Source organism: Cornus florida, unplaced genomic scaffold, assembly GCF_030987335.1.
Source record: "Cornus florida cultivar Cherokee Brave unplaced genomic scaffold, ASM3098733v1 CherokeeBrave_3.0.0_Hap2_Chr01, whole genome shotgun sequence".
Lineage (NCBI taxonomy): Eukaryota > Viridiplantae > Streptophyta > Magnoliopsida > Cornales > Cornaceae > Cornus > Cornus florida.
Genome location: NW_026775571.1, coordinates 1,845,422 through 1,917,510, shown reverse-complemented (window position 1 = coordinate 1,917,510; position 72,089 = coordinate 1,845,422). Strand labels below are relative to the sequence as shown.

The window sequence follows — 72,089 nt, the reverse complement described above, 5'->3', positions numbered from 1 at the left end:
GACCTGTCAGAAATACTGCCATGTCGGCATAAGAAGGCCTGTACAGCCTCGGATATAGCTCTTGTAGCTCCGGAGGGCATCGGTGTGGACAATGGCATGATCTGGCTAGTGTGTCCATAGTAATAGTAATATGATTGCCATCTATAGTAGTAACCAGCTCTGCGAGGTTCTGGCAGAACATCCGTACTAGCCGCAGGTAGACTAACTCAGTAACTGGGGCAAGAATAGCTACAAGACCCCTCTAGATAATATCATCGTAAGCTGATTGGGTCAGTACCGATCTGGAGAAGAAATCTGTGTCGAACACTGAACCATGGTCCACTATCATATGCGCATATCTAGGCGCGGGCCTGTCACGCTTTCGAGCTGGCTGAGCTAGCTGGTGTGGTGGAGATGGTAATGGTGAATGCTCAGCCTCAGCCTCAGCCTGTAATGGAGATGGAGATGGTGTAAACGCAGGCTGAGCCTCAGAAAGAGATAGAATATGATCAGCCTCAGCCTCATGAGAAGGTGACTGAGGTGGAGTAGGCTCTAATGGCTCCTCCTGTGCATGAGAGGGCTCTGCTGGCTCCTCTATCCTAGGTCTGATATGTCTCTGAGGCCCATGTTGCCTCTTGGCAATAGTCTTGCGCTTAGTCATGGCCTGAAAAATAATTTAAAAACTTGCAAGGGGAGTCAGTGCAAGAATAAAGAATTGAAAGCACAAAATAGAAACATGCATGTCAAATAAGATAGACAAAACATATATAACATGAATCTATGCAAGTAATAGGATATGAAGCATACTAAACAATGCAAGTATGAAATGCATTCAATGTGGAATATCACAGGCATTGGGCATATATGAGATAGCATGAACGTAATACATGATGAACGAAGTGTGTGTATGAGATCTGTGAAGTTCGATCGATCATAAAAAGGTTTGAGATCGATCTCAAAACTTCGATCGATCTGAGAAACTAAAAAAGATGAGTTCAATCGATCTCTCAAGATCGATCTAAGATAGAAGTTTGATTAATCGAACTGTGCGAAGATGAAAACTGAAAAGTCACAGATCTGTGACTTTGGAAGCACGGGGGCCACACGAACAGTGTTGTGGGCCCATCAACACAACAATTCCTCAATCCTACTCACTTTACAAAGCCCATAAGCTCACAAAACAAATCAAAACTCAAAAATATATAACCATATATACATATATATACACATATATACAAAAAGCTTCAAGCCGGCAACAATGGAGGTAAATCATCACCATACATCCTAGATCTAACAGTAAGCAACATGTATTGAACAAGTTGAAGCTTGAAATCACAAGATGTGGCTCGGATCTTACCTCAAGTCGCGAAAGATGATGAGAGGAAGATGGAGATGAAAATCCGAGAAGAGAGAGAGAGAATCGACGTTTGGATCTCGCCAGAGAAGATGATGAAGATGGGTGCACAGTGGTGACGGGAATGAGGGACAAGGGTTTGGAGGGTTGGATCGATCTAATGAATCGATCTTGAGACCCTCAGGTTTTATTTTTTAAAAACTTTTCCTGTTCAGTTCGGTCGATCGAACTGAGATTTCAGATCAATCGAACTGTGATAATCTCTCTTCAAAGTGTTTTTGGAATTTTTGAAATTTTTTAAAAATTAAAAACTAAAATTAAAAATTAAATTGAAAAATAGAAAATATTTTTGGATTTTTGAAAAATAGAATAAAATAATATAAAAATATTTTTGGATTTTTTTTTTTTTGAAAATTAAAAAGTTAAACAAAGGTCAAAATAGAGAATTGAAGAACAAAGATCGATCTGAACAAAATGTTCGATCGATCAGACATAGAGCAAAAATATGCAGGTTTTTGGTTCAAAAATTTGGTTAAATGTTGGAACTCAAGATCGATCGAACTTTGGAGTTGGATCGATCGAAGAACTTCAGATCGATCTTGAAATGTTTTCAATCGATGAGACAGAGAGCTAAAATATGCAGGTTGATGCAGGCTCAAAATTTTCTAAGTGTTGGAGCACGAGATCGATCGAACTTTGAAGTTAGATCGATCTAAGGTTTTTTGATCAATCTGAGAATAAGTTTGAACGATGGGACAAAGAGGTGATTTGGATGCAAGTCGAAATTTTTTCTAAGTGTTGGATGCAGGTGAAAGTTTGATCGACCGAACTCTCCTTTGAGATCGATTGAACTTATGCAGAATGCTCAATCACAACATAAAAGTGCATGCAATCCTAATCACAGTTCCTAGCAATGCATATGAACCAAAAACAAGTTTCTAGACTTCGCAAGAAATGAAATTAAAGATAGAAATGAGGGAGGAATAGGGTTTTGACAGCCTACGAAATGTCGGGCTAGTCTTTAACGTCTCTAGCAAGACGTTGGACTCTTTTAGCCTGGATCAAAGATCTTGTAATGCATCCCCTCCTTGTTGGGGTGATAGATGCTTTGAACTCCACCCAACAAATAGTTTTTTGAAGAACTTATTGGATTAAGCTCAAAAGAAACTTTTGATCCCTTGTCAATGCAATCATAATCTTTTGGCTTCCATGCCCTTTCAAGGCAAGAATTTGAAACAAGACTTTGAGAATGCAAGATTGAAGATGATCCCTTTGAAGTTTTGGTCTTACACAAAAGCTCACTTCCTTGACATTGAAGATCATGACATTTATCTACAACATTAACCTTTCCTTCATATTTGTTAAATGAATTGGGTGTGGGATTGAAGATATTCAACTTCACCTTCATTTGGCCAAATGAGATCTTCATTATTCCCGTCCTACAATTGATGTTAGCATTAGCGGTTGCCAAAAAAGGACGGCCAAGGATAACGGGAATTTGGCTTTTAGGATTGGGGACCGGTTCCGTGTCAATGACAACGAAATCAACGGGAAAGAAGAATTTGTCAATCTTTATCAATACATCCTCGATTATACCCCTAGGCTTCTTAATGGATCGGTCATCAAGTTGTAAAACTACTGACGTCGGTTTCAATTCACCTAGGCCCAATTTGAAATAAACTGAGTATGGAAGAAAGTTAACACTTGCTCCTAAGTTAAGAAGTGCCCGATTAATGATATGATCACCAATAATGCACGAAGTAGTAGGTGAATCGGGGTCCTTAAACTTTGGTAAAGTGTTATGTTGCAAAATTGAGCTCACTTGCTCGGTTAAAATCACTTTTTTTGGTGCTTGGCTCTTGTTCTTCCGCTTTTGGGTGCACAAGTCTTTCAAGAATTTGGTACAAGCCGGAATTTGCTTGATTGCATCCAAAAGTGGAAGATTGACTTTCACTTGCCTAAACATTTCCATGATTTCATTGGTTTTTGCCTTTTGCTTGTCTTTTGAAATGGATCCTTTTAAGGCATCCGGAAATGGAGCTTTTGGCTCAAACACTTTTTCAGCATTTCCTTTTAAAAACTCTTCAACACAAGAATTTTTCAAATCACTTTGTTTCAAATCATTTTTCAACAAAACCTTTTTAAATGTATTTTTCGGCAAATCTTTCTTCAAATCATTTTCAAAATCATTCTTCAAATCACATTTTGAAGCTTTCTCATTCATAAGATCATGTAAATGTAATGAAGGAGGAATGGGATGTGAAACGGGACGAGTGACAACTTGAGGTTGCACCGGTTCACTCTCTTCATTGAACTTTTTGACTTGATTGTCCACAATCCTACCACTCCACAAGGTAGTCACCGCATTGACATGCTCAATGGTGTGGCCTTCCAATGAGGAATGGGTTTCCACAACACATTGTTGCTTAGGTGGGGCATTCATAGGCATCTTTCCCTTCTCTCTAGCATTTAAGGTGCTAGTTATCTGCCCTACTTGGGTTTCTAGCTTCACAATAGATTGAGAGTGGAAATGAAGTAATTGAGTGTTAGCCTCTAAAGTGCCCAAAGCATTCAAAACTTTTTCTTCAAAGGCGGGACTTCTAGCATTTCCTTGGGAATAAGATTGGTTGGGAAAATGAGAGTTAGCAAATTGATTCCCTTGTGATTGATAAGGTCTATAACCTTGGGATCCTTGGTTTTAAAGTGGAGGTGGAATGTACTTCCCTTGAAAACCACCTTGGGAAGGGTTTAAGCCCTCTCATTGGTTTTTCCAAGAGAAATTTGGATGATTTCTCCAACTTGAATTATAATGAGTACCATAAGGATTGTTCCCTTGGTTCACAAAAGCTGCATTGACTTGTTCATTAGGTTCATTTTGCACTTGTCCATGAGGACAATGAGAAGTAGAATGAAGAACACTAGAACAAGTCATACATGTTTCATTTGATGCACGATGAGAATGGTTAAGGAAGGAAGATATTTGGTTCGCCGAGATTTGGTTAATAAAAAATTGATCAAACCTTTGAGATAAAGACTTCATTTCGGCGGCTATTTCATTTGAATGGTCAACTTGATGTAAGCCAACACTCTTCCTACCTTGTGAATTTCTACCATTCTTGGATGATAATATTTTATGCAAAGAATTTTCACTCATGCTCTCATAAAGACGCCACACGTCATCCTCATGCCTGTCAATGTATGAGCCACCATGGAAGCATCAACCATGCCTTTGTAATTGTCCGATAAGCTCTCAAAGAAATATTGAACTAATTGCCATTTAGGCATGTCATGATGTGGACATTTCCTAAGCAATTCATTAAAGCATTCCCATGCCTCATGAAACGTTTCTCCATCCCCATGTGAAAATTCCCGAATTGAGGTTCTCATAGCATTGGTCTTAGAAACCGGATAGTACTTCTTCAAGAACTCTTGTTGCATTTCTGCCCAAGAAGTGATTGAAAAAGGCCTAAGATTATTAAACCAATATTTTGCCTAGTCTTTTAAGGTGAATGGAAAAAGTTTGAGTCTTAAGAGCTGTCCGTATATTTTACGGTGGAACATACTTCTAGAAACTCATCCAAATGCTTGTAAGGTTCTTCACTTGGAAGTCCATGATAGTTAGGAAGCATTTGAATGGTTTGTGGCTTAATTTCATAGTGATGTGCTCTAAATGGTGGCAATTGAATGCATGTGGGTGCATTGTATTCATTAGGCATATAGTGATCTCTTAAAGCAAGTGGAGGATTAGCAATTTGAGGTGCAACATGGGCACCTTGATTTTGATTTCCTTGAATGATGGGAGGTTGTGGAGCATTCATTGGCCTTAGCATTCCAAATGAAACTTCACCTTGTTGTTGTTGTGGTTGGTGACTGAATGGCCTAGGCATGTCTAATGGTGCTTGCATGTTCTCATGATGCACATTTGGATGAAGGATACCTTGTTGGTCTATGTGACCAAGGCCCTCTACATGCTCCTCATTATGGCCTTCCATTGATGTAATGGATTGGGTAGAACTAGAACTTCCTCTTCCCCTAGGATTTCTAACTACGGATTCAAGATGCAAATCAAGAGGGACAAGAGTTGGTCTTAGTGATCTACGACCATGCATGCACAATGTAAAAACACATAAACACAATGAATGAACAAACACTTCGACTTCACAACAATTCAATGAAACTTCCTCCACAAACACTTAACCCATACTCCTATGCTTTAATAACAATGATGCAAAGAACAATTAAGAATGCCTCCACGCGGGCTCACGATTTATCTAAGAAGTTAAAAGCAAGCCTCCACACGGGCCGACGATTTAACTAAGGGATTGAGTAAGAAAAAGCTCACAAAGGTCCTTTAGCACTTCAACTCCAAATTTATAGCTTAGCTTAGCAATTTTTAAATTTTTTTAGCATTTTTCCTTTCTTGCTTAGCTCCTTTGCTTGCTTCCTAGCTCAATGCTCCTTGTCAAAGATGAAAAACACAATAAGTAATCAAAAGAAAAAAAAAAAAAAAAAAAGTAAAGACACGATCAAAAGAGTACTAATTCCTAATGAATTCCACAAATACGACGTTGCCTAATCCCCGGCAACGGCGCGAAAAACTGTGGTGCGTCGCTACACCATAAGCTTAGAGAGTGTGCATTAAGGCGAAGGCTAAGTTTTACATTTAAAAAAGCCACTACTACCTTCACTAAAAATATAGTTAGGGTGAGTAGGGATCGTCCCAAGGGATTGGAGTCAAATTTGGTTGTGGAATTATTATTAGGGTTAGTAGGTCGAGTGATCAAACAAATAGTTGGTTGGTTGATTAAACTAGAGAGAAAATTAAACTAAATAATTGAATGTAATGAAGAGTAAATAAGAGAAAGATCTTGGGGTTTAGAGGTCACCACCAAACAATACTTTTCTATACCCTTAACAAGTGACTAATGAGGGAAATGTGTGTTGCAATATTTATGTGTGTGTTTGTTTGGTTGATTTAATTAGCAAGGGTGACCAATTAAGTATATATTGTTTAAGCAACATGTGAAAAACACAATATATCTAACAATTAAGTATATATTGTCTAAATAGCATGTGAAAAGCACAATATATCTAGCAAGTCAATAATCATTTCATTAAGCTCACAAACCAAATACACCACAAGGTTAGAGACATGTGCTACTTGCATTCAAAAGTATGGAACATCAAACAACAAGCATAGATTGTCCTCCCATCTAACAACTATGCTACCACTACACTACAATTAAGCTAATGACATGAAATTAAACTAATTAAGCTAAGGGAGAGGCACAATCCATCAAGAAATGAGCATGAACCATCTAGAAAATTACAAAAGCATTCTATTAAGCACAATGTTTTGACAATCTCTAGATCTACGGCATTAATACACATAGACATGCATCAATAACACAAGAAATAAAGACAAACACATGAACATCTATTCTAACATACATAGACATATGGATAGAATGAAATGATCAATTGAAAGCATTAAACCACATAATCATTGAATAAATAAGATCTATATATATAAAAGTGCCAAAACATATATTACAACACTAATCCCTCAATAATACACAAAATCAAGATGTAGAAAGCATGTTTGGGGCTAACTCTAGCCCCAAGAGGATGTCTAGCCACTCATGGTAGTACTTCTCCAACCCTTAAGGGTTAACTCCATAGTAGAGATTTGCTCCTTGGTTGATGAATAGTCTACAATGGTGTCTCTAGCCTCCTCCTCCTCTAAGCTTCCTCTCCAAGAGTTCTACAAGGTATGATATGATATGATGTGATATGATGTAAAAAGTAATCATTATTCTTATATACGTAGGTCAAATGACACCTAAAATAAGCTGGGGTCGTACAACAAATATTCCCCAGTGATTGGATAAATGACAACTTTTTGTGAGCTGGAAATTTAACTTTTTCGCACTGGAGGAAGTTCGATCGATCGAACCTTGGACTTGGATCGATCGAATATGGCTGAGATCTATCGAACTGAAGTTGGATCGATCCTCAATGGTGGCGCTTTTTGGATAAAAACAAATCTGAGATATTTTGAAGATATTTTTCGGAAAAGGACAAAAGTGGTTGGTAGGGTGGTACAACTAGATACTATCAATCATTTGGATAAGGACAAGGTAGTTCGATCGATCGAGGAATGATGTTGGATCGATCAAACTTTTGAGATCTCTGAAAATGTCATCATGGCTCTGATCCATCTTGAAGGGCTGAGATCGATCATATTGGATCGATTGAACTTTGATCTGAGATCAATCGAAGATGTTGAATTCCACTTTTTTCTTCCTTTTGCTTCCACTTGGCTCATTTCTTTGATTCATCCCAGAATTGCTTCATTTCTGCTCTTATTTGGCTGAGTTAGCTTATTTTCGGGATAAGTGCCTGAAAATGGAAATAATACGAAATCAATCTAAAACGATAAAGAAAGATAGATAAAGGTATCAGAATGCCTAAGCTTAAGGGGTTTAAATACGTACTTTTCAGCGCTCATCACCGGGAAATAGAACTTGTCAACCTTGATGAGAATGTCCTCAACCATGCTCCTAGGTGTTTTGATGGATCTATAGGACAATTAAAGTACCACCGAGGTTGGCTTCAATTCAGTCAAACCTAGTTGGACATACACGGAGTAAGGAATCAAATTAACACTCGCTCCTAAGTCAAGAAGAGCTCTACGAACTTCATGGTTTCCAATTACGCATGAGATGGTCGGAGCACCGGGATCTTTGAACTTAGGTGAGTGTTATGTTGAATGATGAAGCTCACTTGCTCCGTGAGGAACACCTTTTTAGGGCCTTGTCCCTTGTTTTTCCTCTTTTGCGTGTAAAGATCCTTCAAAATTTTTACATAAGGTGGAATTTGCCTAATTGCATCCAAGAGAGGGAGATTTATGTTAACTTGTTTGAACAACTCCATCATGTCATGGATTTTTCCTTCTTGCCTCCCAAAAGGTGAAGTCTTTTTTAAAGCATATGGAAATGGAGCTTTTGGCTCATAAAACCTTATACCTTGAGGAGACGACGAAGAAGATTGAAAATTCCAATTTGGAACATTTTCCTCCAAGGAAGTAGGAGTAGGACTGAGAATGGGCCGGGTGTCAACTTTTGGTTGCACCGGTTCACTAACTTCACTTGGTTTCTCAACCCTACTGTCAACTTGCTTGCCACTTCTCAAGGTAGTAATGGCTTGCACTCGTTCTTGGGAAAGACACCCTGATGTAGAGTTTACTTCCACAAGGTATTGGGCTTTTGGGTTCCTTTCGAGTTGGCTAGGCAATTTATTAATTTCACTTGCATTCAATACATTAGCTATTGTCCCAATTTGGGATTCAAGTTTTGATATCGATTGAGAATGAGAATGTAATAGGTTAGTGTTCATTTCTAAACTACCCAAAGCCACCAAGACCTTATCTTCGAATGTAGAATTACTAGACAGTGCATGAGAATGATAAGAGTAGTTTTGAGAATCATACACTTGAGGATGTGAGAAGTGGTTTATTCTTTGATGATAAGAAGATAAAATAAATCCTTGAGGACCTTCATTTCTTTTATGAGTAGGAACATACTGATTCTGAAAATGCTTAACTTGACAAGGACTTGAACTTTCATTCCACACCGGAACATAAACATTTGAATAAGGGTGAGCAAATGTAGCATTGACTTGTTCAAAGTGTTTATTAAACACATATCCATGAGGACAATTGGAGGTAGAATGTAAAACACTAGAACAAGTCATGCAAGGCTCATAAGACTGATAAGAGTGATGGAAATGAGATGACGCAAGTAACCGATTTTTGATTCAATAAAATTTTTTCAAGTTTTTGAGAAAATGTTTTAACCTCTGCTACTATCTCCATTGGACTCTCAATTTGACACACTTTCATATTCTTCTTCCTTTCATTAGAATCATAGCCCAACCGAGAAGTGTGGTATTTATGCAAAGAGTTTTCACTCATTTTTTTTAAAGGTGCCAAACATTAGCCTCATGTTTACCAAAGTATGAACCTCCGCATAAAGTATCAACTATGTCCTTGTGAATGTCAGATAAGCTATCATAGAAATATTGGACAACTTGCCATTTTGGAATACCATGGTGTGGACATTTCCTTAGCAAGTCATTCAATCTTTCCCAAGCCTCATGTAAAAGTTCTCCCTCCCTATGAGAAAACTCTCTAATGGCAGTTCTTATTGAATTGGTCAAGCTTACGCGGTAAATTTTTTTCAAAAATTTACTTTGCATTTGCATCCAAAATGTTATTGAATTTGCCCCCAAATTGTTGAACCAATGTTTTGCTTTATTCTTAAGAGTGAAAGGGAAGAGAAGTAGTCTAGGAACTTCTTCCGGAACATTCATGTACTTCACGGTGGAGCATATTTCAAGAAATTCATCAAGATATTTATATGGTTCCTCATCATCTAAGCTATAGAAAAGTGGACATATTTGAATAGTTTCGGGCTTAATTTCATATTGATCGGCCCTAAAATTAGGAAGTATGATGCAAGTTGGTGCATGATATTCATAAAGATTGTAAAGATCACGAAGAATCATTGGAGGAATTGGAGGTCAAACTCCGTGGGGATGTTGGTTAAGAGGCGGATGTCTCATAAGATGTGGGTCTAAATAGCCAAGATTACCCTCTAGATTTTCCATTAGAATGCCTAAGATGAAGGGTAATGAAAGAACCACGCAAAACCTCAAGTAACACACCAACAAAACAATGGAATCAAGCACTTCGCCCCCGCAAAAAATCAATAATCAACACTCCTCCACATACATTGATCCCATACTCCCATGCTTTGAATAATATGCACACAAAAAATCAAATTGCCTCCACATGGGCTCACGATCTATCTAAGAAAGTAAAAACATGCCTCCACGCGGGCCGATAATTTAACTAGAGATTGAGTTTAGAAAGGTTCACAAAGGGTCCTTATGCAACTTCAATTTAGTTCTCAATTTCAAGTTTCGCTGTATTTTGCAAAATTTTTAGATTTTAGATTTTTTATGCTTAGTTTAGCTCATTGCTTTTCAATTCTCCCTTGCTTGACTTCTTTTGCTCAATTCACCTAGCCGATCAAGAACAAACACAATAAGTAACCAAAATAAAATAAAGTAAAAAAAAAAAAAAAAAGATCAAAAGAGTACTAATTCCTAATTGTTCCCAAAAATACGGCGTTCCCAAATCCCTGACAACGGCGCCAAAACTTGGTGTGGCTCTATCGCGGTAACACCCCAAATTGCAATGAAAGTGTGACCAAGTTTGAATTTAAAAAATGCCACTACTACCTCTAACTACTAATATAGCTAGGGTGAGTAAGGATCGTCCCAAGGGATTAGTTGCATATTTGAAATGGAAACAAGGTTGGATTAGTAGGTCGAGTGATCAAAAGATGGTTTGATTGGTTAATTAAACTACTATGTAAACAAATTCAATACAAAGTAACTAAGGTAAATAAAGGGTAGAGAATAAGAGAGAGGGATCTTGGGATTTAGAGGTCACCACTAAACATCACCTTTCTAGATACTCAATGTGTAATGAATAAGGGGAAATATATGTTGCAATACAAAGAGGTGTGATAGATTGAATAAACAAGCATGGATGACTAATTAAGTATATATTGTCTAGACAACCTAGTGAATATCACAATATATCAAACTAAACCATTATTCCTTCCTTTAAGCTCACAATCAACACATTAACAAGTTAGAGAATTATACTACTTGCATTCATAAGCATGGAATATCAAACAACAAGCATGGATTGTCTTCACATCTAAGAACGTAAAGCAACTACACTACATCTAAGCTAAGGACATGAAAATTAAACTAATTAAACTAAGGTAGAGGCACAATCCATCAAGAAATGAGTATGAACCATCAAATAAACCACAAGAGTATTCTATTTAAGCACTATGCCTTGACAATCTCTAGATTCATAGCATCAACATACATAGATATGCATTAATAACACAAAACCTAGAGATAAACACATGAACATCTATTCTAACATACATAGATATATGAGTAAAATGAAATGATCAATTGGAAGTATTAAACAACACAAATCATTGTAGAAACAAGATTCATATATAAAACAAATGTCAAGACCAGATTACACCACAAATCCCCTCAAAATACAAAACATCAAGATCTAAAAGGTATGCTTAGGGCTAATTCTAGCCCCCAGAAGATGTTTAACCACTCATTGATGTAGTCATCCAACCCTCAAGGGCCATCTCCACGATAGGATTGATCTTCTTCTTGATGGAAACCCTAGATGAATGGAAGAACTCCCAAATGGTGTATATTTCTCTAATCTCTAGCTTCCTCTCCAAGATTGTAAAAATATCTATCTATTCATTCCTTTGTATAAAATGGCTCAAAATCCTTATATAGGTAGCTCAAGTGTCACAACCAATGGTCAGGTCTCGTGCACTAGGGCCCCTTCAATGATTGCACTACGAGCCATCTTTTAATGAGCTGGACTCTATTTTATTTCGGACTTGAGGAAGTTCGATCGATTGAATTCTGATGAGATCGATCGAACTCTAGCCAGATCAATCGAAGTATGACCAGATCGATCAATCCTTGGTGGTGCCTTTTTGGAATACGACAAATCTGAGATATTTTGGGAAAAAGACAAAAGTGGTAGGTGGGGATAAGATCAAAGAAGTTCGATCGATCTGAAGGAAAGTTGGATCGATCGAAGATGAAAATTCTTGAGGATAAGGACAAGGGGTTTGATCCATCTTGGTAAGGCTGGATTGATCACTGTGAGATCGATCTGGGATATGTCTGATCGATCGAAACTTGCTGTTTTTCACCATTTTGCTTTCAATTTGCTCTTTTCTTCCATTTAGCTTGAGATTGCTTTTTTTTTTTTTATGCTCTAATTTGGCTGAATTGACTTATTTTGAGGATAAGCGCCTGAAAACGGCAATAACATGAAATTAGTTTAAGACGGGAAAATAAGATAGATAAAGGTTCTAGAATGTTCGAGCTTAAGGGATTTAAATGCGCACTTTTCAGCACTCATCACACCCCCAAACTTAAATATTGCTAGTCCCTAGTAATAAACTATGAAGTAAATGATTGAAATGAATAATTATATAACTAAGAACTAGAAAGCAATAAAATAATAACGCCACTTTCGTAGGGAACACGATTGCATTTAGCACATGCAACAAGCCTTTTAAACCCCTAGGTTACCCCTAGTAGACGAGTGAAGTATCGTGAGGGTTTCTAGATATGATACTCATAAACATTAAGCTCATTCTCACGAAAGAGGCACTAATATTGCAAACAAGCATTGGGAGAAAACTACCTCAAGTATGCAATTTTTCAACTATTTCCAACCAATCTCCCAAAATCTTAACATCAAGCAAACAAGTATTGTCCTCCACACATCAAGAAAATGATCATGCAAATCAAAACAACTCTAGAATTCTTTTTGAGTGGACTGGCATCAAATATGTTGCTATCTAAGCCAACTAAAGAAATAATCATATCCTTACCCTCAAACTAACACACAAATCTAGTACCGATCATCAAAACAAAGAGTGGACCTTTTGTTAAAGCTTTATTGATCTAGGTGCGATTATTCTTTTCACTCGATTTTTTTTTTCTATCCCTAAGGATCAAAGATGGAAGCATAGTGCAATGTGTTGATTTATTAAGCTTTCTAATGATCCATAAGGTCGAGTGTTAGGTCAATGACTCCCAAACCGGACGGCTTTAGGGCACTAAGTGTTCAAACACCCCTAAGGACTTACAAGCTCAAATCAACTAGGCTACAAATCAAAACAACCTCCATCTAATCATTTCCCACGTCTCACCTTGGGAGAAGTCCTCACTTTTTTATTTGCTTTTGCAACAATATATATATATATATATATATATATATTTTTTTGTAAGCAAGTTCAATTATTAACCTAGAGTTTGGGCCTTCCACCTTTCGGTGCGAGAAATTCAGTGCTTGATGAGGCTAAAATCCCAGCTACTCAATGAAATGGATTTGTTATCCACTTTTATCAAGATGAAAGCTTTCAATGCACTTCTAGCTCAATTGGGATATAACCGATTCAATAGTCAACAAAGCATGTACCCCACAAATGAATGCTAGTGTGTGCCTGTGCTAGTGTAGAATTTTAGAGTGAATCTCAAAACAATCACAAAATCAGGATGATGTGGACCACAAGTGCAAGCAAGATATCAATATTTTAAAAAAAAAAATACTCCTAAATGGCATGCACAAGGCATACAAGGAGTATTGGACTCTCAAATCTAGCAATTTTTAAATTTTAAGCAATATAGTCCTCAAAAGATCAAAATCATAACTAGTATTGGATTTCACATCTCAATCATGCATTTAAAACTCAACTTCAAGTAGAATGCAACAAAGACACCATACCCCCAAACTTAAATCGCACATTGTCCTCAATGTGCAATGAGAACAATGGAAATGATGGAAAGAGTATACCGTGGTGGCGAAAGCATGAAACCCGGCAATGATCCAATATGAAAAGGGTCTTCCCTAAACTTAGAATCAACAACCTATTTGAATAACCACACTAGCAAACTCACATCAAATATCAAATTGGATAAGAGGTAAATGAAATGATACACTCTAAGGCAATATAGCACAAGATGGAAGAGATAAGATATCATGCACAACAGTAAAAGGTTTTTTTTTTTAAAAAAAAAAAAAAATTTGAATGAAAGTATGTACAATGAAACAAAATGCAAGAAAATATGGACAATGATTGCTAAATTTAACGTCTCTAGCTAGACGAAATGCTGCCCTGGAAGAGATTTTTTTTTTAGAAACATCCTGATCGATCAAGAATAATCGATCCAACTTCGATCGATCCAAATGCGAAAAATCTGCAAATAGCTTCGAATGATACACAGAGAGACAAAATATACAGAGATCCAAAAATTTTCTAAGTATGAAACTGAGATAAATCAAAGGGATAACTGGATCGATCGAAAATTAATTAGATCGATCTGGAAGAAAGTTCGCATGATAAGCAGAGACCTAAAATATGCAAAGAATCTTTGAACAATGGAACAGAGTGATGATTGGATGCAGAGAAGATGTTCGATCAATCGAACCTCTTTTGAGATCGATCGAAAAGTCAAAAATATGCAAGAAATTGAACTTCTCATGAGATCATTGAGTGCATCACTATATCTTTTCATAGATCTGATCAACCAAAAGGGCAGCTTCCATATGTCTTTGAAAAACCTGTCCCTTAATGTAGCGTTTCAATCTTTTCCCATTCACCTTAAATGTATTGCCATTCTTTAAACTTTGAATTTCAACTGCCCTATGAGACGCAATAGAAATGATCTCATACGGACCTTCCCATTTAGTTCGTAGCTTCCCAGGAAAGAGTTTTAATCTAGAGTTGAAAAGCCCAGCTTTTTTACCAGGTTCAAAAGATTTTTTCACAATGTGTTTGTCATGAAAAGCTTTAGTCCTCTCTTTGTAGAGTTTGGCATTATCATAAGCATTGTGTCTCAACTCTTCGAACTCACTCAATTGGGAATGGTTCGAGTAAACTCCCATTGGTCCGGTAAAATCACAGATGAAGATTGATAAGGTCAAGTCCGGCTTTGTTAAGGTCAAGATTGAGCTTTTTAATTGCCCACATAGCTTTGTGTTCTAGCTCAACCGGAAGATGGCATGGCTTTCCATAAACAAGTCTAAAAGGAGACATGCCAATGGAAGTCTTATATGCCGTTCGGTAAGCCCACAAAGCATTATTCAACTTACGTGACCAATCCTTCCGGGTTGTGTTAACCATTTTCTCAAGAATATGTTTAATTTTCCTGTTTGAAACTTCTACTTGCCCACTTATTTGAGGATGGTAAGGAGTGGCGACTTTATGAGTAACGGAGTACTTAAGAAATAATTTCCTTAAGAATTGATTGCAAAAATGCTTTCCTCCATCACTAATCATGGCTCTTGGAATACCAAAACGAGTGAAAATGTTGGATTTAATGAATTGAACAACCATGGAGTGGTCATTAGTTTTGGTAGAACAAGCATTCACCCACTTAGAGACATAGTCAACGGCAAACAAAATGTATTGAAATCCATAAGACATAGGAAAAGGACTCATAAAATCAATGCCCCAAATATCAAAGATTTCAACAACAAGAATATTTGTCAAGGACATCATATCTCTTCTCGACATTGATCCCATTTTTTGACATCTCTCACACTCCTTGCAAAAATTATAGGCATCTCTATGGATGGTGGGCCAGAATAGCCCACTGTGAAGCACCTTCAAAGCGGTCTTCTTTGCACTAAAATGCCCGCCGCATGCAAGGGTTTGGCAAAACACAAACACACTTGGAATTTCACTCTCCGAAATGCATCTTCTCACAATTTGATATAGACAATATCAAAACAAGATAGGATCTTCCCAATAGTAATTTCGGATGTTGTGATACCCCCGGATTTCCGGATGTGGGTTAGCCAGGCCCATGCCCGATTACCCGAGGATATCAAACCAATTAGCAATAAACGAACATAGAATACAATTAAGGAAGCAGGAATAAATAAAAATTTGCTGAAAAGAAACTAGAATGATAATCCAAATATTGAAACCTCAGAATAAAATTAAATTAATAAAGAATTATTCGGACACATCCAAATTCTCCATTTCTAATACAACTCAGGAATCCATCTAGTGGACCCCTAAAAACTCCAACACTAAAACCATCAACTGAAGAACTCCACTGCTAAATCATGAAGAAGCTCCTACGTCGCCGGAAGAACGAGAAGTCGTCTCTGCTCAGCACGAACAAGATCTAAGACCTGGAACCGTCCGTTACTTGAAAAATAATAGTAGGTCAGGCCCACGAACAAGTTCTATCCTAACTACATTCCAAACAGAGACCCGATACGCAGATACATCCTAGATGTCTCAACCATATCTATATAGTCCGTAATAGAAACTATGCCGAGGGTCTCATCCTGAATAGAAGGCAACATGCAATACGCACCTGAGTGGGCATAACTACCTAAGCCTAACAGGGTATACCTCAACCAACATAGCTAGCTACGCATCCTACTGCATATACGCTCCCTAACCGTCAACTATAAGACTCAAGCTCAGATCGCGGTACCATAATTTATATATATATAAATTCCCATCCAAACCAATGTAGTGCCGCTCAACTGTTCGTTGCCATGACACAACATAAAATTAGGATTTAAATGTTTTAATTAAATCCCTATCCTTCCTATTAACAGAAAATATGAACAACCATCCAATATGTCGTTCAACTGTTTTAGTTGACAGGATATGAAACCATGTAGGATTAAACTATTTTAGTTAATCCATTTTGTATGTATGAATGGGTTGGAATCAGCGTTTTGATCTAATCCGTCCTTCCGTATGTCACCATCCCATACTGGTACATACATGCAAATGATCCGTAAATGATGCAACATTTTATGCAGTACATTAAACAAATTCATATAATCCAAATAGATAATAAATAAAATTTAATTAGTTCATCATCTATAATCCAAATACCATACCTGTAATTGCTAGAGCCTGATTTACTAGTTCAGCAATTATCGTCCAAGACCATATAAATTACAGAAAATGCATAACAATTCAGTAATTTAAATCCCATTAAATCCATAACCTAATTAATTGCAGAATGAGTTTCATATCTCGTCAACATAATAACCCAGACTAAAATCCATGTAATTGCAGACAAGGTTCAAAATTTCAGCATTTACAATCCTATCCTTAATCCATGAAATTTGCAGAAAGGGTTTATTATTTCAGTAATTAAAACCTAGAATATGTATAAGCCAATTCTAATAAATAATTGACTCTATCATCCATCCAATATAATATTTATAATCATCTTATATTACACTAAATTGCTAAGCGTAAATTAAACATTCAGTTTCCTTTCATCCGCTAACAGTACGAAAAATGGTTTAACTATTCTACTGTTTGTTCCATGGACTTAGAGGTATAACTTATTTAATTGGAGGTTTTAATCATACCCTAAAAGAAATATTAAACCCCCCAGTAAGTCCCATAATGATCAGAATTATTTAAAGCATCCAAACAGTGCACCAAGAAAGTAAAAACGCAGAAAACATCAACTAAAGGAGAGCCTACTCTTTGAAAATTGAGAGCAGGCTCTAAAAGAACCTAGAGCCGGCTCTAAACCACCTTGGAGCCGGCTCTTTATAGGTGGGAGCCGGCTCTTGGTTTTCCCAGAGTCGGCTCTCTCCCCTCTGTGAGCCTCATTCCTCTTCAGCTTCGTCTCTGACCTCTGCTTCAACTCTGGCCTCTTCCTACCCCTCTGTTCTTTTTTACAACTGGTTTTAGCAGTCTAAAATATATCCAGCAGCATCCCAATGGTTTGGTTCGACAGTTGGAAGTTATTACAGTGACTTAAAATCTCTCCGATTCATCATGCGTTAACACAAAACTTGAATTTTCAATTTGCAGGCATAAACACTAACTATACTAAATCATATACAGCTAATCAAAACTGCTCTTAACTATCTTATATATATTCAACACCACCCTAAACCCTTGTTTATAACAGTACAAATTAACTCAACCATTAAAACAGTCCCAATCCGTAAGCTTAAAATTGACGACAAACATAAGTTAATCAAGAATTGTTTTAGACAACCATACACATACTGATAATCAACTTGACATATATTACGCATGCCAGGTTAGATTAATATTCAATTAAAATCCTAGAGACATCTAGGTATGCACAGAACACAGGCAACGGGAGAGAGAAAGAAAAGAACTTGCCTCTGTAATTTTTTTATCTACCATCCTCTGTCCAGATTTTTCGACCATCTGACTGTCATCCACTCCATTGTTGCCCTAGGTTCAATCCCATAAGCAGCACCCCTTCCTCCTCTCCTTGGTTCAGCCTTAATTCATGAAAATCCTCGTTTCTTCCTCTGTTTTTCCCCCACCATCTCTCTTTGTTCCCTCTTTGTTCTCTCTCTATTATGCTGTACGTGTATAGGGTTCTAAAACCTTTGAAGACACATAATAGTATATATATAGGCACTAAGAAACCCTAAGCCCAATCCTAATCCATGATGGAAAAATTAAACCCTAATCCTAGTCGGCCTTAGTTAACGTAATATAAAACCCTACAATTTAATATACTAATAATGTAAACCTAATTAACTCATTCAAATAAAATAACAAAGCATTTAAATAATTAAAAGTGAATTTAATTCAATTAAAGAAAATAAAAACTATAATTAAACAATTAATTAATTCAAATAAACCTAATTAAAGAAAACAAACCATTTAAATAAAACAATTAATTAAACCAAACCACTATGCAAATTCAAAATTTGACACCTAAGCACCTATCCACAAAATCAAATTAAAATTGCAAATCAAATAAAATTTAAATTCCAATCTTATCCTTTTGAAAACTAGGGATATTACAGATGTTGGCAAAGAAACGCTTCTTTGCTTGCTTTGACCAATTAGTTGGAAGCTTGCTAATTGCAAGAAAATTCACAATATCGGCAAACCAAGGCATTTGCCCATTAGAGACTTGGAATAGTTATTCATCTAGAAATGAATCATGAATTGGTGGACTCAGGGAGGATTCTACCACTAACCTTGAAAGATGATCGGCAACTACATTTTCGGTGCCTTTCTTATCTTTGATTTCAAAATCAAATTCCTAAAGAAGTAAAATCCATTTTATCAAACGAGACTTTGATTCTTTCTTTGTCAAAAGATGCCTCAAAGCAGCATGATCAAAATAGACAATGACTTTTGACCCTAAGAGATAAGATCAAAATTTATCAAGGGCATACACTACAGCAAGTAATTCCTTCTCGATAGTGGAGTAATTCAATTGAGTTCCTGAGAGGGTCTTGCTTACATAGTATACGGCGCATGGAAGTTTTCCTACCCTTTGCCCCAAAACTGCTCCTATGGCATAATCAGAGGCATCACACATTATTTCAAAAGGTAATAACCAATTGGGAGGTTACATAATAGGAGTAGATGACAATAAGTCACGCAATTTATGGAAAGCATCAAGGCATGCTTGATCAAAGACGAATGGTGTTTCCTTGGCAAGAAGATTGCAAAAGGGTCTAGTAATTTTGCTAAAGTCTTTGATGAAACGGCGATAGAAGCCAACATGGCCTAAAAAGGAGCGAACCTCTCGCACCATTGAAGGTGGAGGTAATTCAGAAACAAGCTCAACTTTCACTTTATCAACCTCAATTCCCCTTTTTGAGATGACATGACCCAAAACAATACTTTCTTGAACTATGAAATGGCTCTTTTTCTAACTTAGAACGAGGTTTGTTTCACAACATCTTTTATGTACCAAATTTAGATTTTTGAGGCATGCATCAAATGAAGACCCAAAGATAAAAAAAAATCATCCATAAAGACCTCTAGATATTCTTCCACCATATCCGAGAAAATTGACATCATACACCTTTGGAATGTTGCAGGAGCATTGCACAAACCAAAAAGGCATCCGTCTATAAGTAAATGTGCCAAAAGGACAAGTAAATGTGGTTTTCTCTTGGTCTAAAAGGTCTAGGGCTACTTGATTATAACCCGAATAGCCATCAAGAAAGTAATAATATTTTTGCCTGGCCAATCTCTCTAGAATTTGATCAACAAATGGTAAAGGGAAATGACCTTTTCTAGTGGCGGTAATTAATTTATGGTAATCAATGCATACACGCCATGAATTGGCAGTACGCTTAGAAATTGCCTCACCTTTCGAATTTTCAACCACCGTAATCCCCGATTTCTTGGGAACTACTTGAGTTGGACTCACCCATTTGCTGTCAGAGATTGGATAAATGATACCGGCATCTAAGAGTTTAACAACTTCTTTCTTAACCACTTCTTTCATATTTGGATTTAATCTTCTTTGGGCATCTCTAAAAGGTTTTGCATCCTCTTCCATGAAAATGCGATGCATACAAATAGAAGGGTCAATTCCCTTTAGATCCACCACACTCCATCCAATAGCTTCCTTATTTTCTTTCAGCACATTAAGAGAACATTTTCGTGATCCTTTTAAAGACTTGAAGAGATGATGACTAGAAAAGTCTCTTTCAGGCCCAAAAAGGCGCACTTAAGATCGAGATGAGAGTTTTAAGCTCAAGAGTGGGTAGAGAGACTAAAGATGGGACCGGTGGAGTGCTAGAGAGTGGTGGAAGAGGTTCTTTTAGAACTTTCCAAGGTGGAAAATCCAAGCTTGCAACGGATTCCATTAATTCATTAACCTCACTCATTGATCCTTCATTATCAAACCCGCAATTCTCATACATTTCAAGGAGACAAGATGCAAGAGGATCCTCGGATAGAAGAGATGAAAGATTGTCCTCGGTTGGCTTCTTTATAATCATGGAAGGAATAGACTCCTCTATAATCTCATCCAAAACATCTATGAGACAACACTCGTCTTCATCTATGGGATGTCGACTTGCGTTGAAAACATTAAGCTTAACTATCATGTTACCAAAAGAAAGGTCCATAACTTCGGATCTACAATTAATGGTTGCATTTGCAGTGGCAAGGAATGGCCTTCCCAAGATGATTGGAATGTGATTGGTAGGGTTGGTAACCGGTTCGATGTTAAGAACTACAAAATCAACCGGGAAATAGAACTTGTCAACCTTGATGAGAATGTCCTCAACCATGCTCCTAGGTGTTTTGATGGATCTATCGGACAAGTAAAGTACCACCGAGGTTGGCTTCAATTCAGTCAAACCTAGTTGGACATACACGGAGTAAGGAATCAAATTAACACTCGCTCCTAAGTCAAGAAGAGCTCTACGAACTTCATGGTTTCCAATTACGCATGAGATGGTCGGAGCACCGGGATCTTTGAACTTAGGTGAGTGTTATGTTGAATGATGAAGCTCACTTGCTCCGTGAGGAACACCTTTTTAGGGCCTTGTCCCTTGCTTTTCCTCTTTTGCGTGCAAAGATCTTTCAAAATTTTTGCGTAAGGTGGAATTTGCCTAATTGCATCCAAGAGAGGGAGATTTATGTTAACTTGTTTGAATAACTCCATCATGTCATGGATTTTTCCTTCTTGCCTCCCAAAAGGTGAAGTCTTTTTTAAAGCATATGGAAATGGAGCTTTTGGCTCATAAAACCTTATAACTTGAGGAGACGACGAAGAAGATTGAAAATTCCTATTTGGAACATTTTCCTCCATGGAAGTAGGAGTAGGACTGGGAATAGGACGGGTGTCAACTTTTGGTTACACCGGTTCACTAACTTCACTTGGTTTCTCAACCCTACTGTCAACTTGCTTGCCACTTCTCAAGGTAGTAATGGCTTGCACTCGTTCTTGGGAAAGACACCTTGATGTAGAGTTTACTTCCACAAGGTATTGGGCTTTTGGGTTCCTTTCGGGTTGGCTAGGCAATTTACCAATTTCACTTGCATTCAATACATTAGCTATTGTCCCAATTTGGGATTCAAGTTTTGATATCGATTGAGAATGAGAATGCAACAGGTTAGTGTTCATTTCTAAACTACCCAAAGCCACCAAGACCTTATCTTCGAATGTAGAATTACTAGACAGTGCATGAGAATGATAAGAGTAGTTTTGAGAATCATACACTTGAGGATGTGAGAAGTGGTTCATTCTTTGATGATAAGAAGATAAAATAGATCCTTGAGGACCTTCATTTCTTTTATGAGTAGGAACATACTGATTCTGAAAATGCTTAACTTGACAAGGATTTGAACTTTCATTCTACACCGGAACATAAACATTTGAATAAGGGTGAGCAAATGTAGCATTGACTTGTTCAAAGTGTTTATTAAACACATATCCATGAGGACAATTGGAGGTAGAATGTAAAACATTAGAACAAGTCATGCAAGGCTCATAAAACTGATAAGAGTGATGGAAATGAGATGATTTGATAACCGATTTTTGACTCAATAAAAATTTATCAAGTTTTTGAGAAAAAGTTTTAACCTCTGCTACTATCTCCATTGGACTCTCAATTTGACACACTTTCACATTCTTCTTACTTTCATTAGAAACATAGCCCAATCGGGAAGTGTGGTATTTATGCAAAGAGTTTTCACTCATTTTTTTAAAATGGTGCCAAACATTAGCCTTATGTTTACCAAAGTATGAACCTTCGCATGAACTATCAACTATGTCCTTGTGAATGTCAGATAGGCGTTCGTAGAAATATTGAACAACTTGCCATTTTGGAATATCATGGTGTGGACATTTCCTTAGCAAGTCATTCAATCTTTCCCAAGCCTTATGTAAAAGTTCTCCCTCCCTATGAGAAAATTCTCTAATGGCGGTTCTCATTGAATTGGTCAAGCTTACGCGGTAAATTTTTTTCAAAAATTCACTTTGCATTTGCATCCAAGATGTTATTGAATTTGCCCCCAAATTGTTAAACCAATGTTTTGTTTTATTCTTAAGAGTGAAAGGGAAGAGAAGTAGTCTAAGAACTTCTTCCGGAACATTCATGTACTTCACGGTGGAGCATATTTTAAGAAATTCATAAAGATGTTTATATGGTTCCTCATCATCTAAGTCATAGAAAAGTGGACACATTTGAATGGTTTCGGGCTTAATTTCATACTGATCGGCCCCAAAATTAGAAAGTATGATGCAAGTTGGCGCATGATATTCATGAAGATTGTAATGATCACGAAGAATCATTGGAGGAATTGGAACTCGAACTCCGTGGGGATGTTGGTTAAATGTGGGTCTAAATAGCCAAGATTACCCTCTAGATTTTCCATTAGAATGCCTAAGATGAAGGGTAAGGAAAGAACCACGCAAAACCTCAAGTAACACACCAACAAAACAATAGAATCAAGCACTTCGCCCCCGCAACAAATCAATAATCAACACTCCTCCACATACATTGATCCCATACTCCCATGCTTTGAACAATATGCAAAAAAAAAATCAAATTGCCTCCACGTCGGCTCACGATCTGTCTAAGAAAGTAAAAACATGCCTCCACGCGGGCCGACAATTTAACTAGAGATTGAGTTTAGAAAGGCTCACAAAGGGTCCTTAAGCAACTTCAATTTAGTTTCAAGTTTCGCTATACTTTGCAAATTTTTAGATTTTAGCTTTTTTATGCTTAGCTTAGCTCCTTGCTTTTCAATTCTCCCTTACTTGACTTCCTTTGCTCAATTCACCTTGCCAATCAAGAATAAACACAATAAGTAATCAAAATAAAATAAAGTAAAAAATAAAAAATAAAAAAAAGATCAAAAGAGTACTAATTCCAAATTATTCCCAAAAATACGGCGTTGCCAAATCCCCGGCAACGGCGCCAAAACTTGGTGTGGCTCTATCGCGGTAAACACCCCAAATTGCAATGAAAGTGTGACCAAGTTTGAATTTATAAAATGCCATTACTACCTCTAACTACTAATATAGCTAGGGTGAGTAAGGATCGTCCCAAGGGATTAGTTGCGTATTTGAAATGGAAACAAGGTTGGATTAGTAGGTTGAGTGATCAAAAGATGGTTTGATTGGTTAATTAAACTACTATGTAAACAAATTCAATGCAAAGCAACTAAGGTAAATAAAGGGTAGAGAATAAGAGAGATGGATCTTGGGATTTAGAGGTCACCACTAAGCATCACCTTTCTAGATGCTCAATGTGTAACGAATGAGGGGAAATATGTGTTGCAATACAAAGAGGTGTGATTAATTGAATCAACAAGCATGGATGACTAATTAAGTATATATTGTCTAGACAACCTAGTGAATAGCACAATATATCAAACTAAGCCATTATTCCTTCCTTTAAGCTCACAATCAACACATTAACAAGTTAGAGAATTATACTACTTACATTCATAAGCATGGAACATCAAACAACAAGCATGGATTGTCTTCACATCTAAGAAAGTAAAGCAACTACACTACATCTAAGCTAAGGACATGAAAATTAAACTAATTAAACTAAGGTAGAGGCACAATCCATCAAGAAATGAGTATGAACCATCAAATAAACCACAAGAGTATTCTATTTAAGCATTATGCCTTGACAATCTCTAGATTCATAGCATCAACACACATAGACATGCATTAACAACACAAAACCTAGAGATAAACACATGAACATCTATTCTAGCATACATAGATATATGAGTAAAATGAAATGATCAATTGGAAGTATTAAACAACACAAATCATTGTAGAAACAAGATTCATATATAAAACAAATGTCAAGACTAGATTACAACACAAATCCCCTCAAAATACAAAATATCATGATCTAGAAGGCATGCTTAGGGCTAACTCTAGCCCCCAGAAGATGTTTAACCACTCATTGATGTAGTCATCCAACCCTCAAGGGCCATCTCCATGGTAGGATTGATATTCTTCTTGATGGAAACCCTAGATGAATGGAAGAACTCCCAAATGGTGTATATTTCTCTACTCTCTAGCCTCCTCTCCAAGATTGTAAAAATATCTATCTATTCATTCCATTGTGTAAAATGGCTCAAAATCCTTATATGGGTAGCTCAAGTGTCACACCCAATGGTCAGGTCTCGTGCACTAGGGCCCCTTCAATGATTGTACCACGAGCCATCTTTTAATGAGCTGGACTCTGTTTTATTTCGGACTTGAGGAAGTCCGATCGATCGAATTCTGATGAAATCAATCGAACTCTGGCCAGATCAATCGAAGTGTGACCAGATCGATCAATCCTTGGCGGCGCCTTTTTGGAATATGACAAATCTGAGATATTTTGGGAAAAAGACAAAAGTGGTAGGTGGGGATAAGATCAAAGAAGTTCGATCGATCTGAAGTAAAGTTGGATCGATCGAAGATGAAAATTCTTGAGGATAAGGACAAGGGGTTTGATTCATCTTGGTGAGGCTGGATTGATCACTGTGAGATCGATCTGCGATACGTCTAATCGATTGAAACTTGCTATTTTCCACCATTTTGCTTTCACTTTGCTCTTTTCTTCCATTTAGCTTGAGATTACTTCTTGTATGCTTTAATTTAGCTGAATTGACTTATTTTGAGGATTAGCACCTGAAAAGGGCAATAACATGAAATTAGTCTAAGCCGGGAAAATAAGATAGAAAAAGGTTCTAAAATACTCAAACTTAAGGGGTTTAAATGCACACTTTTCAGCGCTCATTAGTTATGATATTGGGGCTCGCTCTATCCTTTTCGTCAGTTGAATAATAATATCTCTATATCCTCAAGTTGGAGAGGAATGGCAGCGGGTCAACCTTAGGGTTACTTTTTCCCCCATTAATAATTTTTTAGGTTAAAGAGTTCTTTTGACAAAGTCAAATGGTATTTACGGCATTTTACATGGTGTTAGAACTGAAGATTGAGGTGTGAGTGAAAGACAAAACAAATGTTTGCAATATGAGTGATAGTAATTTTCGAAAGGTGTGATACCCCCCAATTTCGGAATACGGATTGATCAAATCCGCGTACAAAATTAAGGGATATCTAAACAATTAAAGTTTTTCAAACAAGTACAGATTACAAAAAGAAATAAAAAGAATAAATAACTCGTTGAAGAAAAATCTATTAAATAATAATTTCATTTAATACTTCTCCAAAATTACAACTTGGGAATCCCGTAATTTAAGGACCCCCTTAAAAAAATTATCCAATAAATAACAATATTACTTAAAAGTAAACAAGATGAGTAGATGAATGACAGTCTCCCAGCTGCGGATCCTCAACCTCGAGACTGGAACTTCTAATAACCAGAAAAATAAATCATGGGTTAGACCCATGAGCAAACTTTCTCTACCAGGCCTCTGAAAACTAATAAACAAATCATTTCTAACCAAAACCAATACTATTAAAGTTTTATCTTTAATATACAATGATTAACATATGTATAAATAATTATATATACTACACTAATCACACTCATTAATAGATTCATTAAATATCCAAACCCATTAAATAATGATTAAATCAATAATCATTCCTAAACCAATTCACAATATATTTTCTTTTAAAGAGAACATCCTTTAACTTTAATCTCATCCTAGACAATTATTTAATCATTTAAACAATAGAATATAATTAAATAAATATTATATTTAGTCCAAAACCCAATACTGATTTAATTATTTAAATTGTATAGCCAATATCTAGGCTTTGACAAATCATCCAAGTCTCCATCAATATTATTTTATTAATATATATAAAATAATACATTAACATATAATTACTGGATTATTTTAATTTAAGACTATTTAATCCTAATCCAACCTATACATACAATAACCATAGATAAAATTTTAATCATCTAACACATAACAATTTAATTATGCTTTGGAAAATCAACCATGCCATTATAAATATATTTATTTATATATTGGCAACTCAACCATATCTCCTTAAGTGTATATCTATACTTTTAAATTAGCAACTCATCAATGCTTCCTATGTATGTATTTTATCCATACAAATAATAAGGCAATATATTTAAGCCCTTGACAATTCATCTATGCCTACAATTCAACCATGTACTAAATCTTAGAATTAATAAAATAATAAAACAACTCATACCTAGGCATTCCATGCATATCATATGCATCTAATTAATTTAAACAACCGGCCTAATACGATAATATCAATCATACTGCCTATCAACCATGATATACCAAATAAGATATATAATATTAATTATCTTAAATGATATGCATATATAAACATATATTATACAATATAAATATATATACAACACCTTCCATAATAATACCTAATTATTTAAAATCATATATATACATATGTATGTATATATATATATACCTCCTTTTATACTAATCACATATTAATAAATTCATAAATATACATATATAAAATAAATAAATAAATATATATATATATATACACACACACACACACTTCCTTCCATAACCAATTTATTAATTAATTATAATTACGCCAATTAAATGCAAGTAAATATTCTAGTAGCATCCTACAGCCCTCAAACACCTAAAATGTATCCTCTAATGATTAATTTCAACGTTAACAAGCTTGAAATCAATTTTGGAATATCACCGGACCCCACAGAAACTTTTCGGGACCCCAAACAGTGTCTTACGTGCCCCCACGCGCCGTCACACTCTCCAACACACATTGCACGCGCCCCTACGCACTCATACAAACTGGAAGGCACGTCCACGCGCCTGCACGCGCCCATTTATTGGCTATACCCATGCGTTACTGTGAGCGCGGTCACACCTGATCACTGGCTGTTCCATGCGCCACTACCGTGTGTACGCCCACACCAGATTCGCTCCCTTCTCATCAAGCCGTATCTGCCGTCATAAGCCGCGCACACCCAAGCTCCTATACAGCGCGCTACACCTGATCAATCCACTTACCATATAATATTCCAATGGCCTAGATTAGCAGTGTACCATCTCTCCATGCGCTATCCCATACTGGATTACAACCCTAATGTTGTGCCGTTAATTTTTTTTTTTTTTTTTCATGGCAAAACAACCACAGCACAAGGAACCGAAAATAACTAAAACAACTAAGACCCAACATCCGCCACCGCGTAAGGGACAACGGAAGGAGGAAGAGAAGACAACAGCTGATCTGACGCAAGCCTAGGCCGCGAAAGAGCTGCCAAAGCATGAGCCATCTGATTACCCTAGCGAAACACATGAGTCAACTTAGCAGAGGAAAATCGACTCAAGTCCCGATTAATGTCAAAACATATAGAAGTAATTTTCGACGGACAAGTCACTCCACATAACACCCCATCCACAACAACTTTGGCATCTGATTCAAACCATAAGTAAGAAAAATCCAAATCAAAAGCACAAAGGATCTCACATTGACACACCAACGCCTCCACCTCCAAAGATGAAGCAGCAGAAAAGGGACAAAAAATAACCGCGTGAAACACTTCACCCCAAAAATTGCAAAAAATAGCGGCACCACCCCCTTGCAAAGACTGCTGACAAAAAGAAGCATCAAAATTACACTTAACAATTTCAGAGGGAGGAGGACTCCACGAATCCACCAACGCACTAGCCGTCCCTGGCTGCACTGAGGAACAGAGGGATCGAGCATCATGAAACTCCCAAAAGCTGACGACCGCCTTCTGCACCACAACCTCAGACCGCCATAAAATCCCCTCAAAGACTAACCGATTCCTGGCCTTCCAAATACCCCAAACACAAAAGGAAATCAGACTAAGAACATCCGCAAAGTCCGAGGAGAGCATCGCCTGATGCACCATAAAACTCTATCCAACTCGAAAATAAGAAAAAAGAAGAATCGCGCCACAATTAACATTTTCAATCAAACATCTTACCCAATGTTAACATGCTGAAAACTTTGATTAGAGTTTATCACCAGAACTCTCAGCCTCACAACCTTTTGCCTATGTGTGGATGCCATAAAAAAAAGGATGTAAAGTGAGAGAGGAAACGTGAGATAGGGAAGATGAGGGCAATTATAGTAATAAGAAAAATATAAGAACAAGTCAGTGTGGTTGGGGATTTTTTTTTGTAGTTTTATTACATGAGAAAAAAAAAATGGAGTGTTGAGTTACAAGTGCATTTTGGGAATGCCAATATCTGCTCCTTGTGTTTTTTTATAACAAATATACAATGCATTCCTTCCTGGATTACTTTGTCTAAAGTCATTTATAAAGTAAACAGTTTTATTATGGGTTAAGTGCAAAAAAGTCCCTCATAATATATAAAATGTGCAATTACCCCTCTAAAAAACCCCAAGTTTTTTCAATTTTTACAAATAAGAAAAATCATAATTTTTGCAATAAAATTACTAAAGTAACCTTACTTTATCATTAACAAAAAACGAAAAAAAAAGTAAAAGACAAAATGTCAAAATTAACCTTAGTCATATTTTCCTTCTCCGCCTGCCATGACATAACAAAATTCTATATAATTATATATATATATATGTATACTCCATCTCTCTCTTCGATATATCTCTCTTCAATCTTAATTTTCATGTCTAATAATCCTTCTTGTAAATGTACACTTTATTCACGCACCCACCAGCCTTATCTTTGATTCCATAGCCGTAAATAAACTCAACTATTTATAAAAGATTGAGACAACAGTGCTTAACTAAGGAATGGCATGTTGTATTCATGCACAAGTAAAAATTTGAAGAAGGAATATGTAAGTGTAAAAATTTGCATAAAAACTAAACAAGTCCATACAAATGAAAATACTCATAGAATTGCTCCAATTTCCTAATATTGCTTTGACATGGCTTCATCTGAATATAAGAAGTAATTTTCTATCTAACTTTTCATTTATTTTTTATATATCCCATTTTTTTTTTAATGATTTCTACCAATTTATACTGAAAATTTGTAATTGGTCTTAATTTTTCTCTCTGGCTCTATGTTGATACTATAAAATTTCTTGGGACTTGCTGATTTCGGGTATTCTCTCTTGTTCAAGAGAGAGATAACACAAAGAAATTTTAGAAAGAGAAAAAAAATTTAGAGAGAAATATTATATTTTCTTATAGAAGGAGAGTTCTAAGAATGGAAGGAAAATATCAAAATATATAGAAGTTGTAGAATTAGAAAAGAATTTTTGCAAGAAAGTTCATGTTTATATATATATATATTGAAATAAATAATATTTTAAAAAATAAAAATAAAGTACAGATGCATCTTACTTGACAAACCAAATAAAATATAGTATCATAAAAAAATAAAAAGTATGTCTTCTTGGAAACAAATTGCTAAACAATATAGAGATATTTTAGAGAAAAAAATAATATTAGAGAGAAATATTTTCTTGGATAGGCCTTCAAGTACATCCAAACAAACACATTTACTGTTCAAATATAAACAAAATTGGTAGGGACATTCTTGCTAAACAAAAAAGGTATTTTTGGATTTTTAGAAAAAAATGACATTACCAACTGCTATTTTTCATCATTTATTTAATAGGGGGTAATTTGCTCAAAAGATGAATAATACGGGGAGTTATATGCATTTTTTTTAATAAGGGTGTTTTTCCAAATTTTTTACATAGTGAGTGATTTTTTTGTAATTAACCCTTTTATTATTTTGTCTTATTTCAAGTGGGTTTTTTAAGAATAATAATGTCTTTAAATACATTACAAAAACCGATTAAACATTATTAAATTTTAGTTGGTCGCATTAACAAAAATTGTTGTTGACATGAATTGAATTTTGCTATAAAAAAAAAAAGAAAATCATTGTTTCAATGTTCTCTCTCTCAAAATAGAACGATTGCACTTTTAACTTTTAAGTAGATAATTATTTTAAAACAGAAGATATAATATTTACGTATATCTCAAAAGTGGACAAATATTTTAAAACATAGGGAAATATATTTTACATAAGCAAAAATAAGTGTCGCTAATTCTAATTAAATTTCAACTTTGCAGTACAATAATTTGACTTCAATTCAGGGTACGCCAGCCTTTTCACTTTGAACCAAAAATAGAAGTCGTCATTGTACGGAGTAAAAAACAAAAAACAAAAAAAAAAAAACTTACTTCAAAATTAAAGTAATTTCAATAAAGAATATAGACCCGTACGGTTAAAAAAGGTCGAGATAGAGAAAAAGAAAAAGAAAAAGAAAAAGTAGAAGTTACTGTACTTGAAAATAGAAGTGATTGAAAAAGGAAACCCAGAGTCCCAGACCAATAGATAGTAAAGTAGACCTTGGGTTGACGTCTGACTATACGAGTGATTAAAATAGAAACACTGGGTTATAGTCCGGATCGAAATAGGAACCGCTTTTATATATCTATACATATTTGCCTATTTTACTCTACTGTTAGACACCCTGTGATCAATCTAAGGTGAACCCAGAACGAACTCGTCACAGATTTCTCAATCGTTATCGCACTTGCACAGATTCTTCTATTCTTGGATTTACCCTTTCGTAAGTTTCGCACTCTACTCAGCCTTTTTGCATTGTAGATCAATTTAGTTATTTATTTATTTATGTTTCTTTTTTTATTTTGTCATTCTGGAAAAATAAAATAAAATTAAGTGCGTATTGTGCTCCGCAAACAAATTATGGGTTGTTTAGCTCTGAATCATAATCTTGAAAAATCAGGGTTTTTAACCCTTTTATTTTTTCTGTGGGATTTTTACTTCACTGAGTGAAGACTTTTGTTGAAAGTTCACTTAGCAGTACAATCCCATTAAAGATTTAAGTGGTTTCTATTGATTAGTCATTGAAGTCAAACAATTACAAAAATATGTCGTATTGACAATGATAATAATTTCTAAATTCTCTTATGGTCCGTTTGGGAGAACGGAATCGGGGTTTTGGGTTTAGAATTGGAGGAAATTTGGTTTAATCCAAGGCGCGATTCCAAACATGCCATTATTTTAGTTGAATATCCGAGAATGGTTTGGTTTTAATACACCCATTACCTGTTTTAAGTATATTGAAGAAGGGTTTTGATTTATGAAGTGGTATAGAACCTGTAGACAGAAAGTAGTTGATTATCAATTGGCATGTTTTGTTTCATCAAATTGCACAACAAAGATATTTTATTATTAAACTTTTTTGGTTCTTTTGTGATTTTGGTCGAATTTAGTCTCCGACTTTTGTTTTCATGGGATTAATATTAGTGAGTAAAACACACAAGTCTTCCTTCACCCAGATTCACACTCTTTTAAGAATTAGATGGATAAGTAATATAATACAAAATAGGTTATATGTATATTCCTGTTTTGTTTCAAGGAGAGTGTGCTACCAATTAGTGTCATAGTAATTGCATATCAACAGCTTAGAGGTTGGACAAAACATTATACATTACAATGAAATTATAAATTGGAACACATTGGGTCACTTTGCGCCGAGTTTGCACTAATACAAGCATTTATATATCTGACTAATGTTTGAAAGAAAACATCATCTTGCATATCCATGAAACAGAGTTTTACCATTAAAACTAAAGGCTTCCACTTTCTTGAATATAGATGAGTTTAGGCATCAAACTACATGTCTTCTTCCTTCATTGCCTTGCAACATAGATGTGGTCATATATTTTTTTCTCGTTTATCTCCCAGTGGATAAAAGCCGTATTATTAGGGTGATTATATGTGCCTTTGTTATCAATCTTTACGTCTTGATATTAGCTCTAATCGAGTTAGTACTTGTAAGTGTTTTGCATATAAGTGATATACTTATCAATATAGATATAAGTCCTATAACCTTATTATATGCAATACTAATTATACTACCATTGGTTCATCATTCTACTGCCTTTGTCTTCATAAAAGTCATGTGGCTGGCAAAGCCCTTTATTTAATACTTCAATTTACTCTAATTTATGGACATCTACATGTGCCTTTTTTGGAATTCAAGTATTACACATCAGCTCTTGATGGAAATCTCTTATGGATAGTAATAAAATTTCTTTTAAGTGATGATGGTTGAGAATATATAAATGCCACATCTTAATTATTCCTTAAACGTGAAGGATTGCTTTTTGTTTGTCTGTACCAACAAGATAGTGCAGCCTGTAACCGTGAAGGCTGTTCTCCATGCGTGTCTTTGTTCTTTTTCATAAATATTCATATATATATATATAAATATATATATATATATATATATATATATATATATATATATATATTATGTAAAGCAATACCTTGAAATTGGACTTCATTGAAATCATAAAACATAGTAACATTCTTAATTGAATTCTACTTTGAGGTGGCTACAATTGTTGTTCTCACAGCAATTATTTCTTTCTCAGCCTTTGCCAGATAAAGGTTGGATGAGTGCATGAACTTTCAAGATAGCATAATGGGTCGGCGGCAAAAAGCTGCAAAATTGATGGTAAGAAGCAATTCTTATTGGTTCTTTTGAAGAATAATTGATATTACATTTTTTCTTAAACGTACAATGTTGACGGCTTCCTCTTGCAAAAATATTCTGCTTACCCGCTTTTTTTTTTTTTTAATTTTAAATTGGCAGAGAGGGAAGGATCTACTTACTGAACTACCAGATGAGATTCTTTCCACAATCATTTCAATGCTGACGTTGAAAGAGGCTGTAAGGACTAGTGTGTTGTCAAAAAAGTGGAAATCCATTTGGACTTGTCACTCTGACTTGTGCTTTGATTCAATCACCCTACTCGGGGACAAGGTTCACTTCAATAACATAGCTAACTGTAAAGTGGAATCGAATAGACAACCACACAGGTGCAAGTTTGTAGAACAGGTAGATCAGATTATGCATCAACGGTGCAAGAGCAGAAAGATAGATTCTTTTACTATTCAATTTCATTTGGGCAAGGAATCTGCTTCTCACATCAATCAGTGGATTGATTGCGCAATTAAGGAAGGGGTTGAAAATATGGATGTTAATTTATCTGAGTGCTGTAGCTTTAAAGTGGATCCCGACTATTCTTCTACATATGAAGGATATAAATTCCCTTTCTGGCTTCTTGCTGCCCCAGGCAAAAAATCCACTATAAAGCATCTTCGGTTGGTGTCATGCAATCTCAGTGCTCCTCCAAGTTCCAAATGTCTCTCCTCCCTGATCACCCTTGGACTGCAAAATGTAACTATCAGTGATCAACAACTTGAGAATATCTTATCTAGTTGTTTGTTTCTTGAAGGGCTAAGTTTGCATCAGTGCAGAAGATTAGTCAATGTGGGATTTGTTGGCCCGAACCACTTTCTGAAATTTCTTAGTATAAAAAACTGTATCAGATTGAAGAATATCGAAATTTATGCCAAGAATCTTGTCACTTTTGAATACACCGGTCACTTAATTAGCTTCTCCTTCAAAAATGTCCCAAGGCTGGCTGAAGCTTTTTTGAGTTTCACTGGAGAGAGCAGGCAGGATGGTGTAAGTTATTCGCTCACAAGATTTGCCAGCGACCTACCTCAATTGGAGACTCTAAATTTACACTCTGTACTGGCTATGAAAGTAAGTGTAATCAGAATTGGAATAGATTCTCTCTAAATGTTTTGGCTTAAAGTTAAAGAACAATAATATTCAAATGTCGATGGGATTGGGACTTGAGTAGTCATGTTTATTGCATACCATCTAGAACATATTCAGGTTCATTGTTTTGAATTGAACGGTTCATAGTTCCAATTTATTGTGAGGTTGGTCCTCACTCCATTCCATAGAATTAGCAAACCTGACCTTGTTATATGTGAACAAATTTTTTTTTTTTTTTTTTTATCCTTTCCTGAATGTTGTATATTATAACATTCAAAAGGATTAACAAATAATTATATTCATTTGTGACCTTTTTAAAGTAGTCCTTTTCTTTTTCTGTTTCCTTTTTGGGGGGTGGTGTAAAAATATACTAAAGTTCATACTCTTTCTGTTTCAGACACTACCTCTGCCAGAAGATGTACCTACTACATTCACCAATATCAAGCAGTTGGTGTTGAGTGTTTATCCATTCGATGACGAAGACAAACTTTGTTGGATTAGTTACATCCTGAAGGCCTTCCCTTTGTTACAAAAGCTACAATTAAATGTGAGTATACATTTATCTTTTTACAGAAAGGAACTGGAACTAATTTTTCATTTCAATGTGTTTTCTGCCGAATGTTGCATGTTTTGTTTTTCATTACAATAGTTCAAAAATATCCCAGATAACGAATTTTTATTTTTATTTTTTGAAGATATAGAGTGAGTTGGGATAGCTAGTTTGTAGAATATATTCTTAAAAAGTAGAAATACAAGAGGAGGATTAAGAAAAAAATAATCTTTATATGCTAACCACATATAGCAGCATGAAATACCTTGTTCCAAAAAATGTTGCACTAGGAATGTGGCAAAATGAAATTTCTTGATTCCCATTTATTAGCCTTCTGTTGTCATCGATGCCCTGTTTGTTAATTGTTATTGTGTGACTAGTATATACTTGATTTTCCATGTGGAAACCTTTTAATTTGACCTAGCACTATTTTAATGTTCTTTACAGTTGTTTTGCCCAAACTTCATCAAACAACCGAAAGAGATAGAAAGGGTCCTTCCTGAGTGCAAGCATAAGCATGTCACTGAAGTCGAGATAAATGGGTTTTACGGCAACCAGCATGAAGCTGAACTGTTGAAGTATCTGGTTGACAACCTAGTTGAACTCAAAGACCTAGTGGTTAGTCTGCGCCAGAAGGTATACAACGGATTCAACAACTGGGTTTATGAAGAAGCAAGCTCATGGTACAAATCGAGAATGGAGAGCGTGGGTACATGGCTTGATGAAGTAGTTCCCCAGTCTGTCCATCTCATAATTGGGTGACATTGTTCTCTTAGTAAGCAGATGCTGGGAATTTAAAAATGAGTATGCTTTTGAAGACTGGCTAGTAATGTTTTTGCTACTGAGAAGAACAGAACATTTTTGTTTGTATCATATGTATTAGAATGTATTTCTTAGTTTTCCTTGTTTATTGTGTATTCCACTTTGATGTCATATTGTCTGATTCTTTATTCTTTTATTCTTTTATTTTTTATTTTTTAAAAAAATAAATAAAAGTGGTGTGAAATGAAGGCAGAAAGAGTGGGTATATGTTTTTGTGCATAGTTAAAAAGAAAAAAAGAGGAAGTTGTTGGTAGGCTTAAACATCATAATCTGAAGTAGTCCCTCCAACAACCAGTTGCTTGCATACAGCAAAAGAGGATTGCAGATCACTCCACTTGCATCAGCATATCCAAACAAATTAGTCAAGCCAACATTTCTGTTTCTTGAGGACGCAAGCTTCGTTTTGTTGGTCATGGCATCATGAGTCATGAGTGATTATGAATGGTTTAATTACACACACACACACACACACGGACTGGTATAAATTAGCAATAATTGAGGTGGTGATAGAGACAGTGGCATTGCCGTCACAGATTGGCCGGCTGACCCACCTGCAGTCACATGTTCTCCAAATGCTAGCTTTTTATTTCAGGAATCCAAGAATTGGGTCATTGTCTCCTACTTTATCACCACATGCACTTTTAACTGGGGATTATGAAAGTAAAGCGTTGGCCGAGTGTGGAGGGAAAAAACTCCCTCCAATAAGAATATTCCACGTCATCACAAATGTAAATCTATCTTTCAAAGACCCGTCAAGCTCAAGTCCAAATTGAGTGTATTTATAGCCCAAGATCATTGTTATTTATCTTCCAACCTCCATCAAGGCCGAATCAAGAGGTCATCAGCCCAACTTGTTAATATTTAACATCCGATCCGTTATTCAAGCCCAGCCGGATCAAAGTATGTTCAGCCCAGTTATTCAAGAATGCACAAGTCCTACCAGTTGAAGGATTTACCATAGAAGGAAAATTCTGAGATAGGAAGTTCTGTACAAGGCAAGTTCTGTGCATGGAAAATTAAATAATGGAAAGAATTCTAATTGTAAAGAAAGTCATACATGGAAAGAATTGGAGGACAAGCAATGCGAGTCCTACCATAATTCTACTACTTTTTATGTATAAATAGAGGCCAAGACCTCCAATAAAGGGATCAAGCAATTCTACGCTTCTCTATATACTGTTATTGTTTATTTTTATTGTTTGTTGAGTGAGTTGTTTGATTTTTCTTAATTATTATTGGTTGAGCGAAATTTTGCACCTACACTTTGGCGCCGTCTGTGGGAAACGTATAAAAATATACTCCCACTTGTTATTCAAATCAAATCTTTAGTCGTATCTGGAATGTCAAACGGAGAGTCAGCAATGAATCAACAAATAGAATTGATGCAGAAGATGCGAGAGGAGTTCTTGCACCAATTCGAGACAGTCCGGCAAGCAAACGATACGAGTGTCGCCCAGATAGTTGCGCTTCAGCAGCAAACTCATACGCTGCACATGACAATGGCCAGGCTAACGCCACAACCACCACCAGGCGATGCTGCAGCACCACCCCCCACCCAGAATTTACCTCCAGTTCACGAGCCTCCGACCAACGGGACACCACCCAACGGGGCTCGACCTAATGAGGTTCAGCAACAGCAAGGGACGAGGACCGAGGCGGTTGCTTTGGACAATCTCCCGCGTCGCACACAGGACGAACAGGCCGAGTCCAGCCATAGGCTTACGGTATGGTCCAATGGCGTTCCAGATGGCGCAGGCGTACAAGATGCCTTCGACGAAAAGAAGCTATTAAGAATTCAGACACCAGCTGAGATGGCTAGAGAGCACAAGAACTCCCTTGTCAAGACCCCCTTTACTGATGATGTGTACCTTGTGGAGAGACCAAGGAAGTTCACTATGTCATCCTTTACCCAGTTCGATGGGGCAGGAGACCCCTCTCGGCATCTCGATCATTATGCGCAAAAGATGGCACTGGACGATCATAACGATCCGTGGATGTGTAAGGTTTTTCCTACTAGTTTAACCGGAGCAGCGTTAGAATGGTTCAGGAATAGGCCACACAAGTCTATCCCTGATTATGAGACCTTGTGCACTATGTTCTTAGCCCAGTATTGCGGAAATAAGAAGTAGAAGAAAAGTATCGCCAGCCTTTTCACCATAAGGCAAAGGAAGGGAGAAAACTCTGCAAGATTTCTTATCCAGGTTTAACATGGAAGCCTCGGAGATAGCAGATTGCCACCCTGCCGCGGCAATCGAAACATTTAAGTTGGCAATGATCCAAGGAACCAAGTTTCACACATCCTTGATCAAATATTCCCCCCCGGATATGCAGACTTTGAACGCTAGGGCACAAATCTACATTCGGTTGGAGGAAAACGTAGCCCACCGTGCACAGCACGCTACCCTCGTCACAGTGGAAAACAAGTCTCGAGAGAAAGCTGCAAGCACAAGGATGCAGAAGGTTCCTCATGCCGCCACACAAGTCACCCAAGCGCCTGAGAAGAGGCAAAGGACAGAAGACAGGTTTACCCCTCTCCGTACTACCTTAGCGAGCCTGTTCCAAGAGAATAAGACGAGGTTCGCAACTCCTCAGCCCATGAAACAACCCTTGGAGCAGAGGGACAAAAGCAAACATTGTGCCTACCATAGAGACTATGGGCATACCACCAATGACTGCAGGTCCCTTCAGCGACAGGTAGAAAGCATGATAGCAAGAGGAGAGTTGGTGGAGTATCTTGCCACGAAGGAGTACGTAAAACCTCGGGAGGTTAACCCTCGACGGGTAGAGGGCGGTTAGGTAAAGGTTATCCATTCCATACACGGAAGGTCAGAGGATGATGAAGAGTCTGAAGAGTTGTACAGAACCAGGCTTAGAGAGGCTCATAAGTTACGAAGATTGTCTTCAGTAAACACGGTTGCGCCAGGCAGCATCAACATTGGATTCGGTAACAATGATCTGTCTAGAGTCCAGCGCCCGCATAAGGACCCCTTGGTCATCAGCCTCCTAGTGGCGAATTATATGATCAGGAGGGTGCTGATAGATCTGGGAAGTAGCGCCAACATCATTACAAAAGCAGCCTTCGATCAGCTGGGGATTTCATCATCGTCCATCAGGCCAACTTCCAGCCCCCTAATGGGGTTTGATGGTACTAAGGTGAATCCGCTTGGGGTGATCGATCTATCCGTTACTGCAGCAAAGAGGACTTTGAAGGAAAACTTCGTCGTGACAGAGATTCATTCATCTTATAACCTCATTATGGGGAGAGGTTGGATCCATCGTATGAACGGAGTCCCCTCTACTCTTCATCAAGTAATGAGGTGTTTATCCCCGGATGGCAGGGAGGTCATCGACCTCTGGGGAGACCAGGTTGCTGCAAAAGAATGTTACATGCTAACGCTACATGAAGCAAAGAAGGCGTCGAAATCACCCCAGTCAGAGGTAAGTCCCAAAGACGTAATCAAATAGCAGTTACAGTATCCTTTGCCCAAGTATCTCAAGGCAGTGGAAGAAGCCGAGGCTGAAGCACCGACCGAGGAGTCCCTCGAAGCTATAGAGGTAGTCCTCGGAGACCCTCAGAAGGTCACCTACATTGGCTCATCTTGCACAGCCGAAGAGAAGGAAGCATTGATCAGGGTCATTCGGTGCAATTCGGATGTCTTTGCCTGGGATCACTCGGACATGGTGGGGATCGATCCTACGGTCTCATGCCATAGTTTGAGGGTTAACCCAGAATTCAGGCCAGTCAAGCAGAGGCACCGACGGTTCGCACCTGAACGGAATCGCATAATAGCCGAGGAAGTAAATAAACTATTACAAGCATGATTTATTCGAGAGGTGCAATGTCCACAATGGCTCTCAAATGTAGTAGTCATTCAAAAGAAGAATGGGAAATGGAGGGTATGCGTAGATTATACCAACCTTAACAAAGCTTGCCCAAAAGATAGCTTCCCTCTGCCCAAGATTGATCAAATGGTGGATGCTACGACAGGTTATGAGAGGCTCACATTCCTCGATGCATACTCCGGCTATAATCAGATTCCCATAAATCCTGAAGATGAGGAGAAAACCGCCTTCATCACAAAGACAGGCACTTACTGCTACAGAGTGATGCCTTTCGGTCTAAAGAATGCCGGAGCCACCTACCAGCAACTTGTCAATAAAATTTTCAATAATCTACTGGGGAATACAGTTGAAGCCTATATCGATGACATGGTAGTCAAAAGTATACGGAAAGAGGATCACCCGAAGCACCTCCAGGAGGTCTTTGATACTCTCAAGAGGTACAATATGAAGCTGAACCCCACCAAGTGCTCCTTTGCCGTCTCTTCAGGACAGTTCCTCGGGCACATTGTAAATAAAAGAGGAATAGAAGTAAGCCCGGCTCAGGCAAAGGCACTCATACAGAACCAAGAGCCAAAAACCCACAGGGAAGTGCAAGTTCTAACCGGCCGAATTGCAGCCCTCAGCCGGTTCATATCCCGATTATCTGATAAGTATAAACTTTTCTTTGATGCTATTCGATCCAAAAACAAAGATATGTGGGGACCTCAGCAGCATGAAGCTCTCAATCAATTGAAAAGCTACATGACAAAACCCCCAATCCTTTCTGCTCCAACGCCCGAAGACGCTCTCATCCTGTACTTGGCAGTATCAGCTCTAGCAACAAGCGCAGTGTTGATCAAAAAAGGAGGCAAGGTTCAGCACCCAATCTTTTACACAAGCAAAACGATGACGGATGCCGAGACACGATACAGCAAGACAGAAAAGATAATCCTGGCGTTGATTTATGCCAAGAGGAAACTTCGACATTACTTCGAATCTCACAGCATAGTGGTACTTACAAATCATCCTATACGGGCTATCCTAGCTAAACCAGACTTGTCTGGTCGAATTACAAAATGGGTTATTGAACTTAGCTCTTTTGATATCACCTATGCACCAAAGGTATCTCACAAGGGGCAGTCAGTAGCGGATTTCCTACTGGAGTATGAAGATTAATCTGAGGAGCCGACACTTCAAGAGCCATACTGGGAGTTACGGGTTGATGGCTCTTCCAACCAGAAAAAGGGCAGGGGCCGGGATTGACATCACAACACCCGAGGGTACCAAGCTGTAGCAGTCAATTTGGCTAGATTTCCCAGCTACTAATAACGAGGCCGAGTATGAGGCGTTGCTTGCCGGACTTCGGCTAGCTAAACAGCTACAGGTACGGTGTTTAAAAGTTTTTAATGACTCAAAGCTTGTGATCAATCAAGTGACAGGGCACTATTATCCCAAGGAGGAACGTATGAAGTCATACAAAGATGCTGTAGAGAGTGCCATCTGGGAGTTCGATCAAATCGAATTCCATCAGTTACCACGAGATGAAAATGCCGAAGCAGATCGATTGGCCACAGCCGCATCATCTTCAGACGAAGAGTTGATTCGGCTTGTTCCAATCGATGTCCTCGAAGAACCTAGCATTAATCCCCAGCAAGAGGTGATGGTGATCCCGGAAGTTCCACGCGAGCCATGCTGGATTGATCCAATCGAGGCCTACCTCAAGGAGGGAGTTCTCCCAAATCAAAAAGCTGAGGCAAGGAAGCTTAAGCTTACCGCGGCTAAATACTCAATCATCAATAACCAGTTATACCGAAAGTCATTCTCCGGTCCTTATCTCAAGTGTTTAACCCCTACTAAGGCTCTCACAATTATAAAACAAATTCATGAAGGAGATTGTGGAAATCACTTGGGAGGAAGATCCTTTGCACACAAAATTCTAACCCAAGGCTATTTTTGGCCATACTTGGCTCGGAATGCCGAAGAATACTCAAGAAGATGTGACAAGTGTTAGTGCCATGGTCCAGTAAATCATCAACCTGCCGAAGGTTTGCACGCCATGGCTAATCCATGGCCGTTCGCCCAATGGGGGATTGATATAGTAGGACCGTTACCCAAAATCGTGGAAAAAAAGGAGCATGTGCTTCTAGCTACGGATTACTTCACCAAGTGGGTGGAAGCTGAAGCCTTCTCTAGTGTCACCCACGAAGAAGTAAAGCATTTCATTTGGAGCAACATTATTTGCCGGTTTGGGGTACCAAAAGTCATTGTAATGGACAATGGTAAGAACCTCAATAACAGAAGTACAAGAAAGTTCTTTAACGAACATAGAATCCTGCAAAAATTGGCTGCAGTTAGTCATCCACAAGGCAATGGGCAAGCTGAAATAACTAATCGCACGATATTTGGGTGCTTAAAGAAAAAATTGGAGAAATTAAAGACAAAATGGTACGAGAATCTCCCTCAAGTGCTCTGGGCCTATCGAACCACTCCAAGACGACCCACGGGAGAAAGCCCATTTGCTATGGCATATGGATCCGAAGCTGTCATTCCTACCGAGTCCATAATCCCAACCCTTCGGACATCCTTGGTACTGGAAGGGAACAATGAGCAACAACTCGAACATAGCCTTGATCTTGTGGACGAAAGGAGAGATGCAGTAGCAATTCGGCTCGCGGCATACCAACAGCAGGTGTGTAACAGTTATAACAAACGCGTCAGATTCAGGAGCTTTGTGGTAGGCGATTGGGTTTTGAAGCAAGAGACAGCTCATGTAAAGAAACTGGAACCTAATTGGACCGGACCCTACAGGGTTACTGAAGTAGTGGGGAAAGGAGCATATCGTTTGGCCGAAGCTGGCGGACGTCCCATTGCGCGTCCTTGGAACGCAATACACTTTAAAAGGTATTTCCATTAGATAAGTTTGTCAATTTTGCTACAAATTCTTCACAAATAAGGCTGAGTATGTCCACAGTCAGCCAAACTTTTCTTTATTTTGTTTATATATTCAGTACAACTCTACTCTATTCATTTCTTTCTATAAAAATGGGGGCCATACTACTCTATGATTATGCAACTTTTATGCATGCGTCGCATTAGGCAATTTTTATGCATGCCAAGTCGCACTATGCAATTTTTATACAATTAGAAGCAAGCTGTTAAAAAGCATTCGTCACAATGATTTTTAAGAAAAAAAAAAAACATGAGTTATGGCCTATGGTTAAAACTTTCTATCCCACATCGACAAAAAAGTATGTGCTACATTCTGTTATATATGGGAATATTCAAATAGTTAATTACGGTGTAAGGAGGGCCCACTGGTATTTAAGGCTGTCAAGCTCGATACAAGAAGCATTCCTTACACCGACCTTTTTGACAAAATTTAGTCTATATCCCACATCGGATAGAAATAGAAAAGAAATGCGGTTCATATATGCGTAGTCCACTACATTTGGTTGCCAAGAAGGAAGTACCAATGGAGGAGGAAAGTCTCCAAAGTCAACAAATAGGAAACTTCACAGCCACTGTTACTCGCTTTCTTGGCCTCTTATCATTTTTGAATCGTCGGCCTCATGATAAGTTGTTTGAGAAAAAATATAAACAAACTTCCCCTCAGGCTCAGCGCCGGGGAGTAGTTCATTCGCCTCGGACCCTAAGTGTCCGGCTCGGCAAAAATCTCGCCTCGGACCTTAAGTGTCTAGCTCGGCAAAACCTCTCCTCAGGCTCAGCGCCGGGGAGTAGTTCATTCGCCTCGGACCCTAAGTGTCCGGCTCCGCAAAAATCTCGCCTCGGACCCTAAGTGTTCGGCTCGGCAAAAATCTCGCCTCGGACCCTAAGTGTCCTGCTCGGCAAAACCTCCCCTCAGGCTCCGCGCCAGGGAGTATTTAATTCGCCTCGGATCCTAAGTGTCTGAGACAGCTTCGGACCCTAAGTGTCCTATTCAGCACTATTCCTCCACGACTCAGTGCCGAGGAACAATTCGCCTCAGATCCTAAGTGTCCGAGACAGTTTCGGACCCTAAGTGTCCTATTCAACAATATTCCTCCACGACTCAGTGCCGAGGAACAATTCGCCTCGGATCCTAAGTGTCCGAGACAGCTTTGGACCCAAAGTGTCCTATTCAGCAATATTCCTCCACACTCAGTGCCGAGGAATAATTCGCTTCAGACCTCTGGTGGCCGGATCAGAACTTTTTCCTCCGGACTCCAAGTGTTTAATACCCTGTGGATGTGGATATATCATAAGTTCATCATGATCCACCCCACATCAGGAACACACGAGAAAGAAAAAGTATGTATACGTCTACTGCAGGCAAGTCAAAGGCAAGAAGAGTTCACTTAACAGTTAGATCATTGTCCATATGAATCATCCTGAGATATCAATTAAGCTGTTAAAAGGATCTCCTTCTTCCCACCATCCTTGCTTTTTCTCGGATAGCACAAATCCGAAGCATAAAGACAATGTGTTTTGTTTGTCATAAAAACATTACCAGTCAGAAAAGTATGAACAATCTCAAAAGCATACAGCAAAAACAAATCAGGTATTGAAAGCCTAAAACAAAAATTATATTTATTATCCCAAACATACAGTCAATAAAAACGAAATACATGGTTCTACTTCCTCTTCGGATCGAAAGGAGTAGATTCAAAAGCATCTACTACAATAGGACTTGGGGTAGGAGGAATTGAAGCCGCAGGGGCAGAAGAGCTAGGAGTGCCCTTCAGGTGCGCCTTCACCATCTCGGCAAAGTGAATTTCAGCTTCCAAAGCTTGTGGCCCTTCATCATATGGGAAGTGCACCCCCACCTGCTTGTCAAAAGCATCCGGATCCATCGTCCTGGGGCCTGAGCCCTGATTATAGCCAGACCGGAACGCTTTAGCACTAGCCAGGTGTGCCAGACAGGAGTAGCGCCCCTGCATTTGCTTCCCCGCCTTGAAGCAAGTAGTAAGAGCCTCGGTCAGGCGTTGAATTTCGGCTTGAAGAGAATCCACCTTAGCCTCAGAGGCAGCCAACTGCCTCTTATACACATCCTTGGCTTCAATAGCTATCTTTAGATTGGTAGAGGTAGTGGTGGCTCTCTTCTCTGCATTGTCAAGATCCTTCTCCAGTTTCTTGATGGAGAGGGTTTGGGCTTCAGCGGTGGCGCAGAGGGCCATGGTGTGGTATAGACTCTGTATAACAGAGGAACAAATATGAGCATAAATGGAAACATGAGTAAGCAAGAGTAACATAATTCTGAAGGAGCAATACGAACCTCTATGGCCCGGACCGGGGCAGAGGGGAGTAGTTGTTCCAACCCCATTTGGCTGATGGCTTCCTCGTCCTTTGGGAGCCACATCCCTCGGGCCACAGCCAGTGCAGCTGAAGGGTCTGTGATAACAGAATCCCCTGAATGCAGGACTGACTTGTCAGCCCTAGTGAAGGAAGAAGTCCAAGGAGCCCTAGTTTCAGCCAGAACAAATGCCCTGAGTTCATCTTCAGGTTCAGCCTCTCCAGCCTTTTTCCCTCTGCTTTTAGAAGGGACCTTGCCCTTGCCAGAGGATGGGGGGTTGAGGCGAGATTTCTTCATTGGTGGTTCCTCAGCCTCCACCTCACCCTCGGTAGACTTAATAACGACCAAAGGTTGGGCATCTTCGGCTTTCTTTTTTAAAGCCTCAGCCCTCCATATCTCCTCCTCAGTCATGGGGAAACTATCAAAGGATGGTAGAGACAGATCTATGAGGTTTGCAGCAACAGCACTGGAGGCAATATCCTTGAGGTTTGAAGAAGTTAGCAGGTCCTTGATAGGCGAGGGGTCACTCCAGACTCGTTCCTCAAGAAAAGAAAGTCTGTTCCTTGCTGCGGAGGATGGGAATGTAGCTGAAACAACACCAAGAAATTCATAAGTACGGTGAAACATTAAGACTTGGCAAGGAAAACAGCCAGAACACTTGGTATGAAGGGAGGTTAAGTATTCTATACCTAACTTCCCGAACTTGCGCGGGATGGGGAGCGTAATTGATTGGGGCACGAACCATTTTCCTTTAACTATAACCATCATTTCTTTCCACTTCTTCTCGAATGAAGGAAGGTTCGTGCATATCCTCTGATGAAGGGTAGAGGTAAAAAAGAAGCGACCAGGCTCGGTCCCATGCTTAGATATATTATAAGTAAGCAGAAGGTCGGCAAAGGTCAAATCCAAAGCCTCTAATTTCCGGCGCACCAATAGTGCCGAAAGGATGCGAAAGAAATTAGGATTTACCTAAAGGGGGGCAAGACCTAACTTGTTGAAAACTAAATGATAGAAGGGGTAAAGAGGGAACCGAAGGGCGCTAAGATGCCCGACCGAAAGAAGCAACTCACTTTCTTCAATTCCCTCGCCGGAGGTAAAATCGGCACCCTCGGGATATTCTACAATTTCTACTCCCTCAGGAATATCAAATTCTTCCATTACCGAAGCAACAGAGAACTTGATGCGGCGAATAGAGATGATTGCTTTCCTCTCTTCATGAGTAAGAACATTATCAGAGCCTGAGGTGGATGTCTTGGCTGGAAGGGAGGAAGTACCTAATTGATTCAACGAAGGACGATCTGTAGAAACCCTAGGAGGGGGAACCCTAATGCGAACGAGGGAAGATGAAGGTGTGGATTCAGAATCCCCAATGTCTATACGTTCGGGAGTAGATGAAGTACTCATAATGAAAGATTGAAGAGAAAGATGCGAAAAAAAACTAACCTGACAAAGCGATGGAATGAAGAACGCAGGAGTGCAGCTAGGGCGAATGTAACTCTTGCAGAATCTTGTACAACGGAGTAATAATGAAAGTCCTCGAACCGTCTCTGAAGTAAAGTAAAAAACCGGTTTCAATTCCCTCTTTAATGGGAGCCGTCACTCAATTAAAAATGAAATTTGGGGCAAAGTGTGGAGGGAAAAAACTCCCTCCAATAAGAATATTCCACGTCATCACAAATGTAAATCTATCTTCCAAAGGCCCGTCATGCTCAAGCCCAAATTGAGTGTATTTATAGCCCAAGACCATTGTCATTTATCTTCCAATCTCCATCAAGGCCGAATCAAGAGGTCATCAGCCCAACTTGTTAATATTTAACATCCGGTCCGTTATTCAAGCCTAGCCGGATCAAAGTATGTTCAGCTCAGTTATTCAAGAATGCACAAGTCCTACCAGTTGAAGGATTTACCATAGAAGGGAAATTCTGAGATAGGAAATTCTGTACAAGGCAAGTTCTGTGCATGGAAAATTAAATAATGGAAAGAATTCTAATTGTAAAGAAAGTCATACATGGAAAGAATTGGAGGACAAGCAATGCAAGTCCTACCATAATTTTACTACTTTTTATGTATAAATAGAGGTCAAGACCTCCAATAAAAGGATCAAGCAATTCTACGCTTCTCTATATACTGTTCTTGTTTATTTATATTGTTTGTTGAGTGAGTTGTTTGATTTTTCTTAATCATTATTGGTTGAGCGGAATTTTGCACCTATACCGAGTGATTGAGTTACTCTTCATATATCTGAAAGTTCAAACTGATTTTTCTAGAAGCTGAAAAGAGGAAGAAGAGATAGATATATATCCTAAAAACAAAGGAAAGAGCAATAAAATTGGGAATATAGAATAAAAGTGAGTAGAGAGCCATAAACATCCCCCCACCTCAACCGATGCCCCACTACTCAACCACTCTTGGATTTGCTTTAAGGATCTCACAATAAGAAATGCAATTGTCGGTTTTCCAAATTTGAATACAATTTACTCTATATATATATATATACTCACACACACCATCAAATTAGATTTTCAATGGGTTAATAATGAAAAATTTAGAAAATTTTTCTAAGGAATACTAAGCCACAGTGACGCATAAGCAATTATCAATCATTACATAGCTTTAATCCCTCTAATAATAATCATTTAGACATGAAAACTATATTTTTAAAAAATCCAAACACACAGCCAAAGTGATATCTTGCTGGTCATCTGATTAATGCCTCAGATGGCCAGCAATCACCAGATTCAACTTTTTATGTTTGGGTTGGAATGTTTGCTAACATCGAATTAACGCAAATGTCTTCATTATATATATATATATATATATTGTTCAAGAGAGAGAGTAGTTAAGGAGGTGAAATTTGTGTTGATGGATTATAAATTAATAAAAGGGGCAAAGGGAAGAAGAAGTTAGCTAGAAAGAGTCGTGAAGGTAACGTTAAAGTAATTGATGTTAATTAATTGGAGAGAAGCTAGTAGCTCTCTCCATCAAAAAGCTAACAAATTGACAATTCATTTGATGTGAAGTTGCAACTGAACGTACATCTCCGTTCACACTAAAACTCCTCCCTTTAATTTCTTTAAAATAAACTCACCATCCATCATTATTCACCTCACAATCTTTCTCCTTCCTTCACCTGCAACTTCTCTCTCTTTTCCTAGCTATGTAGCTCTGCATATATGATCATCATCACTATATTGATTTCAAGGTACTACTCTCTCTTCCTTCTCTTATATATATATACACACACACTAATATTATTAATTGCACTACTTATTCTCATTTCTATGTTATTATTATATGTTATATGCATTGTCCATTGCAATTCCTTTTCCATTTTGATTTGCTAGCTATACCACGACAATTACCCATATAACATATCAAGGAGACTGTTTTTAAGAATCTCATAAAAGGGTAACTTCCTCCTTTTTCTTCCATTTACAAACAAATAAAAACATTGGAGTATACCCAAAAACACAAATACAAAATCATAAGGGCTTGTTTGGTTTAGTGCACAGTTCAACTAAAAATAATCGGTTTGATCTACAATTTCTAAAAACTTCGTTAAAAAAACATCTGTGTTAAAACAATTGTCTTATATAATCGTTTTTGAGTGCCAAACCGAGCTAGCTCTAAGTTTCTGATTTATAAACTAGTGTAAAATTATCACACCTGCAATTATAAAAATATTTCATTATTGTCCTAATGATTTTTATTTTTATTTTTTTAATTAAAACCGTTCCCACTCACATACTTTTCTGTGTCCTTCCTGAATTGTGCCAATGGTGTTATGTGTATTGTCTGATAAATCAAAGTACAATATTTTGCGCGTTTGTAACGACTAACTTTTATTAAAGTAGTGGTATTGTCCATGTTTTGATGCCTAATTGTATTAGGCAACAAAAGAAACAATGTATGCATGGTCTGGGTAGATAATTCAACGTTGAAATTGTTGGTCACACGTGACATGCTCTCCTATTACATTAATTGAGAACACCATCACCACTCTGCTAGGACAAATGGTCCCAAACACATTAAATTTAATATATATATATATATATATATATATCATGATCAATCTCGACGGTCCCAATTACTTTCAATTTTGAGAGAGTGGTCCCTTGTAAAAAAACCTAAAAGCCCTGCTCAACTAGATGTTAGCAAGTACAGTGACTCACATGTGAAGAAGTGGTCGAATCTTAAACTAATTGTGGTTTTGTTGTATTATTTACTCCGCATGAGACAATTATCAAGCTCACGACAATTAGCTTTAAACCTTTAGGGTGTGTTTGTCTCAATTAGCTTTAAACCTTTTAGGGTGTGTTTGAATAGATAGGGGAGAATAGAAAAGAAATGATAGTATTAGTTATGAGAGAAAAGAAAGGATATGAATAATTTTTATTTATGTTTGGATAGATAGAGGAGAAAAGAAAAGAAATGATAGTTATTCTTGTTTGGATAAGATAGAGAGGAGAGAAAAGAAAAGAAATGATAGTAGACAAATTACTTTTTTACCCTTTCATAACCATAGGACTTGAATGGAATAATAAATCTGTATATTGATTTGTGGAGGATAATTTTGGTATTATCAAAATATTACTTAAAATCATTATGCTTTCTCTCCTATCTCTCTCCTATCTTCTCAAAATTGAAAAGAAAGCAAATAAGAGATAAGGAGGGATAGCTATCCCTTCCTATCTCTCCTTATCCCTGCACTTAACTTACCCAAACACAAACTTACACTATTCTCTCTTTTCTTTTCTCTCCCTATCTCTCCAAATCAACCCTACCAAACACACCCTTAGCCATGTTAAGATTTATTAGTGGTGTTGTTTGAACAAGGCCCTAGCTCAGGCAGTTCCTAGGGCTTCAAATTTGAAAGCGCCTCAAATTTAGGTGGTTGTCTCAGGTTCCAACAATTACAAAGACCTTAAAATTTTAAAATTCTATATAGAAGTTGTATTATAATTATTTTTGAATATTATTAAAAACTAATGAATATAAAAATTTAATAGTAGGCCTTAAAAATTTATATCATAAAATAAATATTTATTTCTCTCTCTTCTCTGGCGCCTCATCACATTTTTTTAATTAAACTCTAATCAATACCTAAATATTGGCCTCAAAGATTTATACCCTTAAATGACTTTTTTTTTTTTTTTTTTTTCCTCCGGTAATTAGCTCTTCTTTTTCTTCTTCGTATCTATCTCTTCCTCTCTCTCCTCCTCATACAAAATCTTAATATTGGGTCTCGATCACCACCATCATCGATGAATATGTTTGTGCGTCGGTAGTTGTGTACGGTCTCGTAGCTTTCATAGGGGACTTTGCCTCTAAATGGCAAGTGGTGGCGGTGCTTCTAATGAGAGAGACAGAGGGGGTATGGTCTGGTGGTAGAGAGAAGGGGTATGGTGGGTTAGAGAGAGAGTTATTTTGGTCCTTCAAAATTTAGTTTACAGGATTATATTTGTAATTTACAATTTTTTGTATTTGTTGATTAAGTCAAAGCTTAAAATGGTCATTTTTTCGGGTAAAGGGGTGTGTGTGATAACTTTTGAAACCTTAATGCGAATTAGTACATTGACCGTCCGCTGAGTGACATTAATCCAAACCTCAAGGGTGTGAGTGCAATTTATTCTACATATAAATATGGTTTTTTTTTTTCCTAATACATATAAATATGTTAAGATTTGACTTCTAGAATTCTCCAGTGAAGATACTGAAACAATTTAAGTTGAGTTCATATATAATTATGTGAAGCCTATTTAATAGGTGATCAATACATGAATTTGAACAAGGTTTTATAACATGGAAAATGCATTCTACGTAGTATTAATTTATGAACTGTGGAAATAACACACATTTATGAAGAAAATTCTTGAGAGGCATATATAAGAACCACACATTTCTTACTTGACATCATGAACCAAAGTATCCTTAATTCAAAGCTCGAGAATTTTCAATTTTTTTTTTTGTTTTTTCTTGCACACTATGAAAAGTGATTAGCTATTGAACCTAATAGTGTTGCCAATAAAAAAGGTTGGATCGTTTGAGGCTTGATTGAATTCTGGAGATAGGCAATAATCCCTGCACAAATGGTGCCTTAATAAAGAGGTAAAATGATTTTATTGCCCCTTTTAAGAAAAAAATGTTATTGAATATAAACATGTATATATTGTAAATTATAGAACTGCCCGAATTGTTAGTGTCTAATGACCTATTCCATACTTATTCACAAGGTTTTGGACAATTTTATAATTTAAGAATTGATATATTTTTATATTCAATAGCATATTTCTCAAGATAATATATGTATATATAATTATTATTGAAAGCAATAATTGTTAGGTACGGTACATGACGGAACTGGAATCATTGCCAACTGTTCTTAAAAATTGGAACCGAAACTATTGGAACATGATTCGGTTCCAATTCCCGTTTTTAATTTTTTATATTTTTAGCAATACCTTGAGTGACACATATATTTGGTAAATATAGGCACGTGTGTGCGCGCACGTGTGTATTTGTATTTTGGGTAAATATAAGTATATATATTAGTAATTATATAATTAAAAAATAATATATATAATTATTAGTACGATTACAATTCCTCACAATTCAGATTCCAGACCCTTGATTGTACTTTTTTTTAGTAGGCAATAATTATCTTGTTGATTCTATGGAGTGGCCATTCGTTTAACTAGAATATTCATACGTTGTTCTCTTTCTTGTTCATGACATTGCTCTAACCTATTTATACTCTTCAATATCATATAATACTATTTTTCCTCTCCTACCAGAAGTTGATGATTTGTTGCTTTCCAAAGCTCTGGCTCTCCTATGTTTTAAGGTTATATGTGTTTTTTGGAAGTTTATGACTTTATTTATTATGGTATTTTTTTCTTAATCATTATGACACCATTTATTGTACAATTAGTATTTAAGCCGAATTTTGTATGCTTGCAAATCAAAATAATTCTTTTCAATGGAATTTATTTATGGCATGAGAAAATATTAGGCAAAATGGACCTCTCCCAATGGATTATACGATTTTTCATTTTGGCTCAATTTGCCAAAATTATAATTCTTTATCAACACGTTCTTTGAGTTGTGATTTTTATTTTTTTTTAATTTTTATTATTATTTTTTGGAATAAAATAAAAACTAAGATGCCCTTCAACAACACTAATATTTAACAATTCATCCTCAACAAGAAGCTTAAAATTTAAACTATGCTCCTCCTGACATGGGAATGGTAGGTTGAATATGTTTGTGTGTGTGTGTATAGATATGTAAGTAATGATACGTGTTAAAAGGAGAAAACTTTAGGTGCACAGGTGGTGGTGATAGTATGCACAAAAGGTTGTGAGATCCAAAAAGTACCCGTGAGTGATGAGGTTTGGATTTTATTTTGGCACTAACTTTACTTTACATTGAAGTTGGAAGCCACTGTGTTTGGCTAAAGTGAATAAATTAGACGGTCCCTCTTTAAATTGGTGGTCATTTTCTAATCATTCCTCGTGGTACTAGTATTACGTTGGTTATTTAATATATGCTGTCCTATTATTCTTTTTTGGCTTGTTTCTTTCTACCTCGTGTATGCCACCATGGACCCAAATGTTTTCAAAATCAATGTATGGTTTAGTGACAAGACCACCCAATCCAATCCAACGGTTGAGATACGTATGTGTGTGACTCTGTGTGCATGCATAATGGCAGTACTTTAAGGTAGAGAAAGAGTAAGAGGAGGAGCAAGAATCAAATTCAAGAATAAAAGTTTGAAAGTAACAAAATTTAAATTACACTAAGTGAAAATAAGAATAAAATTGTGTAAGAGTGATGTTACATCCGTCTCAAAAAGTATGTGTCGTATTTGAAAAATTGTGACTCACAAATAACATTAATTTTAAGACGAAAGTAATATAATTTTAAAAAAATTATACCACCAATATATACAAATGCATACAGATCCAAAATTATCCGTCTTAAGCAATTACTTCTACCTCACATTCTTATGCAAGGACTACTAAATTACTAATGTAATGTATGTGGCAAGGTCACCTAATCCAACGGCTGAGGTAGGGATTTGTGTGACTGTGTATATATATATATATATATAATGCCAGCATTACTAGAGGTATATATAGTTATATATACACACGCACACATTAACGAGTAATAAGACACATTAACAAGTAATAAGAGGGCGAAAGGAATGGGCCATGGGTGGTTTGCTGTTTGTGTGATTGCCAAAAATCTGATTTGGAAATTTTGGTTTTTGACCAAATAAATTGAAATTAATATGTGGGTTGGGTGAGGAAGAAGAAGAAGAACCACTAATGAAGCTTCTTGTCTTGTGGGTGCATGGTGGTTGTTCTTCCTTGGGAGGCCAACCATTGATGCTCTCTCTATGTTGCTCTCTCATCCCAATTCATCAAGTCAACGCCTAAACTCAAACCCTATCCTCTATACAGGCTATACTATACTACCTTGTTTTCAGGTCATAATACATTGTATATGATTTTGGTTCACAAACACCACCACCGCCACTAATTTACTCTCTTCTTTAATGGTGTTATAATGCGTGTGTCTGGGTGTGTACAAATTTTCTTATATATATAAATTTGCAGAATATTTCAAGTCTCAAGAAAAATTGAAGCCATGAAGCAAGAGACTACTGCAACAAGAAGTAAGGGTGAGGGAAAGCCCAGCAGTGTCTCATTTTCCACCACCACCACCACCACCACCACAAACCCATCTCGTTTTAGGGTCTCCTCTAAAGCAGCAAAGGACTCACCGAAACCTGATACTATGAATGGGGAATCACCATCTTCCAAATCAAGAGCCAAGTCTGTTCCTCAAAAGCCAAGGAGGTCACTTGTTCTCAGCAAACCCAAATCTGGGGATGATGTTGCCGTTGTGGGGATGGGATCACAATCTCATAAAGGAAGGGACTTGGAGGATGTCAAGGGCGTGGTTCGGACCGGGAACCGCCCGGTGGCGGTGGAGCAATATGCTCGGCCTCGAAGGCAGCGGCCGCCTATGGATGCCAGTTCTAAAAGGAATGAAGATGATTTAGATGGGAAAAAGAAGAAGGAATTATTGCAGGAGAAGATTGTGCCTAATGATATTGTGATCAAGAATCTGCAGTCTGAGGTAATGGAGTTGAAAGCAGAGTTGGAGAAGATGCAGAGCTTGAATATGGAGCTCCAGTCTCAGAACAGGAAGCTCTCTGATAATCTTGTCGCAGCAGAAGCAAAGATTGCAGCTCTCACCCTTCGAGAACAGGTGAGAATTAGTCAATTGCAGTATTAATGGTTTTGTAATTGCTCTAACCTCTCCCATAATTTTGTTTTAATTTTTTGGAAATTATTATCATGTATCCATAATTGTACTATCTTTGTAAAACCCAGTTTGGTTTTTTTAAATTTTCATATGATGATTGCTTGAAAAAAGCTGCAATTTTATCATATACTATAACACAAATTTTGAATGTCTTCAGTCATGTTCTTACAATCAACACTTAATTTTTGTTTTTCCTTCTTTTTCTTTTTGTGTGGATGAAGAGAGTGTCAATTTCTGAGTACCAGAGCCCAAAATTTAAAGACATTCAGAAACTCATTGCCAACAAATTGGAACACCAAAAAACTATAAAGGAGTCAAACAATGAAGCAAGCAAGGGAATGATCATATCACCATCACCAGCAACACCTCCATCTTCCAGTGTTGCACAAGTACAAGGAAAGGTTCCAGATTGTCCCTCCGCTCCACCACCTCCGCCACCACTTCCACCTAGGCGTTCAGCCAGAGCAGCTATACCTCCAAAGGCTCCAGCAATTGTAGAATTCTATCATTCATTGGCAAAGCGTGACGTGAAGAAAAATCCTACAGTACAAGCGAGTTACAGCAAATCCGGTGTTAGCAGTGCTCACAATAGCATAGTTGGTGAAATTCAAAATCGTTCAGCTCATCTTCTAGCTGTAAGCATCTTATAAATTTATTAATGGTTAATTCTATTTTCGCTGATTTCATATTGCTTATAACTGTAATTGACTGACTATTCTTGTAGATAAAATCAGACATTGAAACAAAAGGAGAATTCATTAATGGTCTTATCCAGAAAGTGCTTGCTGCTGCTTATACGGATATTGAAGATGTACTCAAGTTCATGGATTGGCTTGACAATGAACTCTCATCATTGGTAAATTCTTCATTCCAAGTTTGTTCTAATTGTTAAGACATCATCAACTACACCAAAATAATATTGTCTTCCCTTCATGTTATTGGGCTACTCTCTTTATCAAGTCATAAAGATCTTTAGGCTTTCGGGGCTATCTGCAAAATAGAGTTGTTGATTGAAGATAGAATTAGTCTTTACTATTCAGTATAAAATCACCTAATTATTGTTGTGTCTAATTGATGTTCTATAGGGATATTTTAGATTTCATGAATAGGTGAATTACACAGCTGGTTCAATGGACTGACTTAAATGATTATTAGTATCAATGGTACATGCACATTCATAATTGACTTCTTATGTATGAGGTATCTTAGTCATTTTGAGTAGATTTCATTAATTATTAATATCACTTCTTGATGTTAAAAGAACATCTGTACTTCATATTGGCTGGCTTTAAGAAAACACACTTTTTGGAGCTAGAACCCTAAACATTGATCTTAGGATGATATCTGGATACCACTTGGACTACAACCCCACTGATGATTGTCCATGTGGCTTTGTTGGCATTTTTCATGTTATTTTACTAACATATGTATTATATAGTCTTTCAACTGTGAATTGGAGCATTGTTAGTCGTTGTGATTATAGTGCTAGGTGTGACAAGTTGAGAATGTGGGTTTGAGTCTTAAGAGATGGTCACTTTTTGAAAATAATGTCAAAGTCAAAAGATCATCAAAGCCAATCGGAATCTTATGACTTTATTAATAAGACCATTCCTAAGATGGATAATATCTATCTTATAATATTATGTACTACAAAGGTTCATGGGCTACTGCTGTGATTTCCAGACCTTCTACCCACTCTGTCCTCACATGCTCACAACATTCTTGATTAACAGGGACCACAATGCAACTGCCTTTAACCTTTTGTCATGACCCTTATTCCTACTTTTTCCGAAGACAGAATCTCACTGTCTTTCAACGAGTTTGATGCCAGATGCAACAAGGAACTTGATGGAACACCATTCTTTGATGTAGGCTTGCTATTTATCAGTTCATTAATAATCATTTGGTATTCAAAGCTAATAAATTACGAGCTCAATTGATGGACAGAAGCATTAATACCTGTATCCCCATGTCTAGAATTTAAGTTGTCCCCAATCCCCGTGTCTGACAATCAATATCTGCTCCGTTCTATTACTGTCTCAATTTGGTAAAATTGTGGACGCACTTTTTTCATCCCTCTTTCTTTATGGTAAATATTTCAAGTTTTAGGTAACATGATTTCCAGCTCTAGTTGTGAATCTTCTGGATAATCCTCATAGTCCTAATGCATAAAGTTGTTTGTGTCTAATTGGTTGGTGTTTTGGTCTATTTCTAAGAGGTGCTGAATTTTGATGTGGACATGTTGGTCAATAATAATATGCTGGTTGTGTTGTGGTAAAAGTTGCATTCTGGCGATGCAGATTACTCAAATCTGTCTTTGTTTTATTAATTTCTATGTATCTTATATTTTACAGGCTGATGAGCGTGCAGTGCTAAAGCATTTCAACTGGCCTGAGAGGAAAGCTGATACCATGCGAGAAGCTGCAATTGAATATCGCGCCCTTAAAATTTTAGAAAGTGAAGTTTCTTCCTATAAGGACGATGCTGGCATTCCTTGTGGAATTGCCTTGAAGAAGATGGCAGGCCTACTAGACAAGTATGAACCTTGAGAAAACAACATTCTGTTTGGTTTCTTATCCAAAGTTGTCCTGTTTTTAATTGACAGAGTTGTAATTTGTCCTTCTTATCATGATATTAGGTCGGAGCGGAGCATACAAAGGTTAGTTAAGCTCCGACACTCAGTTGTGCTCTCTTATCAAGGGTACAAAATTCCAATTGACTGGATGCTCGACTCCGGAATTATCAGTAAGGTTTGTTCTTTAAAATCAATTTTCTTTCTTTTAGGTTTATTTATGAAATTTGTGTCATGATATCATCTTTTTTATTTGTAGCGTTCGTTTCTTAGATAGTATGACTATTGTTTTAAGATCTCCTTTCATCCCCTCCCAACAACTAATTTTCCCCACTACCTGTCCGCATTTATAGGTGTAAGCTGTCCTTTTATGTGTTGTTTTAATTTTATTTTTTCTAGAAAGATAAATTTGTAACAGGTATAATCGGGATTTGAAAAATAATTTTTTTTTCGCTTCCATATGAGAAAGTTAATGACTATAGCTCAAGCATGTAAAGCTTGACAGCTTGTGGACATTTCAGCATTTCTTTTATTGTTTTTGTTGTCATTCTCCTTGCAATAGTAAACTGCTAAAGAGGTGATGGAGACAAACTATTTGTGGGGGTTTACACTTCAAGACAATAAATTGAGTCTTTGTTTTCTGCTCTATTCTCTTGTAATTCATCAATCCTGAATAACTTTTTATGTTATAAAGTTTCTATACTATGGCTTCTATATTGCCCCATATAACCATGTTAGACTATAATTGTGGTAAACTAATGAGTCGTTTGTGCTCTCTATTCAGATAAAGAAGGCTTCTATGATGCTTGCCAAGATGTACATGAAGAGGGTAACACTGGAGGTTGAATCCATCCGATATTCAGAAAGGGAATCCACACAAGAAGCACTGCTGCTTCAGGGTGTGCATTTTGTGTATAGGGCTCACCAGGTAATCCTTGAGTAATTTTTTTCATCATCTCAGTGGTCATGAAATTTATCTCAGTCAATCAATCCTTCATGTACCAAATACTGGAAAGAAAGTAGAGATAAGGTAACCATTGGGAAGAAGGATGATTCATGGGTAGGAGCAAATGTGTGTAGGTCCCTTCTATTCATTGCAAAAGACAGGAAATGCCGGAAAGTTACTGCTCTAAAGGCTGCACCTTTTGGGCCAAAATACGCTTTTATTTTTATATGAATATCACCACATCCCAAGTAGATTGCACTAAAAATGAGCCACTGGTTGAGATGCAAGGATGGGACAATCATTTGACAGGTTACTGACATCTGACTTCTAATACATGGCATGTGGTGTTGTTGGCAAGAAAAGGCATGGCTTCACAAATTTGATTAACATGTTTGGGATAGTTTAGTTTGTATATGGAAGTAAGGAATTTCATATTAGGGTCCCATCCTACACATCTTTTCCTAAACTTGTTTATCATTGGTAAGTTGTCTTTATTGTCTACTTAATCAGAGCTTTCCTTACTTTTTGAACAAAGCTTTTGTATGTGTATTTCAAATGTATGAAAGGCCCTCAAAGTTCTAATCTTCAGTGATGAATAAATCTAGAGTCCTAATAATAATTAAAGGCCGGGCTGCTTATCTTCGAAAAATAGCTGATCATTCGCTGGCTTTGTGCATTACTATATGTAAACTATCCCTAATTAATTCTATTATTTATTATACATTTCTGCAGTTTGCTGGAGGGCTTGATTCAGAAACATTATGTGCTTTGGAAGAGATAAGGCAGCGTGTCCCAGGACACCTAAGAGGATCCCAAGAATTGTTCGTGGGCATACCAACATCCTAAAACACCAATTGAGATCTTCACCCTCTCAGTTCAGTCCAATGAAGATTAGCAGCTAAGCCCTCAGTTTTCCTTTTCCTTTGCACCCGGAAACGTGTGGCAAATGTCTCAAGGCAATTCTACAGCTGCAGGCGGAACATGGTCAGTGTGGCTGGAAAATTAGTTCATTGACCAGTGATATAGAGCTTTGAGTTAAGTAAGAAAGAATGTAGCATATCAGCAGGTTCAGTTTTGAGATATATATAGCAGGTCCAAATGATGATGATGTGGGGTCTTCGCCAATCAAACTTCAGCCTATTTATTCACTAGAACGAAATTCCTTCACAATAGAGGCTGGAGCTGGCTGAAGGACCATTCCAGTTGTTCAAAGTTTTGAATATAATCCTGTTTTGATGGTTCAGACCAATCTATATATTGTACTCTTTATATATGTTACATAATGAAAATAATTTCATCTCTCTTTCAAGTGTCTTATCCTTTATGCTTGAAAATTTCCTTGAACTCCCATTTATTACAAGAGAAATTGTAGTGCACGTGTGGTGAATGTGACCGTTGGATAAGGTGTTGTTGGATACCCATTCCATCACTTGGCTTCAATTTTCAAAAAGTGGTGTCAACTTCATTGGAATGTAGCCTTCAGGTGTTTGGAAAATTCGTCACGGATAAGCATCAGGTTATCTCTTTACGAAATGGATGTTTGAAAATAAAAGAAACCTTGGGGCTAGTTTGGTAGAATGGAAATGGAAGGAAAAGAAAAGAAAGGGAGTGGATGGAAATAAAAAAATGTGTTGGGTATGAAATGTTGGATGGAAAGGAAAAGAAAAGAAAAGGAAGGATTTAGAGATTTGGAATAAGACGTGAATTGTAACTTTTGTTATTCTCTCAAAAATAGGAGGAAATGCTAATATTTTTAATGAAACTTTGTTAATACCAAATTTGCTCTTATTTTTATGAAAGACAAACTTTATGAAAAGGAGTTTGGTAGTAAATTCATTAGAATAGTTTCATTTCCTTTCTTTCTCCATTCATGATTACAATATTAATTAACCAAACACGACAAAACAATTAAAACTATCTTTTCATTTTCTTTTTTTCTTTTCCTTCCTAACTAATGCTATCATTTCTTTTTTGTTCCACTGTACCAAACATATTAATGTATGGAGCATAGCTTTCAATACGCAGACTCTTATACCCTCAATTTCTCTTAATACATGATTGCACAAAACAAATGGGAAGTCCACATGATTGGAAGTAAGTAATTTTTAGACCCGCCAAGCCAAAAACCTCCCACCGAACCATTTTAGCAGAGTGAACTTCTCTGTATATAGAGGTAAGATTGCGTACGTATATTAGACCCTCCCTAGACTCTGCAATGACAGGAAACATCTCTAGGTTAATAATTGAATGCTTGAAAAAAAAAAAAAATTAATAATAATAATAAAAGAAAGTTGCAAAAGCAAATAAAAAAGTGAGGACTTCTCCCCAAAGGTGAAAAGTGGGAAATGACTAGATGGAGGTTGTTTTGATTTGTAACCTAGTTAATTTGAGCTTATAAGTCCTTAGTGGTGTTTAAACACCTAATACTTTAAAGCCGTCCGGTTTGGGAGTCATTAACCTAACGCTCGACCTGATGGATCGCTAGAAAGCTTAATAGATCAATACATTGCACCATGCTTGCAGCTTTGATCCTCTAGGTTAGTACCAAAAAAAAAAAAAAGTGAAAAGAATACACGCACCTAGTTGAAAAAAACTTTTATAAAAGGTCTACTCTTTATTTTGATGATCGGTACTAGATTTGTGTGCTAGTTTGATGCCGAATGTGATTATTTCTTTAGTTGGCTTAGATAGCAACATATTTGATGCCGGTTCACTTAAAAAGGATTCTAGAGTTGTTTTGATTTACATGATCATTATCTTGATGTGTGGAGGACCATACTTGCTTGCTTAGTGTTGAGATTTTGGGAGATTACTTGGAAATGGTTGAAAAATTGTATACTTGAGGTAGTTTTCTCCCAATGCTTGTTTTGTATATTGGTACCTCTTTAGTGAGAAAGAGCTTAATGTTTGTGGGTATCATTTCTGAAAATCCTTACGAGACTTCACTCATTTACTAGGGGTAACCTAGGGGTTTAAAAGGCTTATTGCATATGCTAAATGCAATCGTGTTCCCTACGAAAGTGGCGCTATCCTTTTATTGCTTTCTAGTTCATAATTACATAGTTGTTTATTTCTTTCTTTTTCTTGTAGTTCATTATTAGGGACTAGCAATATCTATGTTTGGGGGTGTGATGAGTGCTCAAATGTGACGTATTTTAGCATTTAAGCGAGGGTATTTTAGTCCATTCATCTATCTTTATTTTCCCGTTTTAGTACTTATTTGTGTTTTTGTTTATTTCAGGTTAATAAGGTTCAAATGGGCTAAAAATGGTCTATTATAGCCTTTTTGGAGTCAAACAAAAATTCCTAGAAGATTTCAGAAAAATCAGGAAAAAGGTCAAAAATGCAGAAAATTTGGATGGATCGAAGATATTTTGGATCGATCGAAGTTTTGACCGATCAAAGATTTCTTCGATTGATTGAAAATGTGCTGGCAGTGAGCTATTTTATTCCCGCGCACCCGAACTCTACCTACCACATAGTTGCAGGATTAGATATTTTGAGGGATTGTTTAATAACTTGTTCACTACTCCAAGGACTTTATATAAAGGGGGAATTGAACCATTTTGTAATATATCTTTAGTCTTCAATATTATTTTGATTGTAATTTTATTTTCTCTCTCTAGAAAAGTTAGAGATTAGGGTTAGAAGAAAGAGAAGAGTTGAGGCATCAAGAGCACATCTCTAGATCTACACACACTTTATCTCTAGAATTCAACAAAGAAGAAGAGGAAGAAGATGGAGCCATGTTTGGGGATTACCCTTGAGGTTCCAAGATCATACCCACCTCCTCCATGATTGGCTAGACTTCTCCTTGGGGCTTGGATGAGCCCCAAGTTTGTAATTTAAACCTCTATCTTTTTCATACTTTTTGGGAAATAATATCTTGTGATTAATGTTATAGCCTTGTGAATAAAATGAATCTTGGTATAGTTCTATGGTTTCTATGGTTTAATTCTTCCTATTAATTCTCTAGTTTATTTACATGTTTATGTGTGATTAAATTGGGAATTATGTCTTACATGATTCATATGGTTTAATTCTTCCTATTGATTCTCCTTGTGATTACATGTTGTCTTATGTGTGATTATTTGGGAATTGATCTCTACACTAGTTTCTCTATGTTGGTTGCATGTCTATGTGTGATTAATTAAGGATCTAGTGATGGCTATGCATGGTATTCATTGAATGGGTTTGTCAATTAATTTGATGGATTATTCTTATACTTGATGGGTTGTTCTATAATTTAATTCATACTTGTAGATAGGTAGACAATCTTTACTTGATTTGAAATTCCATCGCTTATTATTGTAAATTCCATGATTCTCTAAATTAATGTGTGCTACAATTGTGACTAGTTTGATGGGTCATGCTTAGAATTGGTGGGTTGTTCTACACTTAGTTTATTTGTTGGTTAGGTAGACAATTCATTATTGAATTTGATGGTCTATGCTTAATATTGCAATTGGTAGTCGTATTTTGTTCACAAGAATATTTTCCCCAAATTAGTTGAAAGTGTGTGGTTTGGTGAACGAGCTTGGTGGCGATTCCAATAAACCCCAAGACCTTACTTCTCATCTCTTAAATCCCTAACTCAACTTAGTTTATTTTAATTGCATTTTAATTAATTGAATTTTAGTGTAATCAAACAATCAATCTCTCATTTGCAATCTTCTGATCCACTAGAGTCGAAGTTAAACTCCAACACGTATAATCCCTTGGGACAATCCCTACTCACTCTTGCTACGTTAGAAGTAGCGGTGATAGTGGTTTTTATTTAAACTTGACTTAAAAGGCTTTTCTTGAATCGCACATTCACTACATTATTTTGGCGTATACAAGCGGCCTCGTCATTTTTCTTTTATTTGAGTGAGTTTCATTTATTCTTTGGCTTTTTAAAGTTAACAAATTTTTGCACCTACACTTTGGCGCTGTCAGTTGGAATCGTATAGAAATATACCCCCACAAGTGATTAGAGATCTTTTATGCGACTACGATCCGGGATGTCAGTCAGAGGATTCGCAGCCGTAGCCGATCAACCTATGGAATTATTGCAGAAAATGCGAGAAGAGTTCTTGCAACAGTTCGAGAAGCTCCGTTAAGCAAACAAGGCCAGCGCGGCTCAGATTGCATTGCTTTAACTAAGGAATGATGCTCTTCAGATAGCCATGGAGCAGATAGCAGAACAACCACCACCACTCGACCACTTTATACCTCCTGCAGAAGGGCTCAAGCCAATGAGAGTCGGCAAGAATAGAGGACGAGAACCGAGACAGGAGCTTTGGAGAACCACCCTCAGCGCACACAGGACGAGCAGGCTGAGTCCAGCTACAAACTCTCAGTGTGGCCAAATGGCACTCAAGAGGCCTTCGATGAAAAGAAACTTTTTAGGATCCAGACACCGGCTGAGATGGCCAAAGAGCATAAGGCCTCTCTGGTGAAGACCCCATTCATCGATGAAGTATAATATGTCGAAAGACCTAGGAAATTCACCATGCCGGCCTTTACATAGTTCGACGGCATGGGAGATCCTTCCCGCCACCTCGATCATTACTCCCAGAAGATGGCTCTGTATAACCATAACGATGCATTCATGTGCAAAGTTTTCCCAACTAGTTTGACAGAAGCCGTATTAGAATGGTTCAACAAATCACAAATCAATCCCGAACTACAAAACTTTGTGTGCCATGTTCTTGGTGCAATACAGCGGTAATAAGAAGCAGAAAAAAAAAATATCGCTAGTCTCTTCACTATAAGGCAGAAGAGAGGAGAACCGTTACAGGATTTCCAATCTAGATATAACATAGAAGCTTCGGAGATAGCGGATTGCCACCCTGAAACAACTGTGGAAGCGTTTAAGATCGCTATGATCCAGGGGACTAAGTTCTATACCTTGATAGTCAAATAATCCCCTCCGGACATGCAGACTCTTAATGCTAGGGCGCAAGTTTGGTGTCAGTTGTCGATGTACAGCCAAATTTGTGCAAAATAGTGTGGCCAAGTTTTAAATTTATAAATGCCACAACTACCTCTAACTAAAAATATAGTTAGGGTGAGTAAGGATCGTCCCAAGCGATTTTTAGGCGCACTAGCAATGGAAACAATGCATAGGGTTAGTAGGTCGAGTGATCAAGAGATAGTGTGTTTGGTTGATTAGACTACAAACTAAACTAAACAAGTTCAATGTAGAATAAGCAAATTAAATGAAATTTAGAGAAAATAAGAGAGTAAGGTTTTGGGATCTAGAGGTCACCACTAAACATCATCATTCTAGACATTCAATGCATAATTAATGAGGGGAAACATATGTTGCAATTTGAGAGTATGTGATTGATTGTTTCAACAAGTATGGATGACCAATTAAGTATATATTGTCTAAGTAACCTAGTGAATAGTACAATACATCAAACTAAGCCATTAATCCTTCCTTTAAGCTCACAATCCAAATACATCACATGGTTAGAGATGTTAGAGAATAATACTAGTTGCATTCATAAGCATAGAACCTCAAACAACAAGTATGGATTGTCCTCCCATCTAACAACTAAGGCAACTACACTACAACTAAGTTAAGGGTATGAAAATTAAACTAAAGAAACTAAGAGAGGGGCACAATCCATTAAGACATGAGTATGAACCATCAAATAAACCACAATAGTATTCTATTAAGCACTATGCCTTGACAATCTCTAGATCCATAGCATCAATACACATAGACATGCATCAATAACACAAAAACTAGAGAAAAACACATGAGCATCTATTCTAGCATACATAGACATATGGATAGAATGAAATGATCAATTGAAAGTATTAAACCACACAAATCATTGAATAAACAAGATTTATATATAAAATAAGTGTCAAGACAAGGTTACAACACAAATCCCCTTAAAATACAAAACATTAGAGTCTAGAAGACATGCTTAGGGCTAACTCTAGCCCCAAGAAGATGTTTACCCACTCATTGAAGTAGTCATCCAACCCTTAAGGGCTATCTCCATGGTAAGAATGACCTCATTCTTGATGGAAACCCTAGACGAATGGAAGAACTCCCAAGAATGTGTCTCTAGCTTCTCCTCCTCTCTTTTCTTCCTCTCTAAGAATGTTTCTAAGTCTATGAGATGATATATGAGATATGTATATGATATATGATGTAAAAGAGGCTCAAAATCCTTATATAGGTAGGTCAAGTGTCACACCCAACGGTCTGGATTCGTGCACTAGGGTCCTTGCAATGATTTCACCATGAGCCAACTTTTAATGAGCTGGAACTTATTTTTTTTGGATTTGAGGAGGTTCGATCGATCGAACTATTCTGAGATTGATCGAACTATGCTGAGATCCATTGAATTCTGCAGAGATCGATCCATCCTTGGCGGCACCTTTTTGAATAAAGATTTGAATAAAGAAAAATCTCTGAGATATTTTAGGATATTTTGGGAAAGAGACAACAGTGGTAGGTGGGATGGTAGGTGTGGATAAGATCAAATATGTTCGATCGATCTAAGAATGATTGGATCGATCGAACATTGTGGAATCTTTTGGATAAGAACAAGGGCTTAGATCCATTTTGAAGTGTCCAAATCGATGTTGCTTCGATCGATCGAAGTGATGTTGAGATCGATCAAACTTGCTGATTCCCACACTTTGCTTCATTCTATTTCCACTTTGCTCATTTCTTCCATCCAGCCTGAGTTAGCTTCTTTAATGCTCTTATTTGGCTGAATTAACTTATTTTTGGGATAAGTGCCTGAAAAGGGCAATAACATGAAATTAGTTTAAAATAAGAAGGTAAGATAGATAAAGATCCTAGAATACCTAAGCTTAAGAGGTTTAATTGCGCACTTTTTAGCGCTCATCAAAGTTTACGTCCGACTGGAGGAAGATGTAGCCAACAGATCATAGCACGTCACGGTAGAAAATAAGCCTCAGGAAAAAACGTCAGTTCAAAAAACCAAAGAAGTCAGCATGCCTCGGTACCAACAGTCCAACAACCTGAAAAGAGGCAGAGGACCAAGGAAAGGTTGACCCCTCTCCGCACGACCTTGGCCTGACTATTCTGGGAGAACAAAGCAAGACTCACAGTCCCCCAACTAATGCGACAACCTCTGGAGTAGATGGTCAAAAGCAAACACTGAGCCTACCATAGGGATTATAGGCATACCACTAATGATTGCAGGTCCCTTCGGCAATAGGTGGAAACCATGGTAGCCAGAGGAGACCTAGAAGACTATGTCGAACTGAAGGAGCAGATAAGGCCGAGGGAGGTAAATCCTCGAAAATTGGAAGGCAATCAAGTGAAGGTCATTCACGCGATACATGGAAAGTCAGAGGAAGATCAGGAGTCAGAAGAGGTGTACCGCTCCAGATTGAGAGCAGTCCACAAGCTGAGGAAATTATCCTCGGTCAATACCATCACTCCAGGCAGTATCAAGATTGGGTTCGGAGAGGCAGATCTGTCAAAAGTACAGCTTCCCCATGAAGACCCACTCATCATTAGCCTTATGGTAGCAAACTACATGATTAAAATAGTCCTGATAGACCCTGTAGCAGCACCAATATTATAACTAAGACAATATTTGAGCAATTGGAGATCCCATCATCATCAATCAGAGCTACTTCTAGCCCTTTGATGGGGTTCGATGGAACGAAGGTAGACCTCATAGGGGTAATAGATTTGTCAGCTACTACCGCAAAGAGGACATTAAAGGAAAACTTTGTTTTCACAGAAATTCACCCTTCCTACAATCTCATCATGGGGAGGGGGTGGATTCACCGAATGAATGGAGTACCATCTACTTTGTACCAGGTAATGCGATGCTTGTCTCCAGATAGGAAAGAAGTCATCAACCTTTGGGACGATTAAGCCACTACAAAAGAATGGTTTATGGCTGAAGGGAGAAAGGAAAGGAACTAAAACATCCAGATCGGACGTAGCCTCCGAGGATATTACTAAATGGCAATTACATAGCCGTCTGCCTAAGTATCTGGAAGTAGAGGCAGAGGCAGCCAAATCCACCGAAGAATCTCTTGAAGTAGTCGAATTTTGTAATACCCCTAATTTTAAAAAGATAGTCTCGGTATTTAATTAATTATTTTATTTGCATTTTTAAATTATTTATTTAATTTCTTGGTTATTTTGTTTAATTGCTTATTTGACTTAATTATTTATGTGATTATTTGAAATAAATTTTTTATTTAAATTGCGTGTTACATGGTGTGTATGAAATTGTTTGAATGTTAGGTGCTTACTTGTAATTTATTTGTTAGGAATTAAATAGTAGTTTTTAGTTAGTTTTATTTTATTTTAATGGTTTTGAATAATAGGAATGGATCATCCAATTGAGTCACATGGACCACTTGGATAGGACACTTAATGGGTATGGATATTACCCATCGGAAATTATGCATATATATATGGGTATATATGTATATAAGGGGATTATATTTTATTATAATTTTTATCAATTTATATATATATATATATATATATATATATATATATTTTCACGTAACAGTTTATGTATATATCATGTATATATATATATATATATATATATATATTTTTTTTTTTTCTTTTCCCTTAAGATAGCTAACTTAGTATTTGATTGGGATTAGGGTTAGCTTATACTGTATAAATACAAGGTTGTGTCTGCCAAGGGTTTTAGAACCCTATTCACGTAATAGTGGAGGCAGAGAGAAAGAACAGAGAGTTTGTGAGAGAACGGAGAGAGGAGGAAGGAAAAGATTGGCCAAGAACGAAGGCTGAACCAAGGTGAGGAAAAAGGGGTGTTGTTCGTGGGTTGAACCTGATAAGTGTTCCAATATGACGCATTTTAGCACTTAAGCTAGGTTTTTTCAGTCCATTCATCTATCTTACTTTCATGTTTTAGTAATTATTTCTGTTTTTGCCTATTTCAGGTCAATAAAGTTCAAACAGACTAATAAAAGCCATTTAGCTCAATTTTGGAGCTAAGGGCAAAGTTGGGAAAAAGTCAAGAAAATTGCACCAGAGGAACTTCGAACGATCGAAGGAAATCCCGATCGATCAAAGATGGCTACAATCGATCAAAATGAGGCGGTGCCAGCTCAGCAAAGTGGATAAGGCCCAGAAGATATTTTTGATGACACACCAACTTCAATCGATCGAAGCTAAGTGTTCTATCGATCAAACATCTTCGATCGATCGAACTGACTGCTGGTAGTGAGCTGTTTAATTCCTGAGCGTGCCAGACTCTACCTAACTTGTGTAGCTGCGAATTTCCTCCAATCATAGACTGTAATTCTAACTTAGTGGCTACTCAAAGAGGCTTGTAATAGATTAATTGAACTATATTGTAAAAGATATCATCGAGTTTTTCTTATCAATTATAGAAATAGTTTCTCTCTAGAACTAGGGTTTTGGGAAGAAAGCAAGTACGAAGATGATGATGCCAACCTCGAAGCTAGCCCTTGAGGGTTCCATGACCACTACAATGAGTGGCTAAATCCTTCTCTTGGGGCTAGAGATAGTCCCTAGGCTTGCTTCCTAAACCTAGCCTTTATACATTTTTTGGGGATTTTAGTTGTAATTGATGTTTTGACCATGATAAATATAGATCTTATGATTTTTATATGATCTGTATGGATTAATACTTTCAATTGATCATTTAATTCTATCCATATGTCTATGTATGCTAAAATGAATAGTCATGTGTTTTTTTTCTTTTTCTAGATTTAATTAAATTGATGCATGTCTATGTGTGTTGATGTTGTTAATCTAGTGATGGTCAAGGCGCGGTGCTTAATTAATTACTCTTGTGATTTATTTGATGATTTATACTTATTTCTTGATGGATTGTGCCACATCCTTAGTTTAATTAGCTTAATTTTCATGTCATTAGCTTAGTTGTAGTGTAATTGTTTTAATTTCTTAGATAGATGGACAATGTAACAACCCTGGATTTTTCAACCCAGTGTGCCCTGTGATGACCCGAATTGGATCCAGAATGCGAAAGTAAAAGATGAAACAATGGTCTTAAGAGACACAATACGTCCCTAAGACACCCATGTGACCCTCAATGAGGACACGAAACCCAAAGAAAACAAATGCAGGGGCAACATTTCAGAAAGGGACAAGAATGAACCTAGGGGCAAAATGGTCATTTTTAAAACAAAAGTGGGTGCTACCGAGCACACCATTGGAAATAAAATGAAAAATCAATCAAGATGGATTCAAGAATCGCATGATTCGGAGTCCGGACGAAAGAGAAACGACAAGACGAAGAAAAATGAGCACTTAAGGCTAAAAGGGTAAAATGGTAATTATCCAGGAATATTCAGGTGCAACTGAGAACACCGTTGGATAGACGACGAAAAATTAGTCAAGTTCGAAAAAAAGTTCACTCGATTTGGAGCCCGGACGAGGGAGATATGACTAACGGAAGAAGAAGGGGCAAAAAAGGTCAAAATGGTCAACCCAAGACCATCTAACTGGTTACAACGCCTTCCTAACCGGTTAGGAGGCAAAAAATCATGACCACCACACTGCCCAAGCACATCTAACCGGTTACGAGATCCCTCCTACCAGCACACTTGTCCTACAGCTCAGCAAAAAGCTGACAGCAGGGGTTTTTCGACAAAAAAATGAGTTTTTGAGGGCCAAGATGACATTTTTTGGAAAAACACAAAGAAGAAACCCCCCTCAAAATCGAGTTCTTTTATGTGACTATAGAAAAAGAATTGAAAAAAAAGTCACTGCAAAATGCCAAAATTCCCCTCCATGAAATCAGGTCATGAAGGTCCAAAAAGCTGCTAAATGAAAAACAGAAAGCTAAACTTTGCGATGGATTTTCGGCACCGAGATGATATTTTCTGGAAAAACACGAAAAGGAAAACCCCCCTAATATCACGTTTTCTAAGCGATCATGTCAAAAGAAGAAAATAAAATCACTAGGAAAATTTAAGAATATCCTTAGATCAGATTATGCAATAAAAATGCGAAATAAGTCCATAGGAGGCTCAAATTGCCAAGAAAGAGGCTTTGCCCGGAAATGACCATGCACACAAACGTAACTTACCTATTTGGACGTGCTACAATGGTCCATAAGTCAAAAATATCACCGATGCAAAATTCGACCCCCCAACGGCCAAAAAGGCAAAAATGGACTTGAAATGGAAAACATGAAATCTAAAAATATAAAATTGGGTCAAATGACCGTTTGGCCCTTTGCCACACTTCATACATGATTAATGAGACCATATGAAAGAATAAAAATGGAATTCGCACACCCGATGCAACCATGGTGAGATAATGACTTGGCATTTTTCAATATTTTCATAATGTCTCATGAAGTTAAAAAGTACATAGGATACAAGATACATGTCATTGGCCTCCGGCCTCATCTCGTACATGCCAAATAAATTGCATAGAGTGTACTTATGTACATATTACATACATGGAATCAAATATACACATTTTGACATAAAAGGCTATAAGTGGCATTTCAAGCCAACCTTTACAAGAATTAAGACCTTCAAATCTACAATCATCCAAGCAATGATGAACATCACGAACCAAGTCTTCGTACCTGAAACAGCCCCCCAGTAACTTTGGGGTGAGTAAACAAGTTTACTCATAGAGAATGAGCATGCATCGACTCGATTTCTTTAGAGATTTTTACATTGACTTGAAACAATTCAAAAGGGTCATGCCACATAACGTCTATGTCAAAGGTTAGATTCAGGGACCATCCTAAGCTACTCATGCGATTGAAATGAGATACATGACATACAAGCAAACCGGTTACAAGTGTACTAAACGAAGATGAAGGCATGCAAGGTTATTATACAAAACATAGGTATACTAACGAGATTGGAAACACACAAGGCAAGTATACAAGACACGAGTATGCTAAATGGAATCTAGATACAAGAAGTAAGGGCACAGTTTCAAGTATACTGAATGAAGTCTAAATACACGAAATGAGCATAATGTCTATGTAATTAACAAGGTAGGAAACACTCTAGATACACGACAAGGTCCTTATATCTTTAAGAGATATCACTTGAAATCTAAGGGTTTAGAGATTTTGCATGTTGATATAAATCATTATATGTGGTCCATGCCACCTAGAATCTAAGTCAAGTTACATGTATAGGATCATTCCAGAGTCACGATAGCAGAAGGTAACATGAAACGAGATAACTAAGAAATTTAACAAGATTGGAACAATTCAATTAACACGACAAGTTTAATACATGAAATCAAGAACGAGGCAGAATATCTATGCAAGTAAACAAGGAAGGAACATTCCATATAACACGAAAAGGTCTTAAATCTTCAAGGAATACAACACTTGAAATTTAAGGAGTGAAATCACGGATGAAGCATAAAATCTATGCAATGAAACAAGATTGGAGCATTTCACATAACATGACAAGTTTAAATCTTCAAGGAATAGCAACTTGAAATTTAAAGAGTGAAATCAACCGATGTGGAAACTTGGATATTGCTCGGATTAAAACCGTACTCTTGGGATCACTTTAGGGCTACTAACCTATGGGTACCTTCCCCTAGTGCGCACTATAGTATAGGGAGATCTCTATCTCCCGTACTAGAACCAAGTTCTAGCCATGTCAATTCTTAATTGCTATCCCAAGTTCCAAAATCAACAAGTTGTGCAACCAAGAGTGTATCAAGATACAAGTAATGCATTAAACCACATTCCATGCACAACAAAGATTTTGGAACACGCAAGTCATGCCCCAAGTCATCAACTATAATGGCATATGAAATGTTAAGAAAAAGTAGTATGCATCTAGATAGACTACAAACTAGGATTTAAAACACAAGGAATCCATTGATGTGAATATACCACACGTATAAGACTAATGATTTGATTATTTGTTTAACAACTCTTGAACAATTAAATCATTCCAATGTAAGGATGCAAGTTCATTAACTACATTAATGGAGCTAAGTTGCAACAAGTCATAATACATGCTAAAAAGGCAAAAGCCCCATGAAATAAATGTCCAAAACATTAGAACACTAAGTAGAAATTAATTAATCTAATTAATTAATTTCTCTAGAAATCAAAGTTGTCAAAAAATTCTCAAAATAACATATGTGAATGTCCATTTCATGGTGATTGCAAATATCACATCAATTTCACAAAGTGAGCAAGATATAAACATATATAATTTAATTAAGTTAAAATTAATTAAATCTCTAGATTTCAAAGGTTGTTCAAATGATTCCAAATTAATATATATCAAGGATTAAGTCATGGCCATGCTATATATCAAGTCAAAAATGAAAAATAAGTAAGGTACAATTAAGTAGAATTTAAATCAAATTTAAATCAATTTCTAGAACTTGAACAAAAGCAAGCATACAAGTTGTTTAAGCATCAATAACAAGAATATAAACTATAACACCAAACTTCAAGGA

The 72,089-nt window shown here is 37.1% G+C and overlaps 4 protein-coding genes and 1 pseudogene across 5 annotated transcripts; 4 read left to right on the top strand and 1 right to left on the bottom strand.

The window, feature by feature from the left end:
* The first annotated feature begins 4,616 nt into the window (after positions 1-4,616).
* LOC132283488 (small nucleolar RNA R71) lies at positions 4,617-4,715 on the top strand (annotated as a pseudogene).
* A 23,202-nt stretch (positions 4,716-27,917) lies between these two features.
* Positions 27,918-28,616, bottom strand: LOC132275703 (uncharacterized). The gene is made up of 2 exons (XM_059777024.1): positions 28,146-28,616; positions 27,918-28,037 (listed from the first exon to the last, which is right to left on the bottom strand). Exons 1-2 carry the CDS (start codon positions 28,614-28,616, stop codon positions 27,918-27,920), a joined length of 591 nt encoding a protein of 196 aa, XP_059633007.1.
* Positions 28,617-31,060: 2,444 nt separating this feature from the next.
* On the top strand, positions 31,061-35,815 carry LOC132279095 (F-box/LRR-repeat protein At3g26922-like). Its single transcript, XM_059781057.1, has 5 exons — positions 31,061-31,299; positions 33,134-33,216; positions 33,355-34,314; positions 34,730-34,879; positions 35,330-35,815. The coding sequence occupies exons 2-5, from the start codon at positions 33,163-33,165 to the stop codon at positions 35,642-35,644; spliced, it is 1,479 nt and encodes a 492-aa protein (XP_059637040.1). The 5' UTR covers positions 31,061-31,299; positions 33,134-33,162; the 3' UTR covers positions 35,645-35,815.
* Positions 35,816-47,904: 12,089 nt separating this feature from the next.
* LOC132278951 (protein CHUP1, chloroplastic) lies at positions 47,905-58,954 on the top strand. Of its 2 annotated transcripts, none has more exons than XM_059780893.1 (8): positions 47,905-47,997; positions 53,420-54,077; positions 54,356-54,769; positions 54,859-54,990; positions 56,489-56,670; positions 56,773-56,884; positions 57,491-57,634; positions 58,385-58,954. In XM_059780893.1, the coding sequence occupies exons 1-8, from the start codon at positions 47,969-47,971 to the stop codon at positions 58,496-58,498; spliced, it is 1,785 nt and encodes a 594-aa protein (XP_059636876.1). In that variant the 5' UTR covers positions 47,905-47,968; the 3' UTR covers positions 58,499-58,954. The 2 variants fall into 2 exon arrangements, with proteins under 2 accessions (XP_059636876.1, XP_059636941.1); XM_059780958.1 differs by lacking the exon at positions 47,905-47,997 and adding an exon at positions 53,014-53,289.
* Positions 58,955-65,859: 6,905 nt separating this feature from the next.
* On the top strand, positions 65,860-67,600 carry LOC132275543 (uncharacterized). Its single transcript, XM_059777016.1, has 3 exons — positions 65,860-66,162; positions 66,249-66,464; positions 67,577-67,600. Exons 1-3 carry the CDS (start codon positions 65,860-65,862, stop codon positions 67,598-67,600), a joined length of 543 nt encoding a protein of 180 aa, XP_059632999.1.
* The last annotated feature ends 4,489 nt before the right edge of the window (positions 67,601-72,089 follow it).

Coding starts and splice junctions, on each gene's coding strand:
- LOC132275543 (XM_059777016.1), top strand. CDS start 65,860: ATGGTAGCCAGAGGAGACCTAGAAGACTATGTCGAACTGAAGGAGCAG. Junction 66,163..66,248: donor CACTCATCATTAGCCTTATG/GTAGCAAACTAC, acceptor GAGCAATTGGAG/ATCCCATCATCATCAATCAG. Junction 66,465..67,576: donor TACCATCTACTTTGTACCAG/GTAATGCGATGC, acceptor TGCCTATTTCAG/GTCAATAAAGTTCAAACAGA.
- LOC132278951 (XM_059780893.1), top strand. CDS start 47,969: ATGATCATCATCACTATATTGATTTCAAG. Junction 56,671..56,772: donor ATGGCAGGCCTACTAGACAA/GTATGAACCTTG, acceptor TCATGATATTAG/GTCGGAGCGGAGCATACAAA. Junction 56,885..57,490: donor ACTCCGGAATTATCAGTAAG/GTTTGTTCTTTA, acceptor CTCTCTATTCAG/ATAAAGAAGGCTTCTATGAT.
- LOC132275703 (XM_059777024.1), bottom strand. CDS start 28,616: ATGCTCTCCTCGGACTTTGCGGATGTTCTTAGTCTGATTTCCTTTTGT. Junction 28,038..28,145: donor CCAAAGTTGTTGTGGATGGG/GTGTTATGTGGA, acceptor GTGTTTCGCTAG/GGTAATCAGATGGCTCATGC.
- LOC132279095 (XM_059781057.1), top strand. CDS start 33,163: ATGAACTTTCAAGATAGCATAATGGGTCGGCGGCAAAAAGCTGCAAAA. Junction 33,217..33,354: donor AAAAAGCTGCAAAATTGATG/GTAAGAAGCAAT, acceptor TTAAATTGGCAG/AGAGGGAAGGATCTACTTAC. Junction 34,880..35,329: donor TACAAAAGCTACAATTAAAT/GTGAGTATACAT, acceptor TGTTCTTTACAG/TTGTTTTGCCCAAACTTCAT.